We start from the raw sequence: 72,089 nt of genomic DNA, 5'->3' as shown, positions 1-72,089 counted from the left end.
TTACCTGAAGAATGGTGCTTATGTTGCAAAATTATCATAGCCTGCCGGATCGGCTGTATGGACCCTCAACGGAAGGGAGGTGATCGGCTGGTGGCCCTGCGGGATAGATCTCTTGGACAAGGTTAAGCCCGCCCCGAAATCTCAATGGTGATGATCCGTCCTTTATCCTCGCCTTGGCTGAGGCTCGGGGGGCAGCTCGCCCTCGAGGTCTAACCAACTCTGTCAAAGTGGGCCCACTCTTCGTGACGGCTCGTTCAAGAGACAGTGTTTATTATAGAAGGAAGCTGTCGGAGCTGAACGAGCAGAATTCGGAAAGGATAATGAAAAGGAGACCTGACATTATTTCAGGAGTTCTGCCGCTAGGTTCAACATGTCATCTTGAGTGAGATCTGTGGATTCGCGCGAGTAAGGCTTGGCCTTGTGTGGCAAGGAGTTTGGGTTTGGGTGGATCTATCTCGAAATTTAGTGTGGGAGACCGATGCGATGCCATCGGCTTGTTGGGCATTGTCCGAGTGTGGCAATCGGCGGAATCGGGAGGGAAGACAATCGGCTAAATTATCATAAAGGGAATCGGCAAAATCGAGTTGGGGAATTTCTTCATGGATGAGCCAGATTTCTTACGAGAGAAGAGCTGATTGCTCTCAAAAGGAAAGACCAGGGGGATACATTGCCCCGTCTGCTCATCGCTAGCCCTATGCTAAGACCCTATCTAGGGGCCGCTGCTGCCCTCGTCGTCGTCGTCGTCGCCGTCATCGCCACCTGCCGGTGCTGCTCCCTCGCCGGCTCGTCATCGCTGCTCCAGCCGGCCGCCGATAGGACCCTCGTCGTCTTCATCCTCTTCGTCAGCATCGTCGTCACTATCGACGTCGCTGAAGTTCCCGGGCCAGAGGTGGCGGCGTTTGGCCGGCGGCTCGTCGGAGGAGCTGTCTTCATCCTCCTCCTCCTCTCCCTCCTCCTTCACCTCCTCGGAGGTGGTGAAGTCCGCCCAGGGTGGCGGTCGTCTTCGCTCTCCACCACCGCTTCCTCGTCGGCAAGGAAGCGGAGGTCGCTTCCCCGTCGGTTTGGGATTTGTCATCCTCGGACCAGACGGAGGAGTCATGGTCCTCTTTGTCCCACTTTGTCGGGGCAAGGATGTCGTACGCCGCTTGCGTACCCCACGAGGGCGTCGACTCTCGGATGGGAGAGGACACGTGGGAAAGATCCGAAGAAGAAGAAGAGGAAGAGGAAGAGGACATGGTTGCAGGGGAGGGTTTTTTGGAGCGCCACTGCGGAAGGGGTAAAGAAGAGAACTGTTCGTTGCGGCTAAATAAAAGGAGGTGGGGGTTTTTAATTTCCGAGCAGTTCTCGAGGACATGGTGCCAAAACTGTCAAATCGTGCAGAGAAGTTGGGAAGGCAAGACGTCATGATGAGGCATGCTGCGACAGTTCCGCTCTGCCGTGATACGACCCCTCTGAGGAAAAAACAGAGTGGTTTTGAAATTATCATTACCAAAACCAGGGGGGCATGTGTTATCACCAGATTTTGGCTAAATCGAGGAGGTGGGCCGCGATCAAGATGGGCTTGGGAGATTACATATGGAAGAACTATGAAGCGGCCTTGCACGGAGAATTTGGGCTAGTTAGCCCGTGTATCTTAATATAATAGATTGTGTATCGGTTTAGAAGTTAGAGTTTATCTCGTGCACGGTTTAGTGCACGCGCACATTAGAAAGTCCGCTGCACTATAAATATGTATCTAGGGTTTATGGAATAAACAACAACTCACGTTCAACCCCAAAAACAAACCAATCTCGGCGCATCGCCAACTCCTTCGTCTCGAGGGTTTCTATCGGGTAGCGACATGCTGCCTAGATCGCATCTTGCGATCTAGGCAGCACAAGCCCCACGTTGTTCATGCGTTGCTCGTATCGAAGCGCTTTTGATGGCGAGCAACGTAGTTATCATTAGATGTGTTAGGGTTAGCATTGTTCTTCGTTTAAGCATGCTTACGTAGTGCAACCCTTGCATATCTAGCCGCCCTCACGCCTATCTCAGGTGTGGGGGCGGCACCCCGCTTGATCATTATTTAGTAGATCTGATCCGTTACGATTGCTCCTTGTTCTACAAGGATTAGTTTAATATCTGCAATAGTTTGGCCTTACAATGGGGGGAGGATCCAGTGGCACGTAGGGTGGCGTTCGCAAGTCCTAAACGGGATGTTCCTAGGATCAACTTCATGTTGGTTTTTTGGCCTTGTTTAGGATCGGCTTACGAGCACCGTGCGTGGCCGCAAGGCCCAACTCCGGAGTAGGATGATCCGGTTATGCGGTGAAAACCCTAAATCATCGTAGATCTCATTAGCTTCATCTTGATCAAGCAGGACCACCAAGTATTCGTACACCCCGTACGGATCATGGGTGGATCGGCTCTTTGAGCCGATTCACAGGATAACCCGAGAGCCGATCGAGGCTCGTATTTAACGTTTACATGTATGCCCTGCAGGAAACTAAGCGAGGCAACCTCATCACCTTCCTGACCAGGTATAGGTCAGGTGGCACGCCCTTGCACTTCGCAACGCCGCGTGTGACCAGAAGAGCATTGCGGGCCGTCGCTCGGAGGGGTCTCAGCCAGCCGCAGCTCTAGGCTCCCCCCGGCTCTACGGTGTTGACAAGGCCGCTGCCCGCCGGTGGGTTTTGGCAGTCAACAGCTCCATAATACCAGAGAATGGAGTCTTAGTCATTTTTCCCATTAGACATGCTTCGCATCTATCAAGTGACTCAAAGTCAAGTGATTCAAGTAGTCCATCGGTATGGAGTTTCTTCATGCGTTTCACTCCAATATGACCAAGACGACAGTGCCACATATAAGTAGAATTATCATTCAATTTAATTCGCTTAGCATCAATGTTATGAATATGTGTATCACTACTATCGAGATCTAACAGAAATAAACCATTCTTTTCAGGTGCTCGACCATAAAAGATATTATTCATAAAAATAGAACAACCATTATTCTCAGACTTGAATGAATAACCGTCTTGCATTAAACAAGATCCAGATATAATGTTCATGCTCAACGCGGGTACAAAATAACAATTATTGAGGTTTAAAACTAATCCCGAAGGTAGATGTAGAGGGAGTGTGCCGACAGCGATCACATCGACTTTGGATCCATTTCCAACGCGCATCGTCACTTCATCCTTCAATAGTCTTCGTTTATTCTTTAGTTCCTGTTTCGAGTTACAAATATGAGCAACCGAACCAAGTATCAAATACCCAGGTACTAGTACGAGAACCAGTAAGATAAACATCTATAACATGTATATCAGATATACCTTCTTTCTTCTTCTTGACAAGGCCGCTCTTCAGATCCACCAAATACTTGGAGCAATTACGCTTCCAGTGTCCCTTCTCCTTGCAGTAATAGCACTCAGCATCAGGCTTAGGGCCAGTCTTAGGTTTCACAGGAGGCGTGGCAGCTTTCTTGCCACCCTTCTTGTTTTTGCCTTTAGACTTGCCCTGTTTCTTGAAACTTGTGGTCTTGTTGACCATCAACACTTGGTGCTCTTTCTTGATCTCAATCTCAGCAGATTTTAGCATGGCGAAGAGTTCAGGTAACTCTTTGTTCATGTTCTGCATATTGTAGTTCATCACAAAGTTCTTGTAACTAGGTGGCGGTGATTGAAGGACACGATTAATCCCCGATCCGTTAGGAATCACTATTCCCAAGTCACTGAGTTTCTTCGCATGCCCGGTCATGGCGAGCATGTGCTCACTAACGGAGCTGCCTTCTTCCATCATGCAGCTGAAGAAGTGTTTCGATGCTTCATAGCATTCCACGGCCGCATGAGTTTCAAAGATAGCTTTCAGCTCATTGACCAACTCATGAGGATCGTGGTGCTCAAAACGTTTTTGAAGATCGGCTTCCAGATCGCATAGGATGACACACTGAACTTGAGAGTACCGAGTTTTCCGAGTCGCGTAAACATTCTTTACTTCATCGGTTTCAGTTTCTACAGGAGGGTCACCTAGCGGTGCATCAAGCACATATTGCAGATTTCCGCCAGCGAGGAAAATCCTCACATGACGGAACCAGTCGGTGAAGTTGCTACCGTTGCTCTTAAGCTTTTCTTTCTCTAGGAACTGGTTAAAATTGATTGGGGACGCCATATCTACAACATATATTTGCAATAGTTTAGACTAAGTTTATGACAAATTGAGTTCAAATTTTAATTCAACAAAATTAAAAAACTAGGTGAACTCTCACTCAAAACAATATCCCTCGAATTGTCTTAGTGATCACACGAACCAAATCCACCACACCAAGTCCGATCATCACGAGACAAGATGTAACTTCAATGGCGAACACTCAAAGTGTTCATCATATCAATCATATGATTCATGCTCTACATTTCGGTATCACGTGTTCCGAGACCATGTCTGTACATGCTAGGCTCATCAAGGCCACCTTAGTATCCGCATGTGCAAAACTGGCTTGCACCCGTTGTATGCACTTGTTGAGTCTATCACACCCGATCATCACGAGATGCTTCGAAACGACAAGTCTTGGCAACGGTGCTACTAAGGATGAACACTTTATTATCTTTATATTTTAGTGAGAGGGGTCATCTTATAATGCTACCGTCGCGATCTAAGCAAAATAAGATGCATAAAAGGATTAACATCACATGCAGTTCATATGTGATATGATATGGCCCCTTTGTCTTTGCGCCTTTGATCTTCATCTCCAAAGCACGGACATGATCTCCATCATCAACGGGCATGATCTCCATCATCGTCGGCGTAGCGTCAAGGTCAATGGCGCCGTCTTCATGATTGTTCTCCCATGTAGCAACTATTACAACTTCTTTGAAATACTACTCAACATGAAATTTAAAGACAACCATAAGGCTCCTGCCGGCTGCCACAATACAATAATGATCATCTCATACATATTCATCATCACATAATGGCCATATCACATCACCAAACCCTGCAAAAACAAGTTAGACGTCTCTAATTTGGTTTGCATATTTTACGTGGTTTAGGGTTTTCGAGTGAGATCTAATCTACCTACGAACATGAACCACAACGGTGATACTAGTGTTGTCAATAGAAGAGTAAATTGAATCTTCACTATAGTAGGAGAGACAGACACCCGCAAAGCCACTTATGCAATACAAGTTGCATGTCGAGCGTGGAGCAAATCTCATGAACGCGGTCATGTAAAGTTAGCCCGAGCTGCTTCATCCCACTATGCCACAAAGATGCAAAGTACTCAAACTAAAGACAACATAAGCATCAACGCCCACAAAACCATTGTGTTCTACTCGTTCAACCATCTATGCATAGACACGGCTCTGATACCACTGTAGGGATTCATTGCATAGAAAACAAAAAATTCCTACCGCGAGAACGCAATCCAAGCCAAGATGCAATCTAGAAGACGGGAGCAACGAGGGGATGAACGAGACTCACCCTTGAAGATTTCCAAAGCCTACAAGATGAGGCTCTTGTTGCTGCGGTAGACGATCACTTGCCGCTTTCAAAAACGCGTAGAAGATCTTGACGGTGCCACAATCGGGCAGCACCTCCGTACTCGGTCACACGTTCGGTGTTGATGAAGACGACGTCCTTCTCCCCGTTCCAGCGGGAAGCGGAAGTAGTAGCTCCTTCTTGAATCCGGCAGCACGACGGCGTGGTGGCGGTGGCGATGGAGATCTCCGGCGGAGCTTCGCTAAGCGTTGTGGGAGAGGTGGAGGAGTGGGGAGGCTAGGGTTTGGGGAGAGGGGGTGGCCGGTCTCCTTGGGGTGCGGCCAAGGTGGTGTTGTGGTGGCCGGCCCCCTCCCCTTGGCCCCTCATTATATAGGTGGAACCCCCAAGTGTTGGACTACAAGTCTTCGAATAAGACCCCAACCAAAAACCTTCCATGTGTAGGGAAACCTACCCAAGGTGGGATTCCCACCTCAAGTGGGACTCCCACCCTTCCATGAGGGGGGGTGGCCGGCCCCCTTGGTGGAGTCCACCTTGGACTCCCCCCTCTAGGGTTGGCCGGCCATGGGTGGTGGAGTCCCTTCGGGACTCCGCCTTCCAAAGTGATTTCTTTCGGACTTTTCTAGAACCTTCCATAAATGCACCTGATCATTTTCAAACTTATAAAATGACTTCCTATATATGAATCTTATTCTCCGGACCATTCCGGAACGTCTCGTGATGTCCGGGATCCCATCCGAGACTTCGAACAAAACTTCGAACTCCATTCCATATTTAAGTTGTACTAATACGACATCAAACCTTAAGTGTGTCACCCTACGGTTCGCGAACTATGTAGACATGGTTGAGAACTCTCTCCGACCAATAACCAATAGCGGGATCTGGAGATCCATAATGGCTCCCACATATTCAACGATGACTTTGTGATCGAATGAACCATTTACATACGATACCAATTCCCTTTGTCACGCGATATTTTACTTGTCCGAGGTTTGATCATCGGTATCTCTCTATACCTTGTTCAACCTCGTCTCCTGACAAGTACTCTTTACTCGTACCGTGGTATGTGGTCTCTTATGAACTTATTCATATGCTTGCAAGCTAATTAGACGACATTCCACCGAGAGGGCCCGAGTATATCTATCCGTCATCGGGATGGACAAATCCCACCGTTGATCCATATGCCTCAACTCATACTTTCCGGATACTTAATCCCACCTTTATAACCACCCATTTACGCAGTGGCGTTTGATGTAATCAAAGTACCTTTCCGGTATAAGTGATTTACATGATCTCATGGTCGAAAGGACTAGGTAACTATGTATCGAAAGCTTATAGCAAATAACTTAATGACGTGATCTTATGCTACGCTTAATTGGGTGTGTCCATTACATTATTCATATAATGATATAACCTTGTTATTAATAACATCCAATGTTCATGATTATGAAACTCTAATCATCTATTAATCAACAAGCTAGTTAAGATGCTTACTAGGGACTCATTGTTGTTTACATAACACACATGTATCAATGTTTCGGTTAATACAATTATAGCATGGTATATAAACATTTATCATAAACACAAAGATATATAATAACCACTTTTATTATTGCCTCTTGGGCATATCTCCAACAGAAGCGTGAGCTAACCTTTTGTGGTTTGCTCGCAGGAGAATAGGGTGAGGCATTTATGATGTTGGTTGGCCTTTGTGGCACTACACTCCTCCAAAGTAGACCTACTTTCTTTCAAAAGGAAGAATCTACAGGAATCAACATTTATGTCTCTGCGTGTTTCACTCTCGGTTACCTCTATCCTATACCACACTTTACTACTTGTATCTTGTTTATTTGCTTGCACCTTGTTATATAGCTAAATTCACATAGTTGCATATCTAAAGAATTTAACTTTTATATCAAGCCAAAAATTTGTTTAGCACCTATTCACCCCTATGCATGGGAGAGGGTGTAGACGGCAACGGTGACGAGTTGGGGGAGATAGAGGAGTGGTTGTTCGGTTCTTTGGTGTTGACCCAACGCAACAGGACCACGAATTACACCAACGTGGAAGACACCGTGTTGATCAAAGCATGAGAAAGTGTGTCATTTGATGATGTGACCGGCACCGATCAAAGCATGACAGAGCGTGTCACTTGATGGTGTGACCGGCACCGATCAAAGCATGACAGAGCGTGTCACTTGATGGTGTGACCGGCACCGATCAAACCGGGTAGCTTTTCCATTTCATGTCTCTGCTGGTTCCACACCGCCATGAACCTATGGATCACTCCAAGGTCGTTAATATGTCATCCAAAACACTTGTAGCCAGTTGTATGGAGCAAGTGAAGAACAGCTCTTCAAGTGGTTGCACCGTTGATGACTACGTGAGTTCATTGCGCATTATTCCATTTTATTTTGTTCATTGTTCCATTCATTTGAAATGCTTGTGCTAGTGTTGCATCTTAAATACTTGTGCATTGTAGGGATTTTTTGCAATGGAAAGGTACAAGCAAATGCCTTCTTCAAAGGCAAATTATGGATCAGTTTGGATACTAAAACTATTGCCTATTGTGGAACTTGTTGAAACCTTGCAAAAATTCATGTTTGGAGATGCTGCGTCTGTTCTACAGTAGTCCGCACAAGCCCTTAAATCACGTTTGCCGCATCCTTTATATGCGTTTTCAAAAGCCATGGGATAAGGGTTATGCTAGAGCTGCCAATATTATCATCAGTAGTCGACAGAACAGCAGTGGATAGATATGAACCACTATAAAGTGGAGGTGGACAGCACCATCGACCTCAGTTTCAGGGCAAGCGATTAAACGTACACACACATAAAAGTATAGGTGACACCTGGAGCTGAAACACGCATGACGCATTGCTAAAGGAACAGATGCCGAGCACAGCCAATGAGCCAAGTAAGAAAACAGAAAGATGCGATGAAATCTGACTTTAAATGATAATTGAGAAAGCTGATAAATGGTATTCAATAACATCTCGCTACATTAGAAACTTGGCTAGACCAAGCCATGGGTTCAGCAAGTTTTTTGATGGAATATATCAAAACAAAACGCTGCCAGCCAAATTGATGCGACGAGACAACAGCAGCTCTTTCTTCACCTGGAGAAAACAAAATCATTAATCGGTTAATAACCTGATACAGATACATGCAAAATCTAATAGTAATACCTATGCAAGACAGTGTAAGAACAAGACGGACATCCAAACAAATGATCAACTCAGCAACATAAAGAAGAGCTCTGTACCAGATACAATGTTCTCGGCTACATCTACTAGTAATACTTTTGACACTATCATTCGTTGGGGTGGGGAGCTGAATGTTGTGATTATTGTTTGTAAGAAAAAATATCTACAAATATACTGCATTCAGCTTATTATAGATTTCGAAAAGAAGAGGGAGAACTCTAGGGATGGTGAGATAGGCACATAGGTAATTTCAACATCAACACCATATTTGACATCTGATCTGGATATCATTTACGATCCAAGTAGTCACTTTACCTTGGCATCATCACCATTTTAATTGTTTTTTGTTATTCATATGTATGGATCTCTATAGCCGAATGGACAGCAATTGTGTGTGCATGCTCCCACTTGGCAGCTGGATATTTTACATAGGAAAAAATAACCAAAGAGTCCAAAATTCACGGACTATATTCAGAATATCTTACCAGATGAACCATTTCAACACATTGGCCCTTCAAACTAGACAAACATCCTATGATTCGTGCAGCATATCAGCTCCATTAGATCCACCATTAATGGCTGTTCCTAGAAGCATAAGGTAAGGAAATTAGTAACAATTAAGGGGAGGACCGGAGGGGACAAATGGATAAGTGGAGACAACAATGAGTCCTTTAAATAGATGAGATGAAAATAAAACTTGGGCAACATAATGCATTGTTCATAGATATTTTATAACAAATCTGACATATAATGTAAAATGCAGAAGATATTCCTGAAAACACTATACATAGCTACCTCATAATGGAGAACTTCTATCATGCAAACTCATGCCTCGCAACAAGCAGAAAAAATAATTAGAATATGCCCAAGCTAATAAACTCAAGCAAAAAAAAGGTGACTGGATGCTCACTTTGAAAGAAATGGAGTCTAAAAGAGACATGAAAATGCAATTATTTCAGAATTATACAGAAAGTGTGGACTTCAATGAAAGCTGTTCCTATGCAACTAAGATTAGTAACCAGATCAAATAAATGCAGTTTTGAATAAAAGAATACGGCTAGCTTTGAGGTTCTAAACCTGCCAGCTGTGTTACTCATTTGAAGTTTCATTGGTATCTAGAAAGAGTGAAGACTAGCTTTGCTAGCTTTGAGCAAAGGGACAGTTGGTACGTTAAAGTCGTTAGTGAACACTTAAGAACTACAACGAAGGTAGTCAGGCAAACATGCACAAAAATGAGCAGATTAGGTAACTCCTACAATCAAAGAACTGAGGATGAACATTTTTCACCTGGTGTATAGAAGCTCGCAAAAGGATGGATTTGATCGATCCATTTTTTTTCGTAAAGTTTCTTTGATTCCATCGACTTAAGTTGAACAGAGTAGACACTGTGGCTGGCATATAGAAATATTACATCATTATCCTCATCATACCCCAGCATCCATATCTCTTCCTCAATCTGAAGAGAGCGCCCAAGAATGTCATGCATCTCAATGGTCTTCCAAGGCACCCATGTTGCGACACCTTGGCAACTGGCGTTTCTCTGCCACATTTGTAAGCGAGGAGGAACCAATATGGCGAAGCCAACAGCGCCATCCTCAGCCTGGACCTAGATGATCTCATGATGGCCAGGGAGTAAACCGTTTGTATCAGCGGGCCTCACGGTCACAGCTAGGTTCTGTCTACTTAAGTCAAACTCAAGTATGCGATCAGTGTTCAACAACCAGTAAAGAACATTACCAACCAGCACATGGAGACTCTGTTGAGACGAGATTGCCCCATTCGGCAGTCTCTGAGGAGTAAACACAGGCGAGAGGTTGATTATCTTGTCTGAACATGGACACCAAGACCAGCTTGAAGTGGCAGCCCCCGTGCACGTGGCCTTGGTTGCTGGCAGCGCAGAGAACCACCCCGGTAAAGCCGCTCATCTTCAACTCCGGCGGAACATCCACTCGGCGCTGCTCCCCTGTGATGGGGTCGCACACACCAACCTTATTATTCCCGGCTTGGACGAGGACGATACCATGGCGGCAATCGAGCATATGATAAGCCAAGCTGCCGTTGTAGCGTCCAAGGGAGAAGCGCTGAGGAGGGATCACTAGTAGAAAAAGAGGCTTCCGTCCACCCCCATTAGTCCCGGAAATATTCGAACCGCGACTAAAGGGGGCTTTAGTCGCGGTTCGGGAGGCGACCCGCACTACAGGAAAATCAGGCGCTGCCGTGCAGCATATCATTGCCGTGAGGCACCGCACGGCAAAGAATTCTTTGCCGTGCGCCGCAAGAGGCACGCACGGCAAAGAATATGTGCACGGCAAAGTTACAGGGTGGCGCACGGCAAAGATAAAGAGCACGGCAACCTCACCCATGCCGCACGGCAACGTTCACTCGCACGGCAAAGTTCCTCAAACGCGCACGGCAAAGAAACCATGACGGCAAAGCCAACAGAGGCCGCACGGCAAAGAAACTGTGCTCGGCAAAGGACTGGGACATTGCCGTGGGCTTCCCTTTGCCGTGCGGCCAGATAAAATGCACGGCAAAGACGCCTTTGCCGTGCACTCCTTCTTTGCCGTGCGCCATACTTCATTTTATTTGTTTTTCTTTCTATTTTATTTACATCTAATACTTATATTTATTTTTTTATTAGTTTTACTTTTTGATGACTATTTATTAGTGTTACTTAAGACAATGTGCAATACAAAATTAGTCTCCATGCTCATCCCCCACAAATATCAGGGTTCCGGTGCTCCGGCGGCCGTCCCCCTCCTTCCCCCCAAAACAGCGGGACGGCGGGTCTACCCCCGTTGATTTCTCCGCGCGAGGGTGCACAATGTACTTTTTCATTCTCTTAGGTTTGTTAGGGTAGGTTTTAGGTCCAGTTGCAAGTTTTGGTTGCATTTCGGTGCTCCGGGGTCATTCCCCCCTAAAAACGGTCGTCCGTGGGCCCCGGATGGTCTACCCCCTAGATTTCTCCGCGCGAGGTTCCACCAATATACCTTTTCATAGGTTTAGGTTTGTTTAGTCCATGGACATATGGAAAACCATGTGTGGCACCCTTTGGCACAGTCTAGCCCCCGATATACCCGCGGCGGGACACTTCAGCGTACACGTCCGGGAATCGTTAAGTGTTATCGCCCGAAGGTGAGGAATGTCGGACCGGGGATCCATGCCATGCACCATTTTGTGAATCACACCTTGCATCACACTTTGACACATAGCATAGGTCCACATGCAAGGTTTGGTGGGGTTCCGGTGCTCCGGCGGTCGTTATCCCCCTCCTTCCCCCAAAACAGCGGAACGTGTGCCCCAGTGGGTCTACCCCCTAGATTTCTCCGCGCGAGGGTGCACCAATGTAACTTTTCATTCCTTTATGTTTGTTTAGTACATATACACATGGAGAACCAAAGATTGGGACCCTTTGGCACATATACCAGCGAGCTAGAGCCATTATCACACGATCGACGGTGTGCCCGGTCTCATCGGTTAGGGTTAGGTGTAGGGTTAGGGCTAGGGTTTAGGGGCTAGGGCTAGGGTTTAGGTTAAAGGGTAAGTATTTATGGTTAGGTTTAGGTTTAGGGTTGAAGGTTAGGGTTAGGGTTTATGATGCATGGTTCTGCAGCTCCGGCGTCGTGGTTTAGGGATTTAGAGGGGTTTAGGGCTCGAAGCCTCCCCAGCTTAGGGTTTAGGGTTTAGGGGAGCTACTTTTGCACCATTAGACCTTGCACCACACTTTGGAACATATCATAGGTCCACATGCAAGGTTTGGTGGGGTTCCGGTGCTCCGGCGGTCGTTATCCCCCTCCTCCCCCAAAACAGCGGAACGCGTGCCCCGGCGGGTCTACCCCCCTAGATTTCTCCGCGCGAGGGTGCACCAATGTAACTTTTCATAGGTTTAGGTTTGTTTAGTCCATGGACATATGGAAAACCATGTGTGGCACCCTTTGGCACAGTCTAGCCCCCGATATACCCGCGGCGGGACACTTCGACCGTACACGTCCGGGAATCGTTAAGTGTTATCGCCCGAAGGTGAGGAATGTCGGACCGGGGATCCATGCCATGCACCATTTTTTGAATCACACCTTGCATCACACTTTGACACATAGAATAGGTCCACATGCAAGGTTTGGTGGGGTTCCGTGCTCCGGCGGTCGTTATCCCCCTCCTCCCCCCAAAACAACGGAACGTGTGCCCCGGCGGGTCTACCCCCTAGATTTCTCCGCGCGAGGGTGCACCAATGTAACTTTTCATTCTTTTAGGTTTGTTTAGTACATATACACATGGAGAACCAAAGATTGGGACCCTTTGGCACATATACCAGCGAGCTAGAGCCATTATCACACGATCGACGGTGTGCTCGGTCTACTCGGTTAGGGTTAGGTGTAGGGTTAGGGCTAGGGTTTAGGGGCTAGGGCTAGGGTTTAGGTTAAAGGGTAAGTATTTATGGTTAGGTTTAGGTTTAGGGTTTAGGGTTAGGGTTAGGGTTTATGATGCATGGTTCTGCAGCTCCGGCGTCGTGGTTTAGGGATTTAGAGGGGTTTAGGGCTCGAAGCCTCCCAGCTTAGGGTTTAGGGTTTAGGGGAGCTACTTTTGCACCATTAGACCTTGCACCACACTTTGGAACATATCATAGGTCCACATGCAAGGTTTGGTGGGGTTCCGGTGCTCCGGCGGTCGTTATCCCCCTCCTCCCCCAAAACAACGGAACGCGTGCCCCGACGGGTCTACCCCCCTAGCTAGATTTCTCCGCGCGAGGGTGCACCAATGTAACTTTTCATAGGTTTAGGTTTGTTTAGTCCATGGACATATGGAAAACCATGTGTGGCACCCTTTGGCACAGTCTAGCCCCCGATATACCCGCGGCGGGACACTTCAGCGTACACGTCCGGGAATCGTTAAGTGTTATCGCCCGAAGGTGAGGAATGTCGACCGGGGATCCATGCCATGCACCATTTTGTGAATCACACCTTGCATCACACTTTGACACATAGAATAGGTCCACATGCAAGGTTTGGTGGGGTTCCGGTGCTCCGGCGGTCGTTATCCCCCTCCTCCCCCCAAAACGACGGAACGCGTGTCCCGGCGGGTCTACCCCCTAGATTTCTCCGCGCGAGGGTGCACCAATGTAACTTTTCATAGGTTTAGGTTTGTTTAGTCCATGGACATATGGAAAACCATGTGTGGCACCCTTTGGCACAGTCTAGCCCCCGATATACCCGCGGCGGGACACTTCACGCCGTACACGTCCGGGAATCGTTAAGTGTTATCGCCCGAAGGTGAGGAATGTCGGACCGGGGATCCATGCCATGCACCATTTTGTGAATCACACCTTGCATCACACTTTGACACATAGCATAGGTCCACATGCAAGGTTTGGTGGGGTTCCGGTGCTCCGGCGGTCGTTATCCCCCTCCTTCCCCCAAAACAATGGAACGTGTGCCCCAGCTGGGTCTACCCCCTAGATTTCTCCGCGCGAGGGTGCACCAATGTAACTTTTCATTCCTTTATGTTTGTTTAGTACATATACACATGGAGAACCAAAGATTGGGACCCTTTGGCACATATACCAGCAGCTAGAGCCATTATCACACGATCGACGGTGTGCTCGGTCTATCGGTTAGGGTTAGGTGTAGGGTTAGGGCTAGGGTTTAGGGGCTAGGGCTAGGGTTTAGGTTAAAGGGTAAGTATTTATGGTTAGGTTTAGGTTTAGGGTTTAGGGTTAGGGTTAGGGTTTATGATGCATGGTTCTCGCAGCTCCGGCGTCGTGGTTTAGGGATTTAGAGGGGTTTAGGGCTCGAAGCCTCCCGGCTTAGGGTTTAGGGTTTAGGGGAGCTACTTTTGCACCATTAGACCTTGCACCACACTTTGGAACATATCATAGGTCCACATGCAAGGTTTGGTGGGGTTCCGGTGCTCCGGCGGTCGTTATCCCCCTCCTCCACCCAAAACAGCGGAACGCGTGCCCCGGCGGGTCTACCCCCCTAGATTTCTCCGCGCGAGGGTGCACCAATGTAACTTTTCATAGGTTTAGGTTTGTTTAGTCCATGGACATATGGAAAACCATGTGTGGCACCCTTTGGCACAGTCTAGCCCCCGATATACCCGCGGCGGGACACTTCGAGCGTACACGTCCGAGAATCCGTTAAGTGTTATCGCCCGAAGGTGAGGAATGTCGGACCGGGGATCCATGCCATGCACCATTTTGTGAATCACACCTTGCATCACACTTTGACACATAGCATAGGTCCACATGCAAGGTTTGGTGGGGTTCCGGTGCTCCGGCGGTCGTTATCCCCCTCCTTCCCCCAAAACAACGGAACGTGTGCCCCAGCCGGGTCTACCCCCTAGATTTCTCCGCGCGAGGGTGCACCAATGTAACTTTTCATTCCTTTATGTTTGTTTAGTACATATACACATGGAGAACCAAAGATTGGGACCCTTTGGCACATATACCGAGCAGCTAGAGCCATTATCACACGATCGACGGTGTGCTCGGTCTCATCGGTTAGGGTTAGGTGTAGGGTTAGGGCTAGGGTTTAGGGGCTAGGGCTAGGGTTTAGGTTAAAGGGTAAGTATTTATGGTTAGGTTTAGGTTTAGGGTTTAGGGTTAGGGTTAGGGTTTATGATGCATGGTTCTGCAGCTCCGCGTCGTGGTTTAGGGATTTAGAGGGGTTTAGGGCTCGAAGCCTCCCCAGTTTAGGGTTTAGGGTTTAGGGGAGCTACTTTTGCACCATTAGACCTTGCACCACACTTTGGAACATATCATAGGTCCACATGCAAGGTTTGGTGGGGTTCCGGTGCTCCGGCGGTCGTTATCCCCCTCCTCCCCCAAAACAGCGGAACGCGTGCCCCGGCGGGTCTACCCCCCTAGATTTCTCCGCGCGAGGTTCCACCAATGTAACTTTTCATAGGTTTAGGTTTGTTTAGTCCATGGACATATGGAAAACCATGTGTGGCACCCTTTGGCACAGTCTAGCCCCCGATATACCCGCGGCGGGACACTTCGACGTACACGTCCGAGAATCTGTTAAGTGTTATCGCCCGAAGGTGAGGAATGTCAGACCGGGGATCCATGCCATGCACCATTTTGTGAATCACACCTTGCATCACACTTTGACACATAGCATAGGTCCACATGCAAGGTTTGGTGGGGTTCCGGTGCTCCGGCGGTCGTTATCCCCCTCCTTCCCCCAAAACAGCGGAACGTGTGCCCCGACGGGTCTACCCCCCTAGATTTCTCCGCGCGAGGGTGCACCAATGTAACTTTTCATTCCTTTATGTTTGTTTAGTACATATACACATGGAGAACCAAAGATTGGGACCCTTTGGCACATATACCAGCAGCTAGAGCCATTATCACACGATCGACGGTGTGCCCGGTCTCATCGGTTAGGGTTAGGTGTAGGGTTAGGGCTAGGGTTTAGGGGCTAGGGCTAGGGTTTAGGTTAAAGGGTAAGTATTGATGGTTAGGTTTAGGTTTAGGGTTTAGGGTTAGGGTTAGGGTTTATGATGCATGGTTCTGCAGCTCCGGCGTCGTGGTTTAGGGATTTAGAGGGGTTTAGGGCTCGAAGCCTCCCCGGCTTAGGGTTTAGGGTTTAGGGGAGCTACTTTTGCACCATTAGACCTTGCACCACACTTTGGAACATATCATAGGTCCACATGCAAGGTTTGGTGGGGTTCCGGTGCTCCGGCGGTCGTTATCCCCCTCCTCCCCCCAAAACAAGCGGAACGTGTGCCCCGGCGGGTCTACCCCCCTAGATTTCTCCGCGCGAGGGTGCACCAATGTAACTTTTCATTCCCTTAGGTTATGATTTAGGGTTAGGGTAAGGTTTAGGGTTAAGGGTTATGGTTAGGGATTTCGGGTTGATCTGCAACTCCCGCGTTAGCAATTGAAGTTGCGTCTACCCCCTTGATTTTTCCGCGTGAGGTGAACCGGATTGAATCACATATTTATTGAAAAGCATGGGACATATATTATTACATAATACACATTTTGAAAAAACAAGTTTAATATAATTTTTAAATAAAACTTAATGTTATCGATAATTAAAATGGTAAAAATAAAAAATTCTTTGCCGTGCGTGAGCCCACGGCAAAGAACTCCGCCGCACGGCAAAGGAAACTTTGCGCACGGCAAAGGCCTAGCCGCACGGCAAAGGTTATTTGCGCACGGCAAAGTCTTTGCCGCACGGCAAGCGCCCCGCCGCACGGCAAAGGCCTGCGCACGGCAAAGGCTTTTCACTTAACCCTAAAACGCATCGATCCGACCGGGTGTTCCCGGCCGGATCGAGCACGCGCCCCCACCTGCCTCCTCCCACGCGCCAAGCGCCGCCGCCCACCTCCTCGCTCTCCTCTCGCCCCTCCGGCCAGCCGCCGTCGCAGCCCCCACCGCCCACGCAGCCGCCGCTGCTGGCCCCACCCGCCCACGCAGCCGCCGCTGCTCGCCCCTCCGCCCACGCAGCCGCCGCTGCTGGCCCCTCCGGCCAGCCGCCGTCGCCAGCCCCCACCGCCCACGCAGCAGGCCGCCGTCGCCCACCTCCTGCTCCTCTACCCCTCCGGTCAGCCGCCACCGCCTGGGCCGCCCCTTCCCTGCCCTGCCTCCCGCGTCGAGCCGCCCTGCCTCCCGCTCCTCTGCCCCTCGAGCCGCCCTGCCCTGCCTCCCGCGTCGCCGCGGCCTGCCCTCGCCTCCGATCCCGCATCGCTGCTCAATTAAGGTTAGCAATTTTTCTATCTCTTACTTTTTTTGTTCTAGTCGGTACATGCAAAGAAATATATAAAGTATACAAACAATCGGTAGCGCGCAATAGCAATCGGTAGCAAATGAGTAGATGCAAAGAATCGGTGACAATGCCAATCGGTTGCAATTCCGTAGATGCAAATGCAACAGCGGTGAGGATCTCTTGGCCGCAATAACGGAAAGCTCTTCGAGGCGCCGGAGGTGAAGCGAGATAGTAATCTGGAGGTGAAGCGAGATAATATTTTAGTGTTTAGTATAAATTAGAAATAGGAATTTAGCTTTGAAAAAGGTGTTTATGATACGGATATGTTAAAACTAGCCCCATATGGCAAAAATAAGATAATGTGCCGGAAGGAAATTCTTTATGGTGAAGTAATATTGTTATACCACTATTGTAAAAAATTCTTGTTCACTTGCATGACTATTTTTCTCGTTATGCGAGCGATGCTTCGAGGTGGACACGAGGGGCGGCGTCGCGGGGGTGTTTGACGGGGCGTTTCGGATCTTCTTCGACGATTCTCTCAGAGGGTCGTTGGTCTTCTTCGCCGGCTGTCGGTCACGCTTCGAGGGTGAGAATCCGTTCGCCTCTCTTGTACCTAGGTTTTTTCTTTATGTCTAGATCACCAAGTCCGTCGCGATACCTAGGCGTCTCTTCCCGACCGTAAGGGTTACGCGGATAAATATGCATTAGTGGTCTCGCATATTATGAACCGTAACTCTTACGGCATTTATCGGGACAGCCGGCGGATGCGTAGTTGGGTACGTTCTCCGTGCTCTACCCCGATCCGAGACAGGATTTCGGTAGCGCCTCCCCGTTGTTCTCCGGATGCACACCCCTCTCGGCTTTTTGCCGAGACGTGTATCGGGAGAGCAGCGGGGAGGTGCTCGCCGAAATTCTGTCTCGGATCGGGGTAGAGCTGGGAGAACGTACTCAATCTACGGATCCGGCGGCTGCTAGGAGCCCACCTAGTAGAGTTTCAGGTTGATGCACGCGTAAAATAAATAAATATATGATGCATTTATTTCCTATTTGATATATAAATGCTATGTTCGTCTGTTTTGTTGCTGATTAGAGGATGGATAATCGTGGCTGGATGTACGATGGCAGAATCAGTCAGTGCAACTATACTGATGAATGGGGAGAAAAGACCGAGCAGCTTGTGGATAGGGCGTTTGCCATCCCTAGCAGACCTATAAGTGTTTGGTGCCCTTGTAGTAAGTGCGCTAACCGAAAGGCACGAGACAAGGAAACTATGAGTATGCACCGATCAAGTTTGGGTTCACACCGTCCTACGTGCACGTTGTTCTTGTGCCCTATGGAAGGAGGTACATGTTATTTTTTGGCATTTCGTTATCGCAATTTTGTCATTATCAAAATTATTATCACATACATATTGATGTTGTCGTTTCATGGTGCAGCTCGTTCCAGTTTGAAGACCCGACGCAGAGACCGCCACGTGGGTACTCGAACATCCTTGGGGGCCTACTTAGATTTTATTTCCCTGGGATAGTCGATCTCCCTACCGGTGGCTGCGACGTAGCTTGGAGGTGGGCGCACTACAGCCTCGCGGAAGATCCTCTTGGCCGCGGCACCGCGGCGGATTTGGTTGTTGCCAAATTCTGGGTACGTGACTTTTGACTTCTTACCATTCATACACTCTCCTTGGTTCACAATAATTGCACTAATGCCCCTTGTTTTACCTATGTTGCAGAAATTCTTCAAGAGGGCCGAGGGCAAGGAGAATGCGTGCGATGATGTCCTACACCAGCTTGCAAGGAAGAGGGTGACCGGCATGCACTACGAGGCACGTGTTCAATGCGTCCGCGATCGGCACGCCGACCGCTTCGTCCACATGAGTAAGGAGGACGCTCGCGACACGCTCATGCAGCCGTGGCAAGTACTTGCAGGTATTTGCATTTATGTGTTATTGATTTCTTTATCGCCATGTAGTTTATTTTACCATAATGGGTTTATCTTGTGCATGTAGAACCCTCCTCGGTACGTCGGCAACGACGATAGGTGCTTTCGTGCGATGGTCATGTGGTGGACATGCCCCCGGCACCTCAAGAAGCACGAGGAGGGCAAGAAGAAGCGGGCAGAGATGCGAGGTGGATCGCATATCCAAGGCAGCATCCCCATCTCTCTTCACCTGCGGAAGGAGGTGAGCAAATTAATGGTTCCTTCATTCTTTGAATTCATGTTATATATTTGTTAACTCTCCAAGGGTGTGTCACTTCACGGAATTACATGTTCTCTTTTGCAGGAAGTCAGGACAGGAGCGAAGCCTAACGTCTTTGCCGTGCTAAAGAAGATGAAGCAAAGGAAGACGCCGGATCCTGAGACGGGGTCCGTGTGGGTTAACCCGCAATACGAGACCCAGTGCACATCGTATGTCTCCAAGTTCAAGCAGAAGTACGGCGAGGACGCCAACCCGGAGGCCGAGGACTTTGACCCCGAGGTCGCGGTGCTTGCGGGAGAAGGCTTGAAGCATGGCCGCCTATGGTTTGGTGACGGGTGCGTCGACCCAGCGAGGGTTCCCTCTCTCCGCCGGATCCGTCGTGGTCGTAAGAGCGGCCAGCTCGAGGTAGAGCCCCGGCCACGGGCTTCGGATCTAGGCTGTCGAGCGGTTACGGGTATGTTCTTCCTCGGGTCTCTACATTTCCTTTACATGCTTTCCATTGAAATGTTAATGACATCGCGGCAACACAACGTAGGAGGAGATGGCAGCGAAGGAGCAAGGCGGCCCAGGAGCACGCACGGAACATGGAGCGGACGATTCCGGAGTACCGAGCAGCAGCGGACACGGATGATGCAGCGGATGCAACGAGCAGCAGCAGATGATGCAGCAGCGAGCGAGCACGGATGAGCTGGCTGATGAGCCATACGGCTCTGTCTACTCCACCGGGGAGTCTTCCTCCTCCACCTTACTCCATGTGGATGCCGCCACCGCCCACTCGGACCCGGGGACACCTATCACCGTCAACAACATGAACATCATCCGGAGCATGAACCGCGGTGAGTCCTCTTGTGCCCAACCCGCTACTTGTTCAAGTGTTCAATATGCAAATGCAAATGTTCATTCCATCAACATGCTTATAGATTATATGTCACAAGGCAATGACGATGAGGCCGGCGGAAGCGGAGGAGGACAAGGTTGATGGCATGGTCTTCGTGCACTCGTCGTCGTTGTAATGCATTGTTCGCACTTGTTATGGATTGTTCGCACTTGTTATGGATTGTAATAATGGACATTGCACTTGTTATGCATGAACTATGTGTGCTCGATGTATTTGTGGTGTTGTTGATGTGTTTGGTGATGCTATGGTGAATATATATGTTGTATATGTTATATATTTGTGAAATGCAATATTTGAACTGCAGGGATAAATGAAAAACAGCAAAAAAATGAAAAAATCAGGCCCCTTTGCCGTGTGTGTGCACACGGCAAAGGACATTTGGTCACTTTGCCGTGCGCACACGCACGGCAAAGGCGCCACGTGGCGCAAGCCTGTGCTCCTGGGAGGCGCTGGGTGTGCTCGGAGGAGGCTTTGCCGTGCTGGGAAGGGCGAGGGCGCACGGCAAAGAAGTTTGCACGGCAGAGACTAGGCTCACGGCAGAGACTAGGCGCACGGCAGCGAGGTAGACGCACGGCGAGAGAAGTTGGCACGGCAGAGACTAGGCGCACGGCAGAGACTTGTCGCACGGCAGCGAACTAGACGCACGGCAGTGATTTGTCGCACGGCAGCATAGTAGACGCACGGCAACGTTTTGCCGCACGGGAAACGCGTGGGCTCACGGCAAAGCTCAGGACGCACGGCAAAGACGTTGCCGTGCAGACTACCCGAAGCGCACGGCAATGACATCGTTGCCGTCGGTAGCGTTGCCGAGCGCTCGTTGCCGTGCGTCCACGCACGGCAAAGACTTTGCCGGGCGTATAGGCCCCTTTGCCGTGCGATTTGTCGCACGGCAACGTCTTGTTTTCCCGTAGTGCCGCGACTAATGGTCCATCCGCGACGAAAGGGTACCCCTTTAGTCACGGTTCGGGATGCGGCCGGCGGAAAAACCTTTAGTCGCGGTTGGGGACACCAACCGCGACTAAAGGGTACCCCTTTAGTCGCGGTTGGTGACCCCAACCGCGACTAAAGGATTTTCCGAGTTTTTTACTCCCACGCACCGTGCACACCCCCCCCCCCGTGGATCGCCTTTTTGGTTTGTAAAATACAAAAGAAAATGATAGAAAATTCAAAAAAAAAATTGTTTTTAGATTCTTGTATGTTATGCAACCTACTATTCGGAGAAATTAAGAAATTCGAATTTCCACTTTTTTTGCAAAAAAAGTTTAGAAAATGGTAAAACCGCAACAACTTTTGCATACGACGTCGGAAAAAAACGTATAATATATCACTATCAGTAATACATATGCAAGACAGTGTAAGAACAAGACGGACATCCAAACAAATGATCAACTCAGCAACATAAAGAAGAGCTCTGTACCAGATACAATGTTCTCGGCTACATCTACTAGTAATACTTTTGGCACTATCATTCGTTGGGTTGGGGAGCTGAATGTTGTGATTATCGTTTGCAACAAAAGTGATCTACAAATATACTGCATTCAGCTTATTATACATGGTTTTAAAGGCGTCGCCTAAGCGACGCATAAGCGTCCGAGCGTTCCAGGAGGGCAAGGCATCGGCGTCGCCTTTGTTTTCTGCCCAAGGCGTCCAAAGGCGTCGCCTAGGCGCGAAATCGCCGCCTTGCAAGAATCTGGACGCCTCTGTTCTGTGCGCCAGAAACTTTGGGCTGGCAGGAGGGGAAAACAGAAATGGCGGGCTGGGAGGGAATTTGAGGGCCATCTATAGGGGAAAGAGAGGGAAGAGAGAGAGGGGGAGCTCCTCTCACGCGACCTCCCCAACTTTGGCCAGATCTGCTGCTGCTCCTTCACTGCCGGCCTCCCCAGCTCCGGCCAAGCTTCTGGCGACTCCTCCCACTGGTGCATCCCTCTGGTGCATCCCTCTTCCAGAGGGGAAACAATGTATAGCTTCCATGACAACTTCTCTTGGTGCCTTGGTGGTGTCTGGTGTGTGTATGTGATGCACTTCTTCTTGCCTGCTTTGCCTCTGCTTGCCTCTGCTCATCCTACCTAGTTGATGCTTTGCTTCCAGCAAGGCAGCCTCAAAGGCGTCGCCTTGCAATGCGCCTTGAGCGCCTAGGCGTTGAGGCGCCCCCCCATCGCCTTGGGACGCCTTGGCGCCTTTAAAACCATGTTATTATATTTCGAAAGAGGAAGAACTCTAGGGATGGTGAGATAGGCACATAGGTAATTTCAACATCAACACCATATTTGACATCTGATCTGGATGTCATTTACGATCCAAGTAATCACTTTGCCTTGGCATCATCATCATTTTAATTGTTTTTTGTGATATTCATATGTGTGAATCCCTATAGCCGAATGGACAGCAATTGTGGTGCATGCTCCCACTTGGCAGCTGGATATTTTACGTAGGAAAAAAATAATCAAAGAGTCCAAAATTCACAGACTATATTCAGAATATCTTACCAGCTGAACCATTTCAACACATTAGCCCTTCAAACTAGACAAGCATCTATGATTCGTGCAGCATATCAGCTCCATTAGATCCACCATTAATGGCTGTTCCTAGAAGCATAAGGTAAGGAAATTAGTAACAGTTAAGGGGAGGACCGGAGGGGACAAATGGATAAGAGGAGGCAACAATGAGTCCTTTAAATAGATGAGATGAAAATAAAACTTGAGCAACATAATGCATTGTTCATAGATGTTCTATAACAAATCTGACATATAATGTAAAATGCAGAAGATATTCCTGAAAACACTATACATAGCTACCTCATAATGGAGAACTTATATCATCCAAACTCATGCCTCACAACAAGCAAAAAAAAAAATTAGAACATGCCCAAGCTAATAAACTCAAGCAAAAAAAAGGTGACTGGATGTTCACTTTGAAAGAAATGGAGCCTAAACACAGACATGAAAATGCCATTATTTCAGAATTATTCAGAAAGTGTGGACTTCAATGAAAATTGTTCCTATGCAACTAAGATTAGTAACCAGATCAAATAAATGCAGTTTTGAATAAAAGAATACAGCTAGCTTTGAGGTTCCAAACCTGCCAGCTGTGTTACTCATTTGAAGTTTCATTGGTATCTAGAAAGAGTGAAGACTAGCTTTGCTAGCTTTGAGCAAAGGGACAGTTGGTAAGTTAAAGTCGTTAGTGAACACTTAAGAACTACAACGAAGGTAGTCAGGCAAACATGCACAAAAATGAGCAGATTAGGTAACTCCTACAATCAAAGAACTGAGGATGAACATTTTTCACCTGGTGTATAGAAGCTCGTAAAAGGATGGATTTGATCGATCCATTTTTTCCGTAAAGTTTCTTTCATTCCATCGACTTAAGTTGAACAGAGTAGACACTGTGGCTGGCATATAGAAATATTACATCATTATCCTCATCATACCCCAGCATCCATATCTCTTCCTCAATCTGAAGAGAGCGCCCAAGAATGTCATGCATCTCAATGGTCTTCCAAGGCACCCATGTTGCGACACCTTGGCAACTGGCGTTTCTCTGCCACATTTGTAAGCGAGGAGGAACCAATATGGCGAAGCCAACAGCGCCATCCTCAGCCTGGACCTAGATGATCTCATGATGGCCAGGGAGTAAACCGTTTGTATCAGCGGGCCTCACGGTCACAGCTAGGTTCTGTCTACTTAAGTCAAACTCAAGTATGCGATCAGTGTTCAACAACCAGTAAAGAACATTACCAACCAGCACATGGAGACTCTGTTGAGACGAGATTGCCCCATTCGGCAGTCTCTGAGGAGTAAACACAGGCGAGAGGTTGATTATCTTGTCTGAACATGGACACCAAGACCAGCTTGAAGTGGCAGCCCCCGTGCACGTGGCCTTGGTTGCTGGCAGCGCAGAGAACCACCCCGGTAAAGCCGCTCATCTTCAACTCCGGCGGAACATCCACTCGGCGCTGCTCCCCTGTGATGGGGTCGCACACACCGACCTTATTATTCCCGGCTTGGACGAGGACGATACCATGGCGGCAATCGAGCATATGATAAGCCAAGCTACCGTTGTAGCGTCCAAGGGAGAAGCGCTGAGGAGGGATCACTAGTAGAAAAAGAGGCTTCCGTCCACCCCCATTAGTCCCGGAAATATTCGAACCACGACTAAAGGGGGCTTTAGTCGCGGTTCGGGAGGCGACCCGCGACTAATGGTCCATCCGCGACGAAAGGGTACCCCTTTAGTCGCGGTTCGGGATGCGGCCGGCGGAAAAACCTTTAGTCGCGGTTGGGGACACCAACCGCGACTAAAGTACTCCTTAGTCGCGGTTGGGGACACCAACCGCGACTAAAGGCCTTTAGTCGCGGTTGGTGTCCCCAACCGCGACTAAAGGTTTTTCCGAGTTTTTTACTCCCACGCACCGTGCACACACCCCCCCCCGTGGATCGCCTTTTTTGGTTTGTAAAATACAAAAGAAAATGATAGAAAATTCAAAAAAAAAATTGTTTTTAGATTCTTGTATGTTATGCAACCTACTATTCGGAGAAATTAAGAAATTCGAATTTCCACTTTTTTTGCAAAAAAAGTTTAGAAAATGGTAAAACCGCAACAACTTTTGCATACGACGTCGGAAAAAAACGTATAATATATCAAAAAAATCCTGGGCACTGCTCGGAGATTGAGATGTTGTCTCTGCTGACTCGACGGAGCTTGGCACTTAGTGGTTCGTACCGGAAGCACCTCCGGAAGCAGTAGATTGCCGTGTCCGTGCTGATGCCGCTGGAGGTCGTCCACATGTCCTGCCAACGCTGTACCCACCGGCGAGTCGACTCGCGCGGGCCCTGGACACAGTGATCCAGGTCCTCTATGGTTGTCGCACGGGTGTACGCGCTGGCGAAATGTTGGATAAATGCCGCGCGGGCTTCCTCCCACGAATCGATGCTGTTGGCAGTGAGGGTGTTGAACCAGTGGCGATTGACGCCGTCCATCATGAGAGGCAGGTAGCGTGCTGCGAGTAACTCGGAGTGGCCTTGGATCCCCATTGCCATGGCGTACGAATCGATCCAGACTGTGGGGTCGATATGTGTGTCATACTTCTCGATATCACGGGGTCCCTTGAACCCAACAGGGTACGACTCGCCTCTGATCATTGGCCCGAAGCAGGCGGGGCCGACCCGAGTGAACGCGCTCTGGCGCGGGGCTTCATCGGTGTAGCGGTCGTTCAGCCGGTTTCGCGCCCGCCATTCTTGGTCGTTGACGATGTGAGTTCGCGCGTCGACGGGCTGTCCGTTAGCGGTGACCATCGCCGCGCGGGCGCGGCTCGATTCGGTTGTTGGTCGAGTGGGCCGCGCGCGGTGCTGGCGGCGGACCGTTGTTGGCGTTGACGACTGCACGGTTTGCCGCGCCCGACGACGCCGCGCGACTGGCGGACGTGCGCGAATAGAGTCGCTGTAACATCCCAAATTTTCAAAACAAAACAAATGAATTTCCCTAGTTCCAAATTTTGGAACCAACAAAAACTTTTATTAAATTAAGTGTGATACATAGTGATCTTGCTTAATTCTTGTGCTATTGCCATGATTGCTTGTTATAGTAGTTTGAAATGATCTTAAACCCTAAACCTCACCCCTCCTATCACCATACTAGTTAAAATAAAATAAAAGGAAATTAAATAAGAAAAAGGCATATGTGCCTATGGCTAAAATTATAGATCTTTACTCTAGACTTTTCCACTTTAGTTAGAGGATTGGAAATGCTTCATAAACCTTATATAGTACTTCTTAAATCTTTTCCAAGTTGAAACCAAAGAAAATAAAAAGAAACTAAAAATGCCATATAGGCATATGAGAGTAAAATAGCAAATAGGGGAATTTGAGAAATTTGACCCTAGGACTTGTGGTGAATGGTTGGATTACCTCCATATATCATTTCAACAATCCACAACACCTTTTGAATCAAGCCAAGTCAAATTAAAAATCTCAAATGCACCATATGCATAAAGTCATATGTGACACATAGCCAATTCACTAAACCTTGACCTATGACTTTAAACCTTGACCAAATGGTGTGAAACCACCTCTAAGCCTAATATAACACTAAATGGACCCTAACTCATGTCCAAGTAAAGCAAGATCAACCATCTACAAGTTTAGTAAAAAGTGACACCTCATCTCTTATGTATTAAGGCCAAATTTGCAAATCTTTGAACAAGACCATTTGAATTGGTTTCAATGCTCTTAAAATGTTTCTAAACTAATAAGAACCACATTAGAGTCAAGAAAAGTCAAATCAAATGGAGAGAAATCACATAGTGAGAAAATCCCCAAAATTCCCTTACATACACTTTATGTAGAAATGCAAATCCTTCACCAAGGCCATAATTACTTGCTTCCTTGCTTCTAAAATACTTCAATATGATAAACTAACACAATTGCATCTTTGGATAAAGAATCAAATCAAAGGAAATCAAGATTTCATCTTACATATGATAATGGTCATTTGGGCCAAAATTATTTTCTTCACCACTTTACCCCCCTGTATTTCTCAAATCCTAAACTAAACTTTGTCAACCAAAGCCATGTCATCCAAGACCATGTCAAGGTGAGTACTTTTCATGTTGACCACCATGGCCAGAGTTGACTAGGTTGACCAGTATTGAATTGCCAAAAGAGGATCAGAGAAGAAAAACAAGATCACCTCAAATTTGAAACTCGCAATTCTTTTCCAAATTGAGTGCCAACACCACCAAAACCTCACATTAATTATATCATTAAGATTCACCAAAAAGAATTTCAAAATTCGACAAAAAAGTTCATGCGGCCATTTTCACGAACACTTGGCGGCAAGTAATTCAGAATTGAGTTACACTCTTTTGTCCAGCCAGTTTCTTCCCTAAACCCCTTTAAGCTTGTGATCATTTGCTAGTTCTAGGACCCCTGCATCATCTCGGTACCTCCTTGATCGATTAAAGTGAGAGAGAGGGAGAAGAAAACCCTAAAGCCGAGCATGCCATTACACTTTCGGCCACCTTTGGCATCTCCATCCCCGGCCACCATCTCACCTCTTCTTCTTGTCCTGGAGTATCCCTGCAACACAAGGACACGGGCGGTACACGGCCCAGCCTCGCCAAGCCACGGTATTGGCCGGAACGCGCTCGCCCAAAACCCGCCAGATCATGCCAGCACGCGCGGTGATCGCGCTCTGGCCACGCAAGGACGCGCCAGGACGCCCAGCACTTGATCGCCGTCGTCCTCGCCCTGCATCCCTACCGCCGCGTCGAGTAGCCACTCCACAACCTCTAGCGCCTAGACACACTCAAGCACGCGCCAGGGCCTTGTCACCGTCGTCCTCGTCGCCGACGTACCGCGGGTACTGCGATGATCACCGCAAGAACTCGAGCGTTTCCGTAGCCCTATCTCTGCGCTAGCTAGCCGTTGAGCATCTCCAAGACGACGCCTACGAGATGCCGTCCTTCACTTGCCCCTTCGCTCGCCGGAAACGCCACGCCATGGCCGCGCCCTTGCAGCACCCCGCGGCACCCCTCGACGCTATAAATAGAGGCCCTCCCTGGACGCTATCTTCACACCATTCGACTCCCCTCTCACCACGGATCATCCTCACCACCTTAGCTCGATCGATTACTGCCGGAGACGCCGCAATTTCAAGATCGAAGCCGCCGGAGCCACGACATCACCGTCGACGATTGGCGCCACCCCGAGCTTCGCCACTGCTACCGCCTGCCTCAGCATCCTCGACAACGTCGCCTCGCCACCGATAGAACACCGCGGGAACCCCGGTAGGCCCTCCGACCCCCTTCGCCGCCGTGACCTCGTCGGAATCCCGCCGGGGACGACGATGCACACACGCCGTTGATCGCTGATCTAATCTGACGGCCTAGCTCGCTCGTACCGCTTCGGCGTGTTATGAGGCACTGACGGGTGGCCCCCACCTCGTCAGGCAGCCCACTCGCACCAGATGCGTGCTGGGCCGCGCAGTGAGGTTTTAAACCGTTTCGGCCCAGTATCGTTTCCCGCCCAAGCCCAAGTTTCGAATTTAGTTTAATTCTGAAATCAAATTGTTCTGCAGATGCTTGAGTAAATTTTGAATAGTTTGAAAACTACCAAACCAAATCTAACAAACTTTATACCGTTGGAAAGCTCATGAAATTATCTAGCTCATGCCACTGGCCTCACCTCCATGTTCGAAATAGATTTAATCTGATAAAAAAGACAAGACAGGGACTTTTGAACTTTCAAACTTTATTTAAATTTCAACCAAAACAGATTTTGAAGTGTTTCCAACTCGAATAAATCACAAATGATGTCCTCTAATTGATTATGCAATAACATAGCCCTGTTGTTTGTATGATCATGGACTAGATCAAATAAAATGGCTATGTAGTCATTTCTAGAGTATTTTAAGTTGAAATTCAAACTCAACCCTAACATGAGATTTACCTCTCATTTAAGTTTTGATCCTAAGTACTAATAACCAGGGGGAATGACTTAGGCTAATGAACCCTTGAGAATTATTACTTAGAGATTTTAATTCATTTAGATGTTAAGTATTAAAACTATGTGAAGTGTAGCACTTCAATTAAATGAAACTCACCTATAATAGATATGAAATGTTGACTTTTGGGTCAACCTATATTTCATACCTTATTAATATATGGAGAGATTAAATCTTAATTTTAGGTAATGCAAAGAAATGAATTCTTTAAAAACCTACATTTCAAATTTTAGGAATTTAAATCTATGAGGTGTAGCACCTCATTTAAATCATTCTCACAAGTAATATTAAGTAATGTGATGACCCTTGTTGCTTGGTCTCATATTTGCTCACTTAAGAATATTAAATGAGTGCCATAGTAGCATTTAAATGGTTCCAACTAATTATTAAATCTTATGAGAAGTATCCCTCTCATTTAAACCTTTGTCTCAAGTAATTCTACATGAGGTAGAGACCATGATCTATTAACTCTCATATGGAATTATTTGATGATATTAAATCATTACTATGTTGGTATTAAATGGCATGAGGTGTATTCCCTCATTTAAATCATGTGTCTCAAATAATAAGTGTGAAGTGTTAACCTTAGTCAACATGTGCTCATACCTTAGTATTTGAGGAAATTAAATCTTAACAATATTTAATGAGAGGAGATTAGTTCTCCAAATAAATAAATAGAAACTTTAATTAATATTGTAATGAGAGGAAACTATTTCCTCCAAAGCATTAAAGAGTTATACTAATAAATAATTATAATGAGAGGAAATTATTGTTTTCTTTAAAACAAAGTAAATCACCATGCTAATAAGATGTGAAGCTAGCATAGGCTTGTGTGAATCTTTGGTGTGTTTAGTCTAGCATGCAAGTTTTGTGTGGTGATTGTATCCTCGTATTCGTTTATAGACGCTAGTACCGAAGGCTACGAAGGGGACGACGAGAACATCTACGGAGAAGAAGGAGGAACATTTTGATCCATACACCAACCAAGGCAAGCTAATATTCTTGCAAGATACCCTAAGGCAAAGGTCTACAAGAGCAAGGCCTCATCCCCATTTAATTTATGCTTAATGATCCTATCCCAAGTTTTTACCTTACAAGTTTTTACTTTACAAGCTTTTCTAAAGTTTGTTTATCAAAGTTTACTTTTTGATTCATGATTCACTTGATTTAGATATGGAGTAGAACAAGAGCATCAAAGTTAGTCTAGAGCAAGAAAAGCTAGTTAGCACCCCTCATGACTAGTTGCTATTGCTAAATAAATAAAATTGATTACTCTAGATGGGATCATATGAAATGAAATGACTTTGAAAACCTTGGAATGATGATTCATTTTATTGAAAGATTTTGAAGGTGAATATGACTGGTGAATGACTTGGTGAATTTTACGAAAACTGATGGTTGGGTTCGGATGCGATACCATTCCAATTTACAAGTACCCCCACAATACCTGATTATGGGTAGGGCTTAACTGGAAATTTATGTGTCTTAGTATGGGTTCCCTCTAAACAAGCGTCATCGGGGTTATGCCCAAAGCTGCCTCCACAACACAACAGAAAACGACGTTAAAGAAGAGGTGAATGTCCGGCCCAAGCCCTGTGCAGTTCCCGGGTTGACTGCGGTTTTCACCGGGAGGCCAAGCTCATGGGGAGAGGTGCTCATACTAGGTTATGTAAGTAAAAGGTTATGGTTGATGATCCGCGTACTGAGTTACGAATATTCAGGGTTACCCCTGACGGATGTAATCAAAAGTTGTGGCACAAGTGTACAACCTCTGCAGAGTGTAAACCTATTCGAATAGCCGCGTCCACGGTTAAGGACGGTTGGAAAGGCCATACTGTTCCGTCATCAGACCATTTTCAAAAATGTGACATATGACTGGTGTTTTAAATTTTGAAAGGTGAATGGTGGATTTGAATTACAATCACAACCAAGTTGTGGGAATGACACTAATGTTCCCACCTGAGTTAGTCTAGTGATTCAAGCATCTTTACTAAATGTTTATGAAATAAACTTGGCTTTATGCAAATAAACCTAGAGCTTAGTATCCCCTTACTAGAATTGATAGTTCTTACACTAGTATTAGTTTGCGAGTACTTTAAAGTACTCATGGCTTTGTCCCTGGCTATTCAAATGGCCAGACTTTGAAGGAGAACAACGGTACGAGGAAGATGGACAACAGGACGTCTACGACAACTAGGACCGCTCCTGACGTCAAGCGTTGGCCTGTGGATTAGATAGCCACTACTACTTCGCTTCCGCTATTTGTGATGTTCGTTGATCGATAGATCAACTACTATTGTAATATTGGATCATGTGATCTACCTTTGTGAGACGATTATGTGTTGTAATAAATGATGACTCTATGATATTCAACTGTTATGTCTCGCAACAACAATATTCCTGGGATTGCGATGTATGGCATAATAGGCATCTGGACTTAAAAATCCGGGTGTTGACAGTCGCCCTTGCGAATCAGCTGCGGCGTGCTGTTGCTCCAATGCCTTGGCGACCAGGGCCTTGGCATGCTGGACGAGGATCGCGCCGTCTCCCGTTTCGGGGAGCCTTGCAAGGACGGCTTGGGCGGCCGCGACGTTGTCGGCTGGAGACGAGTGCAATGGTAGGCCGTTGGCTTCGACTTCTACCCGAGGGACTTCAGGTGGTGGCGGTGTTGGTGGTGGTGGCGGTGCTCCATGTGCCGCTCTGTCGGCGGCAGCCCGACTTCCTTCCGGGATGTCGGGGTTCTGGACTCGAGCGACCCGAATTTCTCCATCTGGATCGTCGAAGTTAAGGCGCGCACTGGGGAAGTCGTTCGCGCGGACACGCTCCATGCGCAGACGATTGCGCTGCTGGCGAAAGTGGGATACGGCTCTCGCTCCGTCTTGCTCGAGACGAAATTTCTGCCGTTCGGCGAGCTCCTTCTTCCTCTGTTCTTCGAGGGCCACCCGGTGCGCCTCGATCTCCATTGCGGTGGCGGTTGCAGGGAGCGGGGTGGTGAAGGCGTCAACTGGGGGCTCCTCGGCTCCTGCCATGAAGACTGCAGTTGGGTAACGATATCGTGGGCCCTCAGCGAAGTCCGAGTCGGAGTCGCTGCCGAAGAGGGAGAGGATGGAGTCGTCCTCGAAGCCCTCCTCGAAGTCGCTGGGGTGAGAGACCAAGGAGATGGAGTCTTTGAACGACGCCGCGGCGATAGAGCGGACAGTCGGGGATCCAGCGACCGATTCCGTGGCGATGAAGTCAGCCTCGATCGCTGCGATACCGGAGTCGGCAGCTGGGACGGTGTCGATGGAGTCGGTGGCTGGCGCGGTGACAACGGGGTTGGCGGTCGGCGCCACGGCTGCCGAGTCGGCGTCGTCCTCCAGGGCCGACTCGGCCTCCGCGTATACCTCGCCGGTGACTCGGGCGAGTGGGCGTGAGGAGCTGCCCCGGTGCGAAGGGGTCGTGCGATCGACCAGGGCGGGGCTCGGTGGGGTCGCTGACGCCGGCGAGCCCGACGAAGAGGTTGATGGAGCCGATCGGCACCATCCATGAATGTTTGAGAGGTGACGAGGCAGGCCGGTAAGTGCTTGACTGGATGTGGAAGAAATTGCCGGTGGCGATCATCCTGCCGGAAGCGACCGGCCGCTGCACCGGCGAGTAGGGCCTCGCCGTAGCTCGGAGGCTTGATGTCCCATGCCCCACGGTGGGCGCCACGCGTCGTGGATGTAACCACGGCAGATGCTACGAGGGTAGCACTTCGTTGATGCGAGGGGAAGGGAACATCACCATCTACGGGTCGAGGTGCAAGGGACGCAAGGTTTTACCCGAGTTCAGCCCCTCCGGAGAGTAAAAGGCCTACGTCCTGCTAGATCTTATTGCTCAGTGGAGAATTACAATGGGGGGCTCAGTCGGCGTGGAGCCAAGAGCTTACAAAGGGGGAGATTGGATCTCAGATGATGTGTCCTTCTAGGGTTTAGCCCGGGGGTTTATATTTCCACCCCCGGCCTAGGGTTACAAAGGGATAACTCCGAATCGTATCAGTTACTACAAATCCGGGATACCGCACCCTTCTTCAAGTAATCTCTATCTTGAACCGAGCATATCTTCTCCTTAGGACTTCAGCCCAGTCGCCTTCGGGCCCAGTCGGTTGGGCGACTGGCGGTCCTCCCTGGGCCTTCATCCTCATGGCGAGTGGGACTGGCGACCCACCCCCTATGGGCATACCCCCATCACCAGCTCTTCAACGACTACTTCTACCGCAAGGCATTGTTCACACCGGCCATCCTTCGCCGTTGTTTTCGGATGTCCAGACCGTTGTTCACCCGGATAATGGATGGCGTCAAGGTTTACGACAACTACTTCTGCATTGGTATCGTTTTACATTTTATTTAAATAATACGTTGTCATTGAATACATGGACAATAAGTATGTAATAAATCTTGAGCATTTAAACTTATTTATATATTTGTTTTATGTTTTTTTATGCTTCTATAGTGAATTTAGAGACAAATAGCAACTTCTATGGCCACGACCCAAATCTGTCCGCGTTGGACGCAGCGCGCGACCTAAACGAACACGCGGATGCGGAGCTTCATCCGCGTGTCCGCGCGACCACCCAAAAACGGATGGCTCAGCACGTCCGTTTGGGTCGCAGCGTCATAGCATCTCTACTCGCCGGCTCCAAAATTTGCACCTAGCCACGACTTCCCAAATTAGTTTTTTAGTCGGTGTGGTCCACTCTCCATTCGCCCCTAGGCCGATCCTAATATAAAGTGAGGTTAACGGTGCGTCCGCACGCCACGTGTTTGTGAGAACAAAGTGGGAAGAAGGCGCACGAAACACCTTCTGTTCTTTCGCGTCTGTTAAAGGATGCGGCTTGATCGACGCCTGCTCATTTTCTCCAACTGCTCGCCTTCAGAGCATGCTATTGATTTGCGTCGACACGTCTTATCCACACGCACGCGTCGGCATTAATGCTCACCAACGCCCCCACCCCTTCTCGGCACCATTTAAACCCCCCCCCCCCACCCCCGGCACTGCTTCCTTGCCGCACATTCCAGCTAGCCACAACTTCATCCTCACCGAGCAAACCGCCACCCTCCTCCATCTTCTCCAACACAGACGCCCTCGCCATGGACCACTACGAAGGAGACGGCGCCGCTGCCAACGGATTCAGCCGTCGTTGGCTTCTCGTCGACGAGGCGCGCACACTGTGGACGGTGGGATACCCCGTCCCGCGTGGACATGCGCTGTACATCGGGATGGGTGCTCAGCGCAGGCGGCCTGCCGGTCCCGCCGGTGCCGATGGGGGCAGCACACCAGGCCGCCATCTACGACCATTATTGGGTGAGTTGAGCGGCCTGGAGCGCGGCGGATCACCACCGCCGTCGCCTCGGCCTCGTCGTCAACTTGGACGACGACGATGATGATGACCAATCCAGCAAGCCACGCAGGAGGCGCAAGGACGCCGGTTAGGGCTGCAGCTACCTCGCACAGCTGAAGGAGGAGCCCAGCGACAAGGAGGACTACTATGCGGCGGCTATGTACCGCTGCCTAGGCCTAGGTCCTGGCGGCTATGGCGGCAACGATGGTTACTAGTTTTATATATTTTTTAAATATCTACGTTTTTTAATTTGTAGAAATAATTGCTAAGTATGAAAATTATCTATGAATCTACTTTTTCTCTAGAAACTATGTTATATTTTGAAAATTTAACTTTTTTAGTATAAAGACCCCGACTTAAAGCCGCCCAGCCCCTATTTATGAAACTAGTGGGTTTTCAGTTTCGTCAGAGAAATGGAGGTAGATCCATTGTGCCGGCGGGAGCCTCCCGTTCTGCCCTCGCCGGCGAGCTCGCGTCACTCCAACTCTACATGCTCCGCCGCCATTCCGCACCCTAACCGTCTCGCCGCTCGTGCTGTGGGCCGGGAACGGGGCTCCGGGGCTGCGCCCCCTGCACGCGACCTCCCCCCGTCGCCGCACAGCGCGGTTCGCAAGCTCCGCTACCCCGGCCATTACTTAGCCCAAAACCATGTGCTCCCGCTTCGACGCCGGCCTCTGCTCAGCCACGGCAGTCCCCTCCTATTTCGGCAACCACAAGGTAAAACCCCACCTTCAGTTGAACGAATCTCAACTTTTTTCCGTCGATCTGAAATAATTTCAGAGCCTTATTGTCATGCGTATCTGTTCAGGAGGATTTGTTGGGCCGAATGCTTCCACGAAGACCCTCAGATGTGCAGATAAACGACAGTCGAAGCACAAAACAAGGTAGGCAATCAATGACTGAATCACTGCAATGGCTTATCTTATATTGTCCTCAGCTCACCATACGTTTCTGAAACCCAGCGTGATGCTACAAGTCTAGAACCTTACAATACAGTAATACAATTCAATTGAAGATAAAATACAGTACACTCTGGGCATCTGCCAAGCGACGTGTCTGGGCCGTTTACAGAACTACGGCGGCACATCGTCTTGGTCTACTGCATCTGATTGTTTGCAGATGAAACAAACGGCTTGGGGGGCATCTGTAGGTTCTGCAAGTTCCCTGTCAACATGTTCACCACCTTCGTCATCGAGGGCCTGTTTCTTGGGCTCCATTGGATGCACCACAGTGCCACAATTGCCAGCTTTCTCACCGTTTCGTCCTCATTTTGCGCTGTTCTGGCCTCGCCGGCGAGCCCGTGTCACTCCAACTCCGTTCATAACCGTCTTGCTGCGCGGGCGCTGCCACGTGACGCGTACTGGGGGCGGGGCGTGGCGGGATCTGCGGCAGCTTGATCCCAAAACTCGCGGTCCAAGCGTATGGACGCGCGGTGGGCCACAACTCGCGCGGCGCGGTGGGTGTGTTGACCGATAGTCTCGATCAGCCCGGCTGAGCTGAGTCTAGTGGCGTCAGAATTAAAGCGAGCAGACCAAGGAACGCAAGCTTCCGTCCATCGGAATACGTATCGCAGCAGACTTGGTTCGCATTAATCCCTGCGCGCGCGGCGACCCAAACAAACGCCTCTTTAATTCAAGCCAAGACAGCCTGGAAACCCATCCATCGAATCATGCCGACGGGCGACGGTTCTCTCTCTCGTGACTTTTAATTCTCAGCTGACGACGCCCTTTTTCTCTCCCATTAATTTTTCCGGGTCCCACTGCCTCGCGTCACGTGTGTACGTGCTGCATATAATTCGCGCGCCATGGATGGATGGATTTCCTTTCAATGCTCAGCTCCATTCGTCGCACAAAGAAAGAAAAAAAAGAAGCTCCATCGATACAGTTAATTAGTTGTTGCGTACGTACGTGGTATCCAACAAGTTTCGCCTCCACAGATTTTTCTTTTTCTAGGAACAAAAACAAAAACATTGTGCCTACTCAATGGCTACACCCAGCTACAAATAAAATTTGAAAGGGGATTACGGAAACCTCTCTTCTAGACTACAAAATTTCACACGGTTTGAGCTCATCGGCGGTTCAGAAGGTTGAGGAGGACGACCGCCGGCTGGACCGGCGAAATCTCGAGTCGTCTCGTCGCGGGCGGAGCGCCCGTATTCCAAGCGCTCCATGGCGTCGATGATTGGGTGGAACCGTCAGGGGCTTGCAGCACCACCACCGTAGGAGGCGGCCGGCAGCGCTCCATGGGGGACGGCCGGCGAGGGCGCGGCGGGCGCGAGCAGGGGAAACAGAGCTTAGCTTGGGCGCCGACGAGGCGGGGGAGCAGCGAGGAAGGCGGCCGGCGACGAGGTTGCAACCGGCGCGAGGCCAGGATAAGCGGCGGCGGCCAGCCAGGGGAGGCCACCGGCGAGGAACACGATGCGGATGAGGATGGAAAACGAGCGGATAAAGGAGATAAGGAGAGCAGCGCGTGGTGGGACCAGCAATTTCTGTGGCCATGTGAGGGGGCACGTGTCGCCAGAGCGACCCGGGGGATGGAGAGACGTGATCCCCCGGGGGCATAGGATCATTTTCCAAAAAAAAAGGCCATTGGCGAGGCGAGATGCATGCCAATAAGTGATTGCACGCCCTTTTTCTCACCGTCACCAGCTCAACCTATTGTTGCGCAGCCGAGGCCCAACAAAGCTGGGACCATCCGACCACACACCATTGCCTAATGTTGGGACGACGAACAGGTGCAAGGCAGCCAGCCTCCAGCCCCATCTCCGTGGTGCGACTCATGTTGCTCGTCGCCATGCCTGCAACCCTATTGAAGCAGCCTCTAGCGAGCGTGCCGACACCCACACATCTAGGCTAGGTACCAGTACCACAACCCTATTGAACACATCTAGACTAGCATAGGTTCCGAAAGTGTGGTAGGATATGAGGCATGCTGAATTAAGGCGGTGGTAGTGCTTGGTGATAGGACGATAAGCCTGAGCTCGGAAAGATACCGTCGTTCTCGTAGAATGGCGATGGTGTCACCACAACGAGAAACTCTTGTTTGTTTATAAATAGGACTAACCCCGACTGTAGATTCTTAACTCATACGACAAAATTCCCACTTTAAGGCAGCGACCCAACTCTTCTAAGGATTTGTCCTATTTATTGGTCTTTCATGTTCCTATGAGCTATGTATATAAGAGTCATGTAAAGTGGGAAATCACGTTGGATCACCACATTCAAAGTAAAGCTAGGGGTATATGTCGTGGGTCCCACGAAATTCAAATTAGCATAGAACCGTGAGAGGATTGGCCGGAAACCGTCACCTATTGCATGGGGTACTAATAATGGTCGTGTAAATAGGATAATCCAATACACAACTTCGAGGGAGATTTCTCAGTTCGAGACCACCGACCCAACTATTGTAAGCACTTGGCCCTTGGACATACACCAACACAAATAATGATAAGAGATTCACGCGGAATCACCACTTTGGAAGGAAATCTAGGAGTAGACATCACGGAGCCCACAAAACAGAGTTTTGCGTGAAATGGTGAGAGGAAGTGTCGGGAATCGTCCCCCTATTGCATGGGTATATAAGGGCGGTGTCAATGAGAAAGCCGGCACACAACTTTGGCTTGGAAACCTAGACCCGAGCAATATATCTATATCTTTGGCCCTTAGATGTAGACCCCAAGTCCAACCTAAACCATACACCACAAGCCCTAGACCTACACACCCTATGATTTATACATTGTTGTGCGCGCCTTAACTTGTGCATACGAGGCCTGGCCAAGGCGATCACTGATGCGTCATAAAGCTCCCCCGAAGTTAGGTTTTGTCAGACTTGTACTCTTGCTGGGATCATGTTGACTCATCTCTACTTGTCGGACTCCGGGTCTGTGGCCAGGAAATTGGACCCCCACGACTCTCCCTTCCAACTAGCCTCCTTATTTGTGCCCTAGCACGTGCAATTGCTTCCCGACAGAGTATTCTACATCGAGGTTGGTGCCTCATCATGTTCCTCGAGGATATGAGCTATGTTGTTGATGTCTAATCTCGGATGCGGCGTGCACGTAGTTGTGTAGCTTGGGGCCAGAGTGGAGTCCGTCAATGACGGAGGGCGCGGTGTTCAGTCGTCTTTGACGGTGCTAGGCGCGCTTAGTCGTGGGACGTGACGAATGTAAGCGCTTGAGATTTTCTCCATATGTAGGTTTAATGCACATAAGTCTGTAGGTGGACAATGCCCATTGTGGAAAAAAGAACACAACCGTGGTGTAAACGTGACATATGCATGGCCGTTTAGTCATGATTGGTATGCATGTCCATCCATACATAACGTTTATATTAATTACACACAAGTGTGTAGTTGATCAATTTATTGTAAATGAAGCGCCAAAATCAAATTTAGAAGCTATCAGGGCACCGATTGCCACGGATCGGTGACCTAGACTCACAAAATTAGCTAAACGCGTGTGAGGAGGAGCTTCCGCGAATAGCTGCGATGATTTGGCGGCGGCACAATTTTCGTAGGGTCTGTAGTTATGGTCTATAATTAATCTTGGACGTGAGAAAATCATGGACGTGTTTTGGTATCAGTAGCATGTAATTATTGCTTGATTGATACGCCTTTATCGCGAGCTGTAATCCCTTGCTCACATCGTCTTCTCCCCAACACAACTACTACTACACCACACCCCTCTCGTTTTCATAGCGCCGCCTCACGATCCACGCTCATACCGGCCGTCTCCAGCCTCTCGCCGCCGACCACCTTCCCGCCGCCAGCTTCTCCTCCTCGACCTTTTCCACGGCGTGAAACCCCCGAGCCGCACCCCCTGGTGAACCCTAGAAGCCCAAAAACTCAAATGGCCGGCGCCGCTGTGTGGCTCTCCCCATCCACGGCCGCTCCTCCACCTTCTTCACCATCTGGTCGGCCGTCCTCCTCAACCCCATCTCCACCCCGCGGCCTCCACGACCACACAGGGCTGCAGATCGAACGGCTGCTGCAGGTCACGGCGTTTGACCGGGACATGCGGGAGGGGCTCGCTGCGGTGCCGGCATGGCGGCACGCAGGACAAGCCGTTGGTCGTCTGCCCCGGCTGCTGCTGCCGGCGTCTTCCGGCGACCAAAGCCCTCGAGGTTGTACTGTCGGCCTCCACTACGATATGTTGCTGCCGCCCCATGAGGTCTCTTCTCCCCTTCCTGTATTTCTCTTATAAAGTTTATTTCTTTTGTCCCATTGAAGGTGTAGGCAGTACGAGAAAATCAAATCCATGTATGGATGTAAAGTTCTCTGAGTTACCCTCGTTGCTTAGTCCTGCATCTTGTCTAAGTTTTCTAGTTGGGTCGTCCGATCTACACAATGCAGGCTGAGGCAGTGTCTGAGCTAGCGCGATTGCATGAAAGCTACTAGTGCATTTGCTAATTAGGATTAAGATTAGGAGATTAGAGTATATGTGTGCATGAAAAGGTTGCCATGCCAACTCGTGACAACATGCACGTGTATTAATGCCACTAATGTGTGAATTTGTATATTTTTAATTTCTTTACCAAGTACTACCAAATGTGAGACTTTAATTGGTTCAAACTGAAAACAAAGGAATCTATTGGTTTCTTGTGTAGTATGGTTAAATGGTTGTAAAAGCATATCATCTGTGGATAGAAATTTGTTTCAATCAATACAAATTTATTGTGCATATAAGCAGTAGATTTACTGAACCTGTTCTATTTTGTTTCCTGCTTAGGAATGTCCAGCTAGAAGATGTGAGGAGAAATGAAGAAGAAATGGACCTCCTATTATGCTCGACGCTTGTCTTTGTGGTTCCAGTGGTGCCACGGCACGCTCCTCTGTCGCTGACCTCAACCAGGAAAGTGGTGCTGCAGCGCTGATTGCTCTGGAGTGGCGCGTCCGTGCCTTGGTCGCAACTGTTGTTGGCCGTCGCAAAGGCCGTTCAGGGGTCACAGTTTTCAGGTACATCGTCCTTTCCAGATGCTCTTCTGATTTCTACAAATTTGATTTGCAATCTGCTGCAATACTACATGTGCCGCTGAGTCTAGGATTTTAAAGTGTAATACTCCCTCCGTTCATAAAAAAGATGCCAAAGTTTGTCCAAACTCGAATGTACCTATGCACTAATGAGTGTCTAGATACACTCGAATTTAGACAAATTTTTGACATCTATTTATGGTCAGAGGTAGTAATTGTTTCAAACTGAACTGGTAAGAATTTATTGGTTCCGTATCTAGTGTAATTAAATGGTTGTAAAAACACATCACGTGTGTAGCTATTAATACATGTATTCTTTTACAAGGATGGCTAGGATGTCAAATCTTATGTACCAAGTAAAAATAGCACGCTTTATTACAAGCTACTAAACATGAATTTTCTCTGTTTCAGATTAGCTGGGAAAATTTAATACTCAAAGGTTTGAGTGAATGCTTTATTCTCTACATTGCGTGATGTTTTGGTTTGTGTGGTAACTTGGGATCTCATCGCTGGATCAGTATATCTAGCTGGCACCAACAACTAGCGCTGCCCCCACACAATGAGCTGCTGCTCGATCCCCTGCACCATCCTAATTGCAGGACGCCTCAAGGTTGCTGCATGTCTTCACCATAATCTAACATGTTCGTACCAGTACACTTGTATACCTAGCATGCTTTTGCCAGCCATTAGAAAATTGTTACTAACACTTTTGTTGTATCTCTTGAACTAGTTCCAGATGCTCCATCAGTTGAACAAGTGGACAAGATTCTGGCTCTGTGCTTGGCGCAAATTCTTCAGTTCTGCCATGAGCTCAATGAGACGAGTAGAGCATAGAGAAGCAGATATTAAAGCAGCCAAGGTACTAGCACTTGAGTGTGCTTGCGTGCATATCGGCAAGAATCTAGTACTAGCAATAGTCTTAGCTAGGTGATTTATGTGACTAAATTAGTAGTCTCCTTTTTTAGCAAACGATGACACACTAAACCTAAGTGTAAAGAATATTTACAAGACAAATTAAGGTTTGTGTCTTCTTGTTCTGATTTGGCTATTGAAGTGGTCTTGAAACAGTAGTGTAGTTGACATGTATGTTTGTTCTGGTTCAGAAAATGTGGGGTTAATTTGGGGGCTAGGTTCTTATTTAAGAGGGTTGTACTGTTATATTCTAGCTGGTTGCGCCCAACAAAATTTCTCCTTTATGTCAGATATTCGTTGCTTCCCTGTTGCTTTAATACTTCATACCCGGTTCAAAAATTATTCATGACCGACTAGCATAGGCTCTGTAGGAACTCATGTTTAGCTACACACACTTTCCTAGGTGAGCACTTGTCCATGTCAAATACCATCTACCAGTACCATACAAATGAGTGGTAGTTAAATAAGTTTGGATCTTTATATAGTTATCCTAGTTCCAGGTTTGTCATGTTAGATACAGTCAGACTTTCTGTAAGTGGCGTTTGTCATTGTTCAGTATAGCCTGAGGCATGTGTAGTTGAGTCCCATCTAACCAGACCACTGGCACAACTCCTAACTGGGTTACACGGCAGCTCTTTTTCTCCCAGCAAAGAAACAATCTAACCCCTTTGTGAATGCATCCATTGTTTGACTGTTCATCTCTATTGAAAATCCCTTTCTTGCTGTGGAAATACTTGCAAATCTAACCCATTTCAATTCGAATTTCAACAACCAGCTGAAAACATGTTAGTGCTCAGAGCACTTGGTGTAGTTTACTGCAGAGGTTCAGGTTTTTAGGAGACGACCTATAGCCTAGAAAGCCATCAGCTGAGCCTGATGTCTAAATTAGTTGTTCTACCCATGTTTTCAGTTTAATGCTATAGTACTTATCATCCAAGCTCAGCACTTTCTAACAAAGTCAGTGAGAGTAATTCGTATCCTACTGTTTTCCTTTTTTACAAATACCCAAACTTGTAAAAACCAGAACTAATTCATATAAAATCAGAAAAATTCAAATAAGATAGCAGGATGTTCTGAAAAATCAAATCTATCTGTGTATACAAAAGTCATGCATTTTTCGAATCAGTTACAAAACGGTATTAATAAGAGAACAGTTCGAGCACTCTTTAAATTTGGGGTTTATTGGAATACTATGTCTGGAGCATTTCAACTCCATTTAATTTGGTGATCATAGGAATAATATGTCAATGCTTTGACATTAGTTGTGGTCAATTTTTCCAGGAACAAGGGAGGCACCCTTGCATGCTCTGCCATAAGGAAGTCAAAAAGTCTAAAGATTGAAAAATGAAGCTCCTGCATTGGCTCTCTGCTTTGTTGGCTACCTATCCTGCTGCAAAGTCTTCGACTCCATCAGCGCCATGGACATAACTGTTGTTGTAACATGTGGTACTTGTCTCCTGCTCCCACCTCTTTTGCTCTTGATTTTCCTATTTATGAACTGCATGGTTTACGAATGTGGTGCATGAAGCAATGAATTTGTACTTTAAGTGATAGTATTGGCTAGTTATCTGCAGCCTATTTGGTACAGAAAATTAGCAAGCTATATTGAGAAGCTGGCTGTGAGCTTGGTAGCACTATGGTTGTCATGTGATTGTGTTGAGTTGTTTTTCTTCTTCAAATTCCTCAGTTCCTGGATGTATTAGTTGATTTTTTTATAGTATGTGCTGCTCTTTTTTGGAATAGATTGTGTATTTGGTTAGATGGCAAGAATGTCTTTAATAGGTCTACGTTTGTCTCCTTTCACCGTTTTGGGGAAGAGATGTCGTCTTGAGAATCTACTGTTCTTTTTCATTCAATTTTCGTAGGGTCTATAGTTATGGTCTATAATTAATCATGGACGTGAGAAAATCATGGACGTGTTTTGGTATCAGTAGCATGTAATTATTGCTTGATTGATACGCCTTTATCGCGAGCTGTAATCCCTCGCTCACATCGTCTTCTCCCCAACACAACTACTGCGACACCACACACCCCTCTCGTCTTCATAGCGCCGCCTCACGATCCCCGCTCATACCGGCCGTCTCCAGCCTCTCGCCGCCGACCACCTTCCCGCCGCCAGCTTCTCCTCCTCGACCTTTTCCACGGCGCACGTGAAACCCCCGAGCCGCACCCCCACGGCGAACCCTAGAAGCCCAAGAACTCGAAAGGCCGGTGCCGCCGTGTGGCTCTCCCCAGCTACGGCCACTCCTCCACCTCCTGATCTCCTTCACCATCTGGCCGGCCGTCGTCCTCAACCCCATCTCCACCCCGCGGCCTCCACAACCACATAGGGCTGCAGATCGAACGGCTGCTGGTCACGGCGTTTGACCGCGACATGCGGGAGGGGCTCGCTGCGGTGCCGGCATGGCGGCAGGGAGGCACGCAGGACAAGCTGTTTCCGGCGACCGAAGCCGTCGAGGTTGTACTGCCGGCCACCACTACGATATGTTGCTGCCGCCCCCTGAGGTCTCTTCTCCCCTTCCTGTATTTCTCTTATAAAGTTTTTTTCTTTTGTCCCGTTGAAGGTGTAAGCAGTAAGAGAAAATCATATGATCTCAGGGCTTCATGTGATTGCATCTGTATGTCAGGCTGAGGAAGTATCCGAGCTAGGATATACATATGCGATCACATGCTGCAAATGGTGCTGACCTCCTAGCCTCGGCTGCTGGGGCGTGCGCCCTGCCTCCCGCTGCTCGCCCGGCGACGGCCTCGACTATGTGTCTCGTGTGTTTATTGCATCTTTGGAAGCACAGGAACGGCGACGTCTTCAACGGCCTGTCGCCCTCCCTCCTTCTTGTCCGCAAACGGTGCAGGGATGATGTGGTGCTTTGGCGTGCGCGACTGCCGCTGGCGAGCCGCGATGACGTCGACCTCTGGCCTTCGCTCGATCTGTTGATGATCTGAAGGAATGCAAATATTCAGGTGGGAGCCTTTGTGCTCCTCCCAGTGAACAATCAACAAAAACATGCAAGCTATTAGTGCATTTGCTAATTAGGATTAAGATTAGGAGATTAGAGTGTATGTGTGCATGAAAGGTTGTCATGGAAACTTGTGACAAACATGCACATGTATTAATCATACTAATGTGTGAATTTGTATATTTTTAATTTCTTTACCAAGTACTACCAAATGTGAGACTTTAATTGTTTCAAACAAAAAAGAAACGAATTTATTGGTATCTTGTCTAGTATAGCTAAATGGTTGTAAAAGCATATGCATATGTCGATAGAAATTTGTATCAAACAATACAAATTTGTTGTGTACATACTACATAGGCAGTAGATTTACTGAACCTATTCTATTTTGTTTGCTGCTTAGGAATGTCCAGCGGGAAGATGACAGGAGAGATGAAGTAGAAATGGACCTCCTATTCTGCTCGAGGCTTGTCTTTGCGGTTCCAGTGGTGCCACGGCACGCTCCTCTGTGGCTGCTGCACCTCTACCTCAACCAGGAAAGTGGTGCTGCAGCTCTGATGGCTCTGGCCTTGGTCGCAGTTGTCGTTGGCCGTCGCAAAGGTCGTTCAGGGCTCACAGGTTTCAGGTACATGGTCCTTTTTGGATGCTCTTCTGATTTCTACAAGATTTATTTGGAATCAGCTGCAATACTACATATGCTGCGGAGTCGGATTTTTAAGTTCAATACCCCCTCTGTCCATAAGAAGATGCCAAAGTTTGTCCGGATTCGAATGTACCTATGAACTAATGAGTGTCTAGATACATTCAAATTTAGACAATTTTTGACATCTATTTATGGTCAGAGGTAGTAATTATTTCAAACTGAACTGATAGGAATTTGGTTCCATAGCTAGTGTAATTAAATGGTTGTAAAAGCACACCCCATGTGCAGCTACTAATACATGTAAGCCTTCTTTTTACAAGGATGGCTAGGATGTCAAATCTTATGTACCAAGTAAAAATAGCACGCTTTATTACAAGCTACCAGTACATGTATTTTTCTCTATTTCAGACTAGCTGGAAAATTTAACACTCAAAGGTGTGAGTGAATGCTTTATTCTCTGCATTGCGTGATGTTTTGGTTTGTGTGGTAACTCGGGATCTCATCGCTGGATCAGTATATCTAGTTGGCACCGATAACTAGATGCACCTCCACTCAACGAGCTGCTGCTCGAGCCCCTGTGCCAGCCTAGTTACAGGACGCCTCAAAGTTGTTGCATGTCTTCACCCATAATCTAACATGTTCGTACCAGTACACTTGCATACCTTGCATGCTTTTGCCAGCCACCAGAAAATTATACTAACATTTTTGTTGTATCTCTTGAACTAGTTCCATATGCTCCATCAGTTGAACAAGTGGACAAGATTCTGGCTCTGTGCTTGGCGCAAATTCTTCAGTTCTACCGTGAGGTCAACGAGACGAGTAGAACATGGAGAAGCAAATATTAAAGCAGCCAAGGTACTAGCAATTGAGTGTGCCTGCGTGCATATGGGCAAGCATCTAGTACTAGCACTAGTCTTAGCTAGGTGATTTATTTGACTAAATTAGCAGCCTTCTTTTTTAGCAAATGTTAACACACTAAACCTAAGTGTAAAGAATATTTACAAGACAAATTAAGGTTTGCGTCTTCTTGTTCTGATTTTGCTATTGAAGTGATCTTGAAACCGTAGTTTAGTTGATATGTATCTCTGTTCTGGTTCAGAAAATGTGGGCTTAACTTGGTAGTTGGGTTCTTATTTAAGAGGGTATTTAAGAGGGTTGTACTGTTGCTATATTCTAGCTGGTTGCGTCTGGTTGCGCCTGAGTTACGCCCCAATTCATGAAAACCTGGTAGCTGCGATGCCATCAACAGAACTTTTCCTTTATGTCAGATATTTGTTGCTTCCCTGTTTCTTTAATACTTTATACTCAGTTCAAAAATTATTCATGATCGACTAGCATAGGTTCTGTAGGAACTCATGTTTAGCTACACACACTTTCCTGGTGAGCGCTTGTCCATGTCAAATACCATCTACCAGTACCATACAAATGAGTGGTGGTCAAATAAGTTCGGATCTGAATTCCTTCTCTGAAAGTATAGTAAATACACACCCTGAACTTAGAACTGTTGTAGTGTTATTCTTTATATAGTTATCCTAGTTCCAGGTTTGTTAGGTTAGATACAGTTATATTTTCTGTAAGTGGCGTTTGTCATTGTTCGGTATAGCCTGAGGCATGTGTAGTTGAGTCGCATCTAACCAGATCATTGGCACAACTCCTAACTGGGTTACACGGGAGTTCTTTTCCTCCCAACAAAGAAACAATCTGACCCCTTTGTGAATGCATCCATTGTTTGACTGTTCATCTCTATTGAAAATCTCTTTCTTGCTGTGGAAATACTTGCCAATTTAACCCATTTCAATTCGAATTTCAACAACCAGGTGGAAGATGATGTTATTGCTCAGAGTACTAGTTGTAGTTTACTGCAGAGGTTCAGGTTTTTAGGAGCCTGTGTCTAAACTAGTTGTTCTATCCATGTTTTCAGTTTAATGCTATAGTACTTATCATCCTAGCTCGGCGCTTCCTAACAAAGTCAGTGAGACCTTTTTAGAGAGTTCAGTAGAGTAATTTCGTATCGATATCTTTTCCTTTTTTACAAATACCATGGCCATAACTACCGTTGTAACATGTGGTACTTGTCTCCTACTCCTCCCTCTTGTGCTCTTGATTTTCCTATTTATGAACTGCATGGCTTACGAATGTGGTGCATGAAGCAATGATTTTGTACTTTAAGTGATAGTATTGGCTAGTTATCTACAACCTATTTGGTAAAGAAAATTAATAAGCTATGTTCAGAAGCACGCTGTGAGCTTGGTAGCACTATGGTTGTCATGTGGTTGTGTTGAGGTGTTTTTCTTCTTCACAAATCCTTAGTTCCTGGATGTTTTAGTGGATTTTGGTATAGTTTGTGCTGCTCTTTTTTTGACTGGATTGTGTATTTGGCTTGATGGCAAGAATACCAGTCTACCAAAGTCTTTAATAGGTCTATGTTTGTCTCCTTTCACCGTTTTGGGAAGCGATGCCGTCTTGAGAATCTACTGTTCTTTTTCATTCACTTTTTTCTGGAACCATTTATGATATTATTGTTCTATGTTAATTGTTTGAGACCTCTGTACCAATATTATGGCATTACTTTCTGCTACAATATTGTCTTTGGGATAATATTGAATCGTGTCAAAAATTCAGTGAAATTTTATTGAAGTGGTATGTGCGGATTTAGTGTGAACAAATCTGTTTGGAATGCTTTGATCTCATTCTGCATTTTTGGAAAAAATTGGTTAGATCTTTGGAATATTCCTGTTATTTCTCTATGTGGAATGGAGCTGGGGTTGACCAAGACCGGATATATAATGCTTTTGCTAATTTGACCGCTCATAGTTGTTTTTTCATGATGGATTGGTGCCATTTTGTAGTTTTTGTCAGTTACTTTGGGCTTCTTCCATAATTAATTGGTGCCATTTTGCACAAGACATCTTAGCATTTTGAGATTTCTATCTATATTGAATCAAGTGTTAAGCCTTGGCCCTACTTTTTTCTTTCCTGTGCTTAGCTTTTGCATTTTTTTTGTAGGACCTTCCTGATGGCAAGTGCATGTTATGTTTTGACACTCTTTTTACTTCTAAATTGATGCGGTGCTGGAACTATTGTTGATCACAACTACTTAAGCTGATGTGTCCATCATTACTGTAGGTTTGCAAGTGAAGCTGCTTGCAATTATGTGGAGCAGCTGTATGACAAAATCATACATGGGTGTCTATATCTCTTGGCATGAGGGTGGATCAAGATAAAAAAAATTTGGAAGTACCAAAGAAAGCAACAAGAACATCAAAATCAAATGGTTGTTCAGCGAACAGTACAGTTGAGAGATAGGAAGGTGAAGTTCTTTGGTATGCTGTCATTTTCCCTTATTCCTATTCGTTTCTACTGCCCACGCTGCTTGTATGTACTAAGCTTTTTCGTGTTGTGGTAATTATCTTTACTATTATATTGGAGTTGGTCGTAGGTCATACAACGTGTTTGGTGGAGGAGATTCGGAGCATCCAAACCGTCCAATCTACTCGGCATCATCAACACCGTCATGTGTGCGCTCTTTTACCACCCCTTATTAATGCTTGATCAAATCAAATAATTTGTTTCCTATTTCGTTCGCATGCAAATTAATCAGCAGTAGTTTCCTACCTTAAAAATGACATAATCATCGGCCTACCATGTTCTCCACCGCTCCCAAATTAATCCTGGCCTGGGCGTCGTCACAAAGACGCACCTTCGTTTCAATATCCAGCCTCTGCGCCCTCCGGTAGATCCCGCCGGCACGCACGCCCAGTCCGGCCTCCGCACAGTCCCTACCTCCGGCACTGGCGCGCTTTCGCGGCTGCCACGAACCGATATCCCCGACGCCGCCCCAGTCCAGCCGGAATACCCCACACCTCCTTTCACCACGCCCCCTTGCATCTGCGCGAGGCATCTAGCGGCATGTAGTCCCGCTGCCGCCATGCCTTCCAAGATCCAACAGTCGGACGGCTTCCCTGTGCACCGCCCCTCCCTATAGCGCATATACATGGATTCAATTTTGGAGCAGACTATGATTCAGAAGCTACAAGTGCAGATTTTGGAAACGTCGCCAGATTCAAGTACTACCTATATACATCCACTATGAGTAATGCCTTGATTTATTGTGGTCAACAGGACAAACAAAGCTGCATATTATGCACCAAATTGATGCTTACTTTCCTTTTTTCCTGATGCATCTTGTATACACTTAATTATATGTGAATAAACACATTGTTGACCATTTATTTGATTGTGTGTTTTGCAGCTTCCCTTTGACAAGGTTTCGGAAGATTAACCAATAGCACTCGAGTGATTGGGCTCGAAAGATCAGTACAAGCACTATAAGGTAGCTCCACTAACTAATTTGTGGTGACATTTGAGAATCAACACCGGTTCATATATCTCCCTTCTTCCTAATAGAACTGGAGGAATCATCGTATTCATTGTTAAAACAAGTCAGCATTGGCATAGATTCTATGTGGTCTCCCAAGGCGCAGATTGGGCCATTCTAATTGGGGCTAAACACAAGGGTCTGGGAGTGAAGCACGCTGCCCTACAATGGTTAAATTTTTGCTGAACAGCTTTCCTTTACATTCTCTTACTCATTTCCTGTAAAGTATGCCAAATAAAATTCTAAGGAACCATCTAAAAAAAGGATACATTTTTTTCTCTATCATGAATCATTTCTCAAACTTCCACATATAAAAGAGAGAAACTTTTTTTCTATGAGCCCAAATAATTTTGTTTGGCTTTACTGATTGTCAAATGTTGATGGTTTTGCTGCGCCGTTTAAGTATTGCAGTATAATACTGAATAACTGATTGACCTGTGCTATTAAATAAATGTGCAAACTCATTAAAGGCAGACTGGTATGGGACTGAACAACTTTTCACTTTTGTTCATAGCTTTTTATGTTACAGATTCAATATTAATAGGATAAGCTTGAGGCGTGGAAGCCAGCGGCGCCGCCTGTCATTTTCTGGACTACCAAGCACGATATATGTAACAATTTTCTGTTACTAGGCAATGTGAAGTTCTTATTATGAATTGCTAGATTTGCTCATATGTTTAGCAACGTGCATTATTTTTTTTCGGCAGCTTCCATGAAAATGCACTTTACATAATGAACATAAGCAACTGTCTGCTGTTTTTTTTTTAAACCTTGAGTTTCCTCACTGTGTATTTTTTTTATTGATTTTGGTTAAGAAGTAGCAAGTATTTAAAAAAGCAAAGTGCTGGAGGAAAGCACTTAAAGAAAGAAAAAGCTAAGCTAAGCTATGAAAACCAAAACAATTACAAAAAGTTGGTTACCCAGGCCTTAAGGCCACTGTCTGCTGTTTCCTTTCATCTTCCTGGGCTTCTTGATTTGTTTTGTGCCAATCTATGAGAAATAATTTATTACTGTCTAGGTGAAGTACAAACGGGAGCATCTCAAAACGTTGTGTATTTCCCCACTAAACTGATGCATACAATACGTGATGCATTGTTCAATTTCTTGAGAATGGGCACTTCCCATCAATTCTAAGAAACATTTCCTCCATTTGCTTCTTACTTATGTTCCAGGAGAAGGAGATCATGTATCACTATCGTTTCACCATGCATAAGAAGTTTAAGGATCATGTTTCTTGGAATTTTGGTAAGATAACGCCTAATTGAGTACCCAAATCCAATAAAATAAAAAGTCGTCCCGCATGGGCGACTCGGGCGGCGGAAACCCTAGCCGCTCGACTCGGCCGCCTCCCCACCCCTCAGCCGCTGCCGGTGTGCTCCGACGGGCAAAGCCCATGCGATAGTGGGCAGCGGCGGGGATCTCCTCTCCCGGCACAGGGTAGGCGTTTGGCACGACGTCTTCTGGTCAGCAGCAGCGCAAGCTGCATATGGCTGGTTGGGGGGCAGCACGGTCGGATCTAGCGTGGAAACCAGGGCAGCGGCCCCGGGAAGGTGGTTTTGGCGGCGCGACATCTTGTCATGGCGGCGGGGAGCTGGGCTCGGGGCGGTGGATGGTGGTGCCCTCCACGGCGACGAAAGTCCCGTGTAGTGCACCTCAGGCACCGTTGGCCGCGCAACCGCGGTCAGCAGTGGTCTGCGGTCTTTCGGCGCCCCTCCTTGTCCGGCGGTGCTCCCCTGCCTTGGTTGCACTATGGTGTCGTGGACCTAGAGCAGGGCCTTCCCTGCATCAATTATTGGGCGCGCTGCTGGCTCGGGCCGGCTCGGGCAGTGGCCCTTCTAGCCCCGTGGCGAGTGGGTGTGCGAATGTCAGGGCGGTGGCTCCGGGTTGTGTGGCTGCAACTGACCAGATCACTGCAATCGACGGCGGCAACCGGTTGCCCCGACCGCGACCGAGGCGGGAACACCAAGCCTAAGTACACAACATATCAGATCGTTCTTCTGATCATTGGTCTGACCTTATCAATTGCAGAGTAAGCATTGTTACAAGATTCACATCTTGTTATAAAAATTCTAATACCACATAACTAATACGAAGTCAATGTACTACCTTTTTGCTGTTTGATTGCTGATGGTGTTCCGGGGAGTGAAGGGCAACGAGCATTGCAGGCTTCCAGCTCGTGCCATTACCTTACCCACTTGACTGCCTACGTCGGCCTGGAACAGTGACAACTAAAAGTAAAGGATCAACGACCCAGCCAGCCTCCCATGTACAGTTGCAGATAGAACAAGCCGGCTATCGAGATGTTTGATGTCAATGGTACCTTCCAAAATGTTTTTTGTAGCTACAAGTATTTTTTTTAAGTATTATACTTGATTCAGGCTACATCTCCAACATGTTTAAGTGCAAGTGTGTTCTTCGTGAGTCTCTGCACATGTTCTGATGTTATGATATATGATTGATTGTAGTAATATACTTCAATAAGAATGCTTTGAAGCACATAAGTTACTCAATGTTTTCCTTTTTCTTTTCTTTTCATAGGATTGTTGCATAGTGAGACAACTGGACTAATACTAGGTTGAAAATCCAAGCTATTTGAATTATCTACAACTAAGATACAGATGAAACCTAACATGTTTTTATGGTACAAATAATATTCTTTTAAGAACCGTAGGTACATATAAATTTTCTTTATCCGCGATGGGAACTTTGTTACAAATGTAATTTTTTCTTTGTATTATGTTTAAATTTGCGATGAAACAAACTTAAGAAATCCGTAGCAACGCACGGGCATTCAACTAGTAACTTTTCAAAGAGGCGGAAGATTGAGAGGATGATAAGGCGACTTGGCAAACAACACCGTTCAAATGCTGATGATGCCATGAACGATCTGTCAACATTGCACGAAGATCTCGAATATGTTACAGTAAGTTCATTGCAGTTCTTTCTCTTGCTTTCTGGACCATTCTTTTGGCATGAGATTTAGTATATTTCCTTAGGACTAAGTAGTATCATCGCACCATTCATGGATGGTACTTGTTCTAGAATCATTGAACATGCTCTAATTCTCAGCTAACGGTTTATTTATCATTATCTGTGCAGTTATTTCCGAAGAACGATAAATATGTCCCCTCTCTTCACTTTGAGGAACACCCTAGATATTGTAGAGAAGAAGAATTCCTTGCGTAAGCAGATCAAGGAGAATATCATGGTTGCTGCTGCAAATTAAAAGGACTTAGAAGGTTTATGTTTACATTACTGATTTTCCAGATTCTATCAAAATCTATCATGCACTTTTGCTCTTTATTGAAACTCTTCTACCTTATTGGCTTTACGTATATCCTCTAAAGTGCTAATTTTATCCTACACCTACCTAACAGAGACAGTAAGTGATGATGATACCTTGGATGTGAGTGGTGATGACTTCATTCATGTCTTGAAGTTCAGGGTATAAAGTTGCAGATGATGAGCTGACAAACAAAAGTCCAAAGTTTGATTCAAGACTCTTGGACATTGTGTTTGCTTCTAAATTTGCAGAAATATATCATGCATCAAGTTTGTTACTCAGATCATTACATCGGGTGAATGAGTTCTCAATTACTTTGTAGTAGTTTGGCTTAGATTGTTGCATACATCAGTTAGTGATCCAGGGCTTTTCTAACGCTATATGTGATTAATCATAATACGGAATTTAATCCTTGAGATACTTCTTGACGGCTACAAAATCCTCTCTAGGTCTGCAAGATAGCTATAAAATCCTTTTGCTCCCGCGAGAACTAGCAGCTGGTGTTTTCGATTTGGGTATAACCAATTCTACCTAAGAATTAAAATAAAATAATAGAACACATAAACCTACACATGTGCTTGTTCTGAAAGTATTAGTGATAAGAGCTCTTGATGGTATGAACATGGTACTCATTATATGATCATGCAAACATTGTTCTGGAAGTTTAAACCATACGTTGCTCAGAGTTTGTCTGTTTTTTTGGCTAACCAAGCATTGGAAATCAAGTTGTGGGGCTGCACCAGAAAACGTAAGACATATGTTTACATGAACTTGTGTAAATGAATTTACTACTTGTGTCCTTAGTTTAGCATTTTTATTACAGGTTATTAGTTTATATATGCACATTATAGCATTTTGAATTCGCATCAGAGCATGCCTCATGTGAGCTATAAGCTAGGTATTTGGTTTGATGAGCTAGAAGTACTTACTGAATTTGTAGTTGCTTACGAGCCAACATGCTACGCTATCTCTTATTCTCTTCACTATATTATCGATTTGGAAAACTATTCAAAAATTGCATCATCCTCTGCGAAGAAAATATCACCTTAGCAGTTTTTTTAAACTGGCATCTGCACGAGTTGCAACAACATCCCATGCAGCTTCGAGCAGCTACTTTTTTTTTGAACTTGCATCTACGAGGCATGTGTTATGTTTTGAATCAAGTTTCCAATGCAATGTCATGTTTTTAAAAATGCTTACATGTTGTGACTGAAGCATTTGCACCATTTGTGGCTGACTTTGATATTTAAGGGATTCTTCAGTTTTGAGAGTTGTTCACCATCCGTCACTTAAAAGATTGGTAAGCTGTGATCCGATGGCTGGCAGTGGCGACTCACTGGGAACATGGTCGCATCGTCCCGTCCATCGGCGCTTAAGATGCATGTCATATCTGTTTTCAAATTAGAGGCAAACCTCCTTGCCCGACCTCTTGGAAGATGATGGTGTCGTGCCACTACATCTCTGGCACATCACTTATAAGATCATGCTTCTCCATCTACTCCTCCCCGTCTCATCTTCCCTTAATTTCTGAGAACATAGAGATCTTGGTCCTGGGTTGATTCAAGACTGGTGTGAGCAGAAGCTACATCTGTATTCTGAAAGAGAGTTTTGGTATATCTAGACTTGGATCCGTATATCTTCATCGTGAAAATCGGTGCCTAGGAAATGAATATGTGCTTGAGTCGTGATTAGAAAAGAAGCAGCTCCATGGATCCTCAAGTTAGTAAGCTCCTAGTTTACTAGTACTGTAGTACTAGTTTTGCGACGAGTCCTTCCATGATTTCCATGAAAATCTAGGTGCTTTCTTTTATACTGGGGAAAAAGTAGCATCTATATTCACTATATATTCAAAGGCCAAGAGAAATTGCCGACGATACAAGCAGCAACTTGTTCAGTTAATATGTTCCATACTATAGTAGTATTTTCCTCATGGGATCGATCTGGATTAGTAGACTTTTCTCTTGTCCATGTTCTTGCACATTTCAACCATTTCCCTTTGGCTTGCACCATTTAATGGCTGCCATGAAATTTATTATTAATTTCTGGATTCAATATGTCACATGATTTGATGAGTATTTGTTAAGTTTTATTATTTTCTTACTTTAGAAAGTTTATTATGTAAGTTAAGTTGTTCCATTTGTTTCATATACCTCCTTTTTTATAAATATTAATGTTTGTCTTTTCTTTTCTAACCAATCTTTGATGGCATAATGGCCTATTGTCCTTGTGCAATTTATTTAACTTAAGCGGTTCCATTCTTTTGCATAAATGGCTCAAACTTTTGCATTCAAGGCGGCGTTGTGGCATGGTGACTGGCTGGATCACGCGGAGATGATTTGGCCGGCCTGCATGCCTTGTCTCTCGTTAACGCCAGTGGCCAGGTACTTTGGCAAGCGTGTCGAAGTGCCTCGGCTGGCTATAGCTCCGTTCTCACTTGACATCCTCAAGTTTGGTTGTAGCAGCTGCACGTCTGACGGCTCGTTGCACCACTGTCTAAGCTGTATGCCAATAGTCATGTAAGTGGGGGTGCTCATTTGCATGAAACGTGCTATCAGATATCTTGATCTGTGCTTACCCTGCAGATTCTTCAAAATTGCAACTCAAGTATAGCATATCTTTCTCCGAATAGGTGGATAATTGGAGTTTTTAGACTTGCTGAGGTCAATAATCTACCAAATCTCAGGATGAATATGAAATTTGACATTGAGGTTGCCAATGTTTCTATTAAGATTGCCTTGTTGATTCTATATCTTTTGTTGTGTTACATTGTGTAAGTATTACTGTTAATGTTGGTTATTTTAGGTCCCTGTTTAAGAACCTCAGCATGGACATGAAAGATGTCAAAACAAATTCATTTCTTAAAGGCCGAGGATGTGAAGTTGAGAGAAATCCACATTTTTCAATCAAAGTTGATGTTGCATCTCAAACCCAGTAGTTGTAGCAGTCTCTTCAGACATCAACCCCCCAATAAACCACATGGAACTGCAGCCTGAAGTCAAGAACACTTCCTGTGTCGTGAGGCTTCATACTATACTGAATCAGGTTGGCTTCAGACTTGCGTTGTCAATTCAATTAGGTTGGTGTGAAACTGTGCTTTCAACCGGTATTACATTTTGAATATTTTTTATGCATGCATTATCCTTCTGACCATGTACCTGTGTACCTCCTAACTATACGGTAGAAGATGACAAAATTGATCTAATGATGCTTGCTCAAGTCTCCTCACATGCCCTGGCCTAGGTCTCACCATCATAAACACCATTGTCATTGCTATCGCCATCGCCTCTCTCAGTTGGATTTGTCATGCTGATATTCTCACCCATCTATTACTGGACCATTAGATATTTCTAGTGATGACATATATTCCTTCATTTGTCGTTGCAACTTTTTTTGTTGATTGTGCATGATGAGATACACTTTAAGATAAATTCAAAACTTTGGTCTCTTGGCTCACAATTGCAGTTCAACAAGTATGTTTCTAAACATAAATACCTTGCTATTTGAATTTTTTAAACAACTAATTAAAGCTAGTTATTTAATATAATCATGGGCGTGGCTTTTGATAAGGCTATCAAAGAGATAATTTGGATCTTTGATGCGCAAGTATCAAGTCTGTGGCAACACGCAAGGTAGCTCTTTGACATGCTAGTAAGCTGCTAATCCAAATCAGCAAAACATACCCTTTCTGTTGTGTCCTAAAATTTCTCGAAAAATTATTGAAGTTCAAATTTTTCTGATTATTGTATTATGTAGTATCTTTTAGTTCATCAGCTTGGACCCTAACACCTACCATTGACTTTCTTTCATACTATCCTGGATAATTCGTTAGTGCACAACAAATGGTTGCCATGCTGATTTTGATAGTAGTGGCTTAAATTCCAAGTAGTTTGTGTGAACAATGATCACTGTGTTAGATGGCCTTTTATAGTGTTAAGTTGATTTAGAAACATATTTGGAAACCCAAGTGTAGGTTCCATTCCCTTCATATTTGTAGTGACGGCCAACTAGTGTAGAGTTTTGGGAATTTGTATTTCTATTATTATACTTGCCGTGCTCTCTAAAGGGAGAATACACTACTTGATTTGGGCTACACCTACACTTTGTTGGACTGCCCTCCTTTTTTACATCTACAACACCTCTTGTAGTGTACTATATGTTCATGTGTTTACTGCATGTAGTAAGATGCATCCTAATTTGCTAATATTGTATATTGAGAAAGGAATCCTCTTTTGCAGCTGTAACTTGTTTTCTAAGTAAAATCCAGCAGCTCTCTTGTTGCACCTTGATTCAGCAAATCACTTGCATCATTGACGACCATGTTTATCTGAGGTTTAGTCGGCTGATTGTTTTTGAAAGATGTGTCTTTCTAGTTAACTTGTGGCTTAATTTAGTTTACTTCATCAATGTCAACCTGAAACCATATTTTATTTCATGTTCAGTTAGTGTCTACTGAGACCAGTTGTAGCCAAAATTGGTAGTATTAGAAGTTGAAGCTTCTTGGCACTGTACTAAAAATACCTATTATTGTTGTCTTCTTCAAATGTTGGTTTTGTCTAATAATGCTGAAACGATTCAAATTTGGAGCTTTTGGTACAATTTTCTCAATGCAAAATCTAATTTTTTTTACTGCAAGATGGATAAATAGATAGTCAGGAGTGTTGATTCTGTTTGCATTCTTTAGGGCCCGAGGAAGATACTCGACGAGGGGAAGGAGCATCTTAATGAATAGCAAAGGGTCGTGTGGGTACATTGAATCCCGCCTGCCGGATGGCATTAAGCATGCGACAATGTTGAGCCAGGTGATTTCTTCTCTCACTTCCATCCTTATAGGCTGCATCACTAACTTTGCACTAATCTTGCATGGTAATAAGTAATAACACTATGTCATTCCTGACAACTTGAACTTTATTAATTGTCTCCCTCTTATGATATCGCCATGAAGTCAAGGCTGTATTATCACTATCATGATTGCCTACAAAGTTTACTTTCCCAGTGGTTGTGTAGTACATCGACATATTTGTGATAACTTGCAGCTTCAACTTCACAACATGAACTATCTAGGAGCCGAGTTGAATAATCTAGGAGCGGATTTTTTATAGCTCTGATTGCAAAATAGAGCCAAAAAATAACATATTTTTGTAGTTGGTATTAACTGTGCATATCAGCTCTGAACTATCTCTCCTGGATTATTTTTAGAGATAAAAATTGTCTTGTATACTTATTGCTTAATTACTTGGCATGCTTAACATTGGAAAGTCTCCCCATTTTATTCCACCATTTTATTCCAGTGAACCCAAATATATCCATTACAGTTTAGTTTTAAACATAAAACCAAGCCAATATGAAATCACAACTTTGGTTTATTTTTTTAATATCAACTGCAGTTTTATCTTGAATAGCAATCTTACCTCTTAAACATCCCTGCATTCTTGTGATTATATTATAGATATTGCATTAGCTCCATTGAAGCCCAATTTGAGCTAAGCAGAGTGACAAATCGCACATGAATAGATGCTTCGTAATGCTATGGTGTTGTGTTCATTTAGTTTTTGTCATTCTTGGAATATCAGTCCCCATTCTGCAATTACATTGAATCCAGGATGCTCTACCGGCAGAGCTTTTCCTTGAGTTTGTGCTCTTTTTTTTTTTTGCAGTTGTCAGAGCTATGTTACCTAATCTAGTTATATCTTGCTATCCCTGTTCCTTTGCTTCAACTCACGTGACAAATAAATGAAGTGTTTAATGTGCTTGATTCTGTAATGAGCATCTTTTAATTCTTCCAACTTATTAGTTTCAGTGACAAGGGCGACACATGTTGCTGTATCTTATAATTCTTTCACTCGTAGACACACCATCATTACCTTCTTTCATCACTCCAAAGGCAATGCATGTAAATTCTGCACTATCATGGCAACTTTTGCGATGGGCTTTGTGTTCTATCACACAAGTATAGGGGGTTTTTGACCTCCCCTTATAAAGGACACCCCCCGTGCTATGGCGTATGTCTTTATTGTCATGAGACTTATCCACCTGGGACTGTCACCTTTTTTATGCACAGTCGGTACATTCTCTCAAATACGATGATGGGGTGAGAATTTCTTTTATGTGTGTTTCCTCTATCTGTGAGACCAAAAATAAGTACTCCCTCCGTCCTATGAAACATGTCAAAACTTTGTCTAATTTAGATGTATCTAGATGCTAAATAGTGTTAGCTAGATACATCCAAATTTAGAGGAAGTTAAGACATGTTTGATGGGACGGAGGGAGTACAAGTCATTCAATCAAAATATTTTGATTTATCATTCCTTATAGAATCCATGTCGCTTTCTTAAAAATATTCATGTGCTTCTCTCATTTTTCCTCACCTTTTATCTGATCAGAAATTTAGTTGAAGAAGTAATATATTTTCTCACATCTTTATATGACATATGCAGGTGAAATAAATTTAGATTGTATTTTTATATTTATAATCACTCGTTCATGTGTTTCTTCAAATGACGATATGGTTTTGTATTTATATTCTACGGTGAATTTCTTCTCTAACTTGCTTGTTCTTCTGTGAACTTGAAATTGTAGGGTGGATGTGAGGAAGCTGACAACAAAAAGGATGCAGGGGTTCCAAAGGTACAACCCATCTGACCTAGTTTTCTATAGCTAAGCTTCTTCCTTTCCTTGCCCTTTTGATTTTCGTAGTATCTTTTTGCATTACCGAAAAAATGCTGGTTTGCTCCAATACAACCCTTTTCTGAAAGTTCCTCCTAACAGTTGCCCTATAAATCATAAGTTGGAGGGACAACAAGATAATCAAAGTAAAAATTGTATTATGCTTCTTTGATAAGGCATCTGGGTTTTTTTTATGAAGGGCCTATGCTTGCGTAACGTAGACTGACTCTATGTCTGTATGTAAGTTGCCCTTTTAATCTGATAAGTACTTTGGACTATAATATTGTCTTCGTTATTTCTAGTCGGATAATGTTTGGTTCCTAAATAATGTAGTTTTACCATAGTATTCTAGCATTTGGTTGCTTACTAACGTTGAGAGCTTTGAGTTCATTGCCAGATAGTGTTTACATTTCTCTTTTTTTCCAGACAAGTGTATTCCGATTCTTTAATTCCTGCTGTTAGGCAGAAAATTGTTGTTCGTTTGGCTCCAAAAGCTCGGGACATGTTTGAAACATTATTTTTTTGACAAGTTCGCCTTGATTTCTGCTGTTCTTTCCCCTCTGCACAAGGAAGAAGGTAGTTATAAAAAATTCGTTTGTGAATTAATAATACTATAATACTACCTGCCTGGATGTGCAACGAGGTACCTAATTCCTCCTCGCTCCTCCCACCGTCATGCTTTCATACGTATGATGTGTAAAAACATCTTGGCTTGAGGCCTTCTTAAAATACCCCTACCCCCCGCGGTGAAAATTCAAAAATAAATAAGTGACTCAGATTTGTGTACACACGCATGCATCTAGACATTTTTTTAGTGTGTAGACACATGTGAATCTAGATAAACTCGAGTCACATTTTTGGTGGAAGGCATGCAGTACTATGTGGTCTTGACCAGGTCTTGTTTCAGGAGAATAGCTCCACTATTCACATTGTTCTATTCTGGTTAAGAAATAGCGCAAGCACAAAATTTGGCTCCTAAATGTAGATTATTTTGTTGTATTCCGTAATGAAAACCTGATAACTACTTGAAGTGTCCCTGTTTTTTAGGGTGCCGACTATACATGGTTATTATCCAAACTAGGTTCGCTTAAAATAGTTAGTTGAGACTATTTTCTAGTACTGAAAGGATCTACTTAGTGATCTCTCTATGCTAGCAACATGTCATGTACACCTGTACAATTACTTAGTAATCATAGAAATCGCATGTTTGCATTTCTCTTGAAATAAACTTGTGATAGACGAGTCAAGAAATCGCATGTTTGCATTTCTCTTGAAATAAACTTGAAATAAAGTTGAACGATTTTCTGTTGCAGACTGCTGCCGGGACTGCCTGCGAGACTACCGGGACAAGCTGAAGAATCAGATAGACGAGTTGGGCGAGAACATTACCTTGATCGAGTCAGTGGCGTCCAAGGGCGCTGGCAATGAATTTATTTTCCTCGTAGACCGGTGATCCTAGATTTGAACTTTAAGCGCCTTCGGCTGATGTATTCTTGCATTTACTTTCTCTTCATAGCTAGCTGGTGTTGGCTTCCTCATATTGAAGCTTGTGGTGAAGTCTGGTTTGCTGGCATGCATTTCCTGGGTGTCTCCTCTGTTACGACCATATTTTGTATTTAGGGTGTTAGACCTGGTGTTTGCTATGTCGTGTCTGTTGTGCATATGCATTTATGGGCACCGAGTAGAAGGAAAATATATGTAGATGCTTGTATATAGAGAAATATTTGTATGTGAAGTTTCGCAGCTGCCTCAACTCCTGCGAGGTCGCTCACATTGGCATGTAATATCTTTGTTGGATTCCGCTACAGATCAGCTGGAAATTTTTATATAATTTTCCGTCGAACTATATTCCTTGTTGAGTGTTAGAAAAAGAGCAGTGGTCATGCCCAATTTTTATAGCCGAGCAACATGTAGTTGAATGCTTTGGTTTCTAAAAATAAACTTGACAATTGTGTTAGATTGCTTGTATTGATAGCGTTGGGCCGTTGAGAACAAGTCAAGAGCTAACTTTCTTTTTTTAAGTAAGCTTGCAACATGCTAATAGCTTGCTAAGCCAAGATAGCTAGAGTCGAACGGGGTGTGCAGATGAGCCAGCTCATGGTGAAATGAACTTTGCCGTTTCTTAATTAGAAAAGCCATTTTTTTCTTTGAACAATATGTAAATGAAGCAAAAGAAAAAAAAGGCTATCGTATTAGGTGAAGAAAAGAATGCGGCTGTCCTGTCAATGAAATCTTGCCTCCATCACCGGCGCCACCAGGGCAAAAAAAAAAAAGAAGAAATGTATTTGGATCGATGGCGTTGTTTCATTTTTCCTTGGTTTGATGCTTTCCAAAGCCTGGCCAGAGTCCACGCGATTGGCGCTGATGCCCCGGCTGTGTTTCTGCTTTAAGCCTTGTACCCACTAGATATACGGCTGCAAATTGGTTTTCATGAGATAATCAAAGACCATGACGGCACAGTCCAGAAAAGTAGCATCGTTATATAAAACAGTTTCCTCTGAAAATCCAGGAATCAAGTAGGGATTTTAATAGGCTGGTCAGAGTTGTTACGGAGCCTACATCACATGGAAAGTATGGTGCTCCAATTCGGTATTCCAAAGGGATTTCTCCATCTAGCTCATGACGTACATCGTAGAGAAGACCGATTCTAGGCATTGGATGATTTCTGCATGTCAAACACGATAGGCAACAACCACTTGCGAGAAAGGATTTCTCATCTCATCCCATCCCGTGAAAATAGGAGAGAAGAAAACGGCATCGCATTTGTTTCGGGGCAGTGGAAACGGTCCATTATTCCGCGGCTGCGGAAACTGAGCAGTCATCCAATTACTCGTATCAATTCCCATCGCATGCCTAAATTACGGGATGGTACGCCGGCGTTTAAGGCTTTCCTTGTACTCCTCCACATCACCGATCCGTGGACACAACTCATCTTAGCGGTCCAACATATCTGTGCGCCTAGAGCGAGAGTGAGCCGAAATTTTGTGGAATCTCGTCGTCTTCTTCTTCCCGCCATAGCACTCCCTCGTCCCCTCGAAATTCAAACTTTGGTGATGTTCTGTCTATAAATATGAGAGGAGGGGTGTATCTAACGCGTGCGTCGTGTGTGATGACTTAGACTTTGACTCTTTACTCGTCGAGGATAGGAGAGGAGAGGAGAGGAGAGGAGAGAAGAGAAGGAGACTCTGGTCCATCTCGTCGTTCATCAGATTGCTGGCCGGCCGGCGCAACGACGATCCATCCAACATGCGGTAATTCCATAGATGCTCCTCCTTTGGTGATTTGCCTCTTGGGTTGATGATATTACCCGCATCTCATCTTGGTTTTGTTGTATCTTTTTTTTAGATCTGTTCAAGGTTGACGAGGGGAGCCGCTGGTACGCTGGAGTCTGTGTGGATAGTGGGCGCGCGCATGGCCGATATGATGGCGTGAATTTAGGTCAGTCGTCGTCTTTGGCTTAGCCGTAGCTCTGGATTGATCTTTTTTTCCCCTGGAGGAAACAAATTAAGTCGTTAATCTCTTAATATTATACAGATACATGCATAATCTTACATTAATACCTATGCAGCCTAAGTAGTGCATTATGTTTGGTGCTTGTACTAAAAGTAACTGCACGTTAACTCTGTAACTTTGTGGCATTATCCACCGTAACTTTGTGCATTATGTTTGGTTTTGTACCAATTTTGGCCGTCGGCGTATAGCTAGGCCATCGGCGTTTCGGCCCATTCCTGTAGTGAGCAGGTCGATCCAATTTGAATACGAGAAGTTGTCGTTCGCGCACAGGAGTATCTTGTTCCACGTGGGGGGTGGGGGGGCTTGGGTTGTGGCGGGAGAGCGCGCTGCTGCGGTGCGCACAGGAGTATCTTGTTCCACTTCTATGGCCACGACCCAAATCTGTCCGTATTGGACGCAGCGCGGGACCTAAACGAACACGCGGATGCGGAGCTTCATCCGCGTGTCCGCGCGACCATCCAAAAACGGATGGCTCAGCGCATCCGTTTGGGTCGCAGCGTCATAGCATCTCTACTCGCCGGCTCCAAAATTTGCACCTAGCCACGACTTCCCAAATTAGTTTTTTAGTCGGTGTGGTCCACTCTCCATTCGCCCCTAGGCCGAACCTAATATAAAGTGAGGTTAACGGTGCGTCGGCACGCCATGTGTTTGTGAGAACAAAGTGGGAAGAAGGCGCACGAAACACCTTCTGTTCTTTCGCGTCTGTTAAAGGATGCGGCTTGATCGACGCCTGCTCATTTTCTCCAACTGCTCGCCTTCAGAGCATGCTATTGATTTGTGTCGACACGTCTTGTCGATAGGGCACGCGTCGGCATTAATGCTCACCAACGCCCCTACCCCCTTCTCGGCACCATTTAACCCCCCCCCCCCCACTGCTTCCTTGCCGCACATTCCAACCAGCCACAACTTCATCCTCACCGAGCAAACCGCCACCCTCCTCCATCTTCTCCAACACAGACGCCCTCGCCATGGACCACTACGAAGGAGACGGCGCCGCTGCCAACGGATTCAGCCGTCGTTGGCTTCTCGTCGACGAGGCGTGCACGGTGGGATACCCGTCCCGCGCGGACATGCGCTGTACATCGGGATGGGTGCTCAGCGCAGGCGGCCTGCCGGTCCTGCCGGTGCCGATGGGGGCAGCACACCAGGCCGCCATCTACGACCACTATTGGGTGAGTTGAGCGGCCTGGAGCGCGGCGGATCACCACCGCCGTCGCCTCGGCCTCGTCGTCAACTTGGACGACGACGATGACGATGACCAATCCAGCAAGCCACGCAGGAGGCGCAAGGACGCCGGTTAGGGCTGCAGCTACCTTGCACAGCTGAAGGAGGAGCCCAGCGACAAGGAGGACTACTATGCGGCGGCTATGTACCGTTGCCTAGGCCTAGGTCGTGGCGGCTATGGCGGCAACGATGATTACTAGTTTTATATATTTTTTAAATATCTACGTTTTTAAATTTGTAGAAATAATTGCTAAGTATGACCAAATTATCTATGAATCTACTTTTTTTCTAGAAACTATGTTATATTTTGAAAATTTAACTTTTTTAGTATAAAGACCCCGACTTAAAGCCGCCCAGCCCCTATTTATGAAACTAGTGGGTTTTCAGTTTCGTCAGAGAAATGGAGGTAGATCCATTGTGCCGGCGGGAGCCTCCCGTTCTGCCCTCCCGGCGAGCTCGCGTCACTCCAACTCTACATGCTCCGCCGCCATTCCGCACCCTAACCGTCTCGCCGCTCGTGCTGTGGGCCGGGAACGGGGCTCCGGGGCTGCGCCCCTGCACGCGACCCCCCCCGTCGCCGCACAGCGCGGTTCGCAAGCTCCGCTACCCCGGCCATTACTTAGCCCAAAACCATGTGCTCCCGCTTCGACGCCGGCCTCTGCTCAGCCACGGCAGTCCCCTCCTATTTCGGCAACCACAAGGTAAAACCCCACCTTCAGTTGAACGAATCTCATCTTTTTTCCGTCGATCTGAAATAATTTCAGAGCCTTGTTGTCATGCGTATCTGTTCAGGAGGATTTGTTCGGCCGAATGCTTCCACTGAAGAGCATCAGATGTGCAGATAAACGACAGTACAAGCACAAAACAAGGTAGGCAATCAATGACTGAATCACTGCAATGGCTTATCTTATATTGTCATCAGCTCACCATACGTTTCTCAAACCCAGCGTGATGCTACAAGTCTAGAACCTTACAGGCGCTGCCACAGCTCGTACTGTCGGCCAGGACCGGGGCTGCGCGTCGTGGAAGCCGCAGATCCCGCCACGCCCCGCCCCCTGCACGCGTCAAGCGCCGCTACCCCGGCCATTACTTAGCCCAAAACCATGTACGTATGGACGCGCGGCGCGGCGCGGTGGGTGTGTTGACCGATAGTCTCGATCAGTCTGGTGGCGTCGGAATTAAAGCGAGCAGACCAAGGAACGCAAGGTTCCGTCCATCGGAATACGTATCGCAGCAGCCTGGTTCGCATTAATCCATCCAAGCCAAGCCTGGCTAATCATTCCGCCGGTCGACGGTTCTCTCTCTCGTGACTTTTAGAGCATCTCCAACAGAGGCTCTAAAATTTGGCGCTGTAAAAGTCGTTTGCAGCGCGCTCGATTCGGATATAGCGCGCGGCGCCGACGCGTGCTTAGCTGAAGGCTCTATTTTACAGCGCAACCACGAAGCCGAAAAACAACCCTTCATCAGAGGCTGTAAAATAGAGCTCCACAAACAAGTTTCTTCAATATTCATAGAACAAACAAGATCAAACAGGCTACAAATAAATCTAAAAAATTCAACTAAATTACTGTGTATTATCCATGTAGCTAGAAATTGATATAGCTAGCAACCTAGCAATCGAATCTCGCGCGGCCGGCCGAAATTAGTTCGTGCGTGCGTGCGCGGCCACATCAATCGAGTCCGCGCGCGGCCGAATCGAGTCTAGCTAGCCACAACAATCGAAATCGAGTCTGTGCCTGCGTGCGCGGCCGGCGGAGCTTGCAGCGCGGCGGCCAACGGAGCTCGTAGCGCGGCGGCCGGCGGAGCTTGCAGGGGGGCCGACGGAGCTTGCAGCACGGCGGTCGACGGAGCTCGCAGGGCGGCGGTCGACGGAGCTCGCAGGGCGGCGGCCGGCGGAGCTTGCAGGGAGGCCGGCGGAGCTCGCAACACGGCGGCCGACGGAGCTCGCACGGCGGCCGACGGAGCTCGCAGCACGGCGGCCGGTGGAGCTCGCAGGGGAGGCGGCCGACGGAGCTCGCGGGCGGCGGCCGGCGGAGCTCGGTGGGAGGCGGCCGGCGAAGCTTGCAGCACGGCGGCCGGTGGAACTCGCGATGCGGCGGTCGGCAGAGCAGAGCAGTTTCTTTTCGCGCGAGCGGTTCCAGCTTACAGCGCGCGGTAGCCGGCGCACTAGATATGCCGCTTTGGATAGCGCAAACTACCGCGCGCACTAAAATATTTACAGCGCGATCTATTTTACAGCGTCTGCTGGAGGGCGCAAAAACGCGTTTCGCGCTGTATATTGGCAGTTTTTTTAGCGCGCGCCTAGTTTACAGCCTCTGTTGGAGATGCTCTTAATTCTCAGCTGACGACGTACTGAGATTAATTTTTCCGGGTCCCACTGCCTCGCGTGTGTACGTGCTGCTAATTCGCGCCATGGATGGATGGATTTCCTTTCAATGCTCAGCTCCATTCGTCGCACAAAGAAAGAAAAAAAATAAGCTCCATGGATACAGTTAATTAGTTGTTGCGTACGTACGTGGTACCCAACAAGTTTCGCCTCCACAGATTTTTCTTTTTGTATGAACAAAAAAAAAACATCAATGGCTAGATAAGTTGTTATGACGACTGTTCTAGTAGCACAAACAACTTGACCGAGGCAAGCAACGCTACACCCAGCTACAAATAAAATTTAAAACCCCTGATTACGGAAAGCTCTCTTCTAGACTACAAAATTTCACACCGTGTTTCTTGCTCACGTAATTTGTTTGATGTAATTATTAATACCGCTCTCTCCAATCTATATTAGCAAACTCTAATATAGATGATATATCTAAACTGATTTTGGTTCTAACGAGATACATCCATATTAGCAATAAGTAATATTAATCGGATAAAGTAGTGTACTTTAGATTCCCAATAGCTAGCTAGCCAGGACGACTTGGTACTTGAGACTTTCCAACACATATAACACTAAGAACCAATACCATGCCTCCAACTTCTAACCGCAAACCTTGCCAAGAACCAATAAGTGATTGCACACCATTTTTCTCACCGGCGCCAGCTCAACCTGTTGTTCCGCAGCCGAGGCCCGACAAACCTGGGACCATCCGACCACACACCACTGCCCAATGTTGGGACGACGAATAGATCCAAGGCAACGAGCCTCCAACCCCGTCTCCACGGTGCGACTCATGTTGCTCGTCGCCATGCCAGCCACCCTATTGAAGCCGCCTCTAGCGAGCGTGCCGACACCCACACATCTAGGCTAGGTACCAGTACCACAACCTGGCATCGGCTTCACGCCTGCTCCGACAAGGATGATGCATCTCACATTTAATAATTAATAGCCAAATAATCTAACCGATACCAAAATATCTAGATATAATCTGGCGTGCTTGATTTAGAATAATTATAATGCATGATTAGAGGGAGAAATATAGTGAAAGCAAAGGGATCCGGAAGTGTGGTAGGATATGGGGGTCTTGCGTTAGTGGAGGCATGCTGAATTAAGGTGGTGGTTGTGCTCGGTGATATATAGGACGATAAACCCAAGCTCGGAAAGATGCCGTCGTTCTCGTAGAATGACCATGGTGTCAGCACAACGAGAAAGTCTTGTTTGTTTATAAATAGGACTAAACCCGACTGTAGATTCTGAACTCATACGACATAATTCACACTTTAAGGCGGCGAACCCAACTCTTCTAAGGATTTGTCCTATTTATTGGTCTTTCATGTTCCTATGAGCTATGTATATAAGACTCTTGTTAAGTAGAAAATCAAGTTTGATCACCGCCTTCCAAGTAAAGCTAGGGGTATATATATGTCTTGGGTCCCACGAAACTCAATTTAGCATCGCACCGTGGGAGGATTGGCCGGAAACCGTCACCCCTATTGCATGGGGTAATAATAATGGTCGTGTAAATAGGAAAATCCAGTAGACAACTTCGAGGGAGATTTCTCACTTCGAGGCCACTCCCCCAACTCTTTTAAGCACTTGGCCCTTGGACATACACTAACACAAATAATGATAAGATTCACACGGAATCACCGAGTTTAGAAGGAAATCTAGGAGTAGACATCACGGGGCCCACAAAACAGAGTTTTGCGTGAAATTGTGAGAGGAAGTGTCGGGAATCGTCCCCCTATTGCATGGGTATATAAAGGCGGTGTCAATGAGAAAGCCGGCACACAACTTTGGCTTGGAAACCTAGACCCGAGCAATATATCTATATCTTTGGCCCTTAGAAGTAGACCCCAAGTTCAACCTAAACCATACACCACAAGCCATAGACCTACACACCCTATGATTTATACATTGTTGTGTGCGCCTTATCTTGTGCATACGAGGTCTGGCCAAGGCGATCACTAATGCGTCATAAAGCTCCCCTGAAGTTAGGTTTTGTCGGACTTGTATTCTTGCTGGGATCATGTTGACTCATCTCTACTTGTCGGACTCCGGGTCTGTGGCCAGGAAATTGGACCCCCACGACTCTCCCTTCCAACTAGCCTCCTTATTTGTGCCCTAGCACGTGCAATTGCTTCCCGACAGAGTATTCTACATCGAGGTTGGTGCCTCATCATGTTCCTCGAGGATATGAGCTATGTTGTTGATGTCTAATCTCGGATGCGGCGTGCACGTAGTTGTGTAGCTTGGGGCCAGAGTGGAGTCCGCCAATGACGGAGGGTGCAGTGTTCAGTCGTCTTTGACGGCGCTAGGCGCGCTTAGTCGTGGGATGTGACGAATGTAAGCGCTCGAGATTTTCTCCATATGTAGGTTTAGTGCACACAACTATATAGGTGGATAATACTCATTGTGGAAAAAAGAACACAATCATGGTGTAAATGTGACATATGCATGGCCATTTAGTCATGATTGGTATGCATGTCCATCCATACGTACGTTTATATTACACACATGTACACAAGTGTGTAGTTGATCAATCCATTGTAAATCAAGCGTCAAAACCAAATTTAGAAGCTATCGGCCGATTGCCACGACCACAAATCGGTGACCTAGACTCTCAAAATTAACTAAACGCGTGTGAGGAGGAGCTTCCGCGAATAGCTGCGATGATTCGGCGGCGGCACAATTTTCGTAGGGTCTGTAGTTATATGGTCTATAATTAATCATCATGGACGTGTTTTGGTATCAGTAGCATGTAACTAATGCTTGATTGATACGACTTTATCGCGAGCTGTAACCCCTCGCTCACATCGTCTTCTCCCCAACACAACTACTACACCACACCCCTCTCGTCTTCATAGCGCCGCCTCACGATCCCCGCTCATACCGGACGTCTCCAGCCTCTCGCCGCCGACAACCTTCCCGCCGCCAGCTTCTCCTCCTCGACCTTTTCCACGGCGCGCGTGAAACCCCCGAGCCGCACCGCCACGGCGAACCCTAGAAGCCCAAGAACTCGAAAGGCCGGCGCCGCCGTGTGGCTCTCCCCAGCTACGGCCGCTCCTCGACCTCCTTCACCATCTGGCCAGCCGTCCTCCTCAACCCCATCTCCACCCCGCGGCCTCCACGACCACACAGGGCTGCAGATCGAACGGCTGCTGCAGGTCACGGCGTTTGACCGTGACATGCGGGAGGGGCTCGCTGCGGTGCCGGCATGGCGGCAGGGAGGCACGCAGGACAAGCCGCTGGTCGTATGCCCCGGCTGCTGCTGCCGGCGTCTTCGGGCGTCCGAAGCCCTCGAGGTTGTACTGCCGGCCACCACTACGATATGTTGCTGCCGCCCCCTGAGGTCTCTTCTCCCCTTCCTGTATTTCTCTTATAAAGTTTATTTCTTTTGTCCCGTTGAAGGTGTAAGCAGTAAGAGAAAATCATATGATCTCAGGGCTTCATGTGATTGCATCTGTATGTCAGACTCAGGAAGTATCCGAGCTAGGATATACATATGCGATCACATGCTTCAAATGGTGCTGACCTCCTAGCCTCGGCTGCTGGGGCGTGAGCCCTGCCTCCCGCTGCTCGCCCGGCGACGGCCTCGACTCTGCGTCTCGTGTGTTTATTGCATCTTTGGAAGCACAGGAACAGCGACGTCTTCAACGGCCTGTCGCCCTCCCTCCTTCTTGTCCGCAAACGGTGCAGGGATGATGTGGTGCTCTGGCGTGCGCGACTACCGCTGGCGAGCCGCGATGACGTCGACCTCTGGCTCACGTTCTTCCTCCCCGAACGTCCGTGATTTTTTCTTGTTTCTTTTTGAGCTCTCCCCCTTCGCGTTGGGAGATGACTCCTCATTCCCCCCTGTATTGCTTCTACCTACGGGGCCTTCGCTCGATCTGTTGATGATCTGAAGGAATGCAAATATTCAGGTGGGAGCCTTTGTGCTCCTCCCAGTGAACAATCAAAAAAAAAAACATGCAAGCTATTAGTGCATTTGCTAATTAGGATTAAGATTAGGAGATTAGAGTGTATGTGTGCATGAAAGGTTGTCATGGCAACTTGTGACAAACATGCACACGTATTAATGACACTAATGTGTGAATTTGTATATTTTTAATTTCTTTACCAAGTACTACCAAATGTGAGACTTTAATTGTTTCGAACTAAAAAGAAACGAATTTATTGGTATCTTGTCTAGTATAGCTAAATGGTTGTAAAAGCATATGCATCTGTCGATAGAAATTTGTATCAAACAATACAAATTTATTGTGTGCATACTACATAGGCAGTAAATTTACTGAACCTATTCTATTTTGTTTGCTGCTTAGGAATGTCCAGCGGGAAGATGAGAGGAGAGATGAAGAAAAAAATGGACCTCCTATTCTGCTCGAGGCTTGTCTTTGCGGTTCCAGTGGTGCCACGGCACGCTCCTCTGTGGCTGCTGCACCTCTACCTCAACCAGGAAAGTGGTGCTGTAGCTCTGGTGGCTCTGGCCTTGGTCGCAGTTGTCGTTGGCCGTCGCAAAGGTTGTTCAGGGCTCACAGGTTTCAGGTACATGGTCCTTTTTGGATGCTCTTCTGATTTCTACAAGATTTATTTGGAATCAGCTGCAATAGTACATATGCTGCTGAGTCGGATTTTTAAGTTCAATACCCCCTCAGTCCATAAGAAGATGCCAAAGTTTGTCCGGATTCGAATGTACCTATGCACTAATGAGTGTCTAGATACATTCATATTTAGACAATTTTTGACATCTATTTATGGTCAGAGGTAGTAATTATTTCAAACTGAAGTGATAAGAATTTGGTTCCATAGCTAGTGTAATTAAATGGTTGTAAAAGCACACCCCATGTGCAGCTACTAATACATGTAAGCCTTCTTTTTACAAGGATGGCTAGGATGTCAAATCTTATGTACCAAGTAAAAATAGCACGCTTTATTACAAGCTACTAGTACATGTATTTTTCTTTGTTTCAGACTAGCTGGAAAATTTAACACTCAAAGGCGTGAGTGAATGCTTTATTCTCTGCATTGAGTGATGTTTTGGTTTGTGTGGTAACTCGGGATCTCATCACTGGATCAGTATATCTAGTTGGCACCGATAACTAGATGCACCTCCACTCAACGAGCTGCTGCTCGAGCCCCTGTACCAGCCTAGTTGCAGAACGCCTCAAGGTTGTTGCATGTCTTCACCCATAATCTAACATGTTCGTACCAGTACACTTGCATACCTTGCATGCTTTTGCCAGCCACCAGAAAATTGCACTAACATTTTTGTTGTATCTCTTGAACTAGTTCCATATGCTCCATCAGTTGAACAAGTGGACAAGATTCTGGCTCTGTGCTTGGCGCAAATTCTTCAGTTCTACCGTGAGGTCAACGAGACGAGTAGAGCATGGAGAAGGAAATATTAAAGCAGCCAAGGTACTAGCAATTGAGTGTGCTTGCGTGCATAGGGGCAAGCATCTAGTACTAGCACTAGTCTTAGCTAGGTGATTTATTTGACTAAATTAGCAGCCTTCTTTTTTAGCAAATGGTAACACACTAAACCTAAGTGTAAAGAATATTTACAGGACAAATTAAGGTTTGCGTCTTTTTGTTCTGATTTTGCTATTGAAGTGATCTTGAAACAGTAGTTTAGTTGATATGTATCACTGTTCTGGTTCAGAAAATATGGGCTTAACTTGGTGGTTGGGTTCTTATTTAAGAGGGTTGTACTGTTGCTATATTCTAGCTGGTTGCGTCTGGTTGCGCCTGAGTTACGCCCCAATTCATGGAAACCTGGTAGCTGCGATGCCATCAACAGAACTTCTCCTTTATGTCAGATATTCGTTGCTTCC

At 46.4% G+C, this 72,089-nt stretch overlaps 3 long non-coding RNA genes across 4 annotated transcripts; all 3 read left to right on the top strand.

Annotated features, from left to right (window-relative positions):
* Positions 1 to 44,665: 44,665 nt before the first annotated feature.
* LOC124658828 lies at positions 44,666 to 53,761 on the top strand. Of its 2 annotated transcripts, none has more exons than XR_006989354.1 (6): positions 44,666 to 44,799; positions 45,544 to 45,672; positions 47,944 to 48,127; positions 52,008 to 52,118; positions 52,295 to 52,434; positions 52,573 to 53,761. It is a non-coding gene; the product is annotated as an uncharacterized LOC124658828 (long non-coding RNA). The 2 variants fall into 2 exon arrangements; XR_006989353.1 differs by having other exon boundaries at positions 47,944 to 48,140.
* On the top strand, positions 48,661 to 49,792 carry LOC124658831. Its single transcript, XR_006989357.1, has 3 exons — positions 48,661 to 48,884; positions 49,070 to 49,150; positions 49,225 to 49,792. It is a non-coding gene; the product is annotated as an uncharacterized LOC124658831 (long non-coding RNA).
* Positions 53,762 to 53,960: 199 nt separating the features above from the next.
* LOC124658830 lies at positions 53,961 to 58,359 on the top strand. Its single transcript, XR_006989356.1, has 3 exons — positions 53,961 to 55,520; positions 57,160 to 57,277; positions 58,325 to 58,359. It is a non-coding gene; the product is annotated as an uncharacterized LOC124658830 (long non-coding RNA).
* The last annotated feature ends 13,730 nt before the right edge of the window (positions 58,360 to 72,089 follow it).

This window comes from Lolium rigidum, chromosome 6 (genome assembly GCF_022539505.1).
Source record: "Lolium rigidum isolate FL_2022 chromosome 6, APGP_CSIRO_Lrig_0.1, whole genome shotgun sequence".
NCBI lineage: Eukaryota > Viridiplantae > Streptophyta > Magnoliopsida > Poales > Poaceae > Lolium > Lolium rigidum.
The sequence above is the reverse complement of the archived record's forward strand: the minus strand, read 5'-3'. Positions and strand labels throughout refer to the sequence as shown.